Source organism: Petaurus breviceps, unplaced genomic scaffold, assembly GCF_028583685.1.
Source record: "Petaurus breviceps papuanus isolate PSGF00001 unplaced genomic scaffold, PetGlider_PUasm1.0 90137, whole genome shotgun sequence".
Taxonomy (NCBI): domain Eukaryota; kingdom Metazoa; phylum Chordata; class Mammalia; order Diprotodontia; family Petauridae; genus Petaurus; species Petaurus breviceps.
The window spans coordinates 29-71847 of NW_027187183.1; the positions used below are offsets into that span (position 1 = coordinate 29).

A 71819-nucleotide genomic window follows, 5' to 3' on the forward strand; every position below is an offset into this window, starting at 1 on the left:
GAAGGAAGGAAGGAAGAAAATTTAGGAAAAAATCACTGATCACCACCTGAAAGAGATCCTACAAGGAAAACTCACAGGAATATTATAGTTAAATTCTGAAACCCCCAGCTCAGGGGCAAAATATTACAAGCAACAAGAAAAAAACAATTTGCATATGAGGATACTGTTGAGGTTTGGAGTTTAGGGGTGCTCAAGACCCCAAATACTGACATGCCAGGTCCTGCCAAATGAATTCCACTCAAACCTTCTCTCAGACAAAGCAAAACAAAGTTTTAATAAAGATTCACCATAATGGGTAGACTCTTAAGGAGCCTGAGCATTTGTGGTGCTTATATTGACAAGCGGGCTAGAGCAATCTGACACAGACTGAGTCTGAGTTAGATTGAACCTCAGTGCCTTCATGGACGCAAGATGGATCTTATATACAGAAAGATTGTGGGAGGGATCTAGGGGTGGTCTAGTAGTCTGGGAGGATCTTGAAGAGGAGTCTAGGGAGATCTTGATGGGACTTAGGAACCAAGAAAATGGGATTTTGATGGGATCAAGGGTGGAAAACAGACAATGGAGGGCTAGGTTAGGTTAAGGGTAACAGATTCAGTCATACTGGTAATTATAGTATAATTTTACCATGTATCCAATCATAGTGGAAGACTAATGGCCTCAGGTAAATGCCAGATCCATTGGAAAGATTCAAGAGAGTTCAGAGGGGCTCCCAGAGCCTATACCTCATCAGTACCACAGAATCACACAAGACCTAACATTGATAACACTAAAAGATCACAGGTCTTGAAACACTATATATCAAGGAGCAAAAGATCTGGGGTTCTGACTAAAAATATCATACCCAGCAAAGCTAAGCATAATTCTGAATAGAAATAAAATGGACATTTAATGATGTGCCAGACTTTCAGGACTTTGTTTAAAAAAAAAAAAGCCTGAACTTACTAAAAGATCTGATATACAAGAGCCAAGAAAAATATAATGTACACACCCATGACCAATTACAAGGAACTCAATAAGGATAGACTGTTTACTTATTATGTATGTAAAATGTAAAACCTATGCCTAAGATTGTAATTTGGTAACTTTATAAGAAAGGGGAAGATTTGAGTATAATATGACTTCAAGAAGTAAAATTGTTCAAGAACAGTTAAAAGAGTATTTGTCTTATACAAATGAAGTACCAGAGGAAGAACCAGTACAGAAGAATTAGATGGAGGAGGGCGGGTTTAATTCTGGAAACCTACTTTCATGGGGAATGGGTTCAAGAGGAAAAAATATATATACATCTAGAAGAGTATATTAGAAAAAATAAAGCTCTAAGGGGATGGAGAGGGAAAAGAGGATAATGGAGGGATCTTTAGAAGGGAGGGTGAGGGAATAGGTTAAAAGGGGGACATAGAAGGGTGTTTACATCAATGGGAATGGAAGACTAAGGGAGGGATCTTCAGAGGGGAGTGTGAGGGAATAGATCAAAGGAGTGTACAAAAGGATGTTTTGATTGATGGAAAGAGGAGGATAAGGGATGAATTGTTGTAGGTGGGGTAGGTTAAATAATAAGAGGGCAAGGTAGAAGTAAAGTATGGGAGTTAGGGGAGATAGAGATAGAACAAAGATCAGGAGTAGAATCTTTTAGGGAAAGTATATGTTTATATATGTATGTATGTATATATATGCATGTATGTATATATCAATATCTATATATAAATATATCCACACTTAATTATTGCTTGAGGGTAGAGGAAGGGGGGGTAGAATAAAATAAGAAGTATACAGCTGAGAACAAAGAAAACCTGCAAAGGAGCAAGGAAAAGATGAATAGCTTTCAACATAATGCACAGAATTTCAATACAGATTTTCTTTAAATGGAAAGTTATTGCTATATATTCTGAATCTTCCCCTATGTTCTGCTTTGCACTTGACCTTTTTGTTGGTTATTTTATGTTTAACTTTATGTTTCTTTTTCTTTTCTTATTATATTTTTAAATTTTAGTATTTGTCTAAAAAAGATTTAAAAATTTCATGAAAGAGATGTATGATGGGAAAAGGAAAGGTGGTTGATCTTGTAGCAAAAGTAAAGGATAACCAAAGTAGCATGTACTACATTTTCAAAATAATGTCAAGAACCTAGAAAAGGGTCTCCTAGCATTCTGGGTAGATCCACTATCAAAGATTTAGACACAAGTTGTACAGAATGAGAAGGCATAGTAGTTTGAGATATGCATCATCAGAGATTGTACAGAATTGTGCACAATTCTGAAATGACCTTATGATGTTTTCTTGATATTACCTATACGAGATGGGTTTCTACATATATTTTATGGAAATTGGGTGTGTTATTTTATAAACATGCCATGTTATATTTACCAATATACCAAAATGGGGCAGCTGTTTTGTGGAGCTTAGCGTTTTAATGCCTTGTCTTTGATCCTTAGGCATTGGATCAGACAGTGACTAAAGACTCTTGTCTGGCTGTTGGATTCTTCCTGAGAGGAGTGGTTCACTTTCAACTAGAAAGGTGAGAACAAAGTCTCCTTGTTTCTTTTCTTACAGCCTATTGTTCCCAACATACCTTGTTCTGGCTTCTCCTCCCTTTTCACTTTCCAAAGCTGACCCACCTTACATGCCACTCTGCTAGTCATGATGATAGCTGTGGTCTTTCTCTGTCCTTTCAGAGGTTACCAGACATCTTGTTCAGACCAGTGTTTAAAGAGACCCAAAGACAACATCATAATTTTTTACTGTGTCTCCTTGTTCCAAGGGAAGTTTTATAGTTAGGGGTCTGGGAGGTCTGGAAATGATTATGGTGTAAAAAAGGTATATATAAAACAACCATAAATTAAGGAGATTGTAGACATTCAGCTCGATTCAAATAAATATTTATTAAACTCCTACTGTATAGAAAGCCGTGTTCTAGGAATTGGGTATGTAAAGAGAAAAATAAAAATAATTCCTACTTTGAATGATTCAGTAAATATAGTAAAATATACAAGGCTATGGTCAAGGATGCAGCAAGGAAAGGAGCTTCAGGATTTCCATGTCCAGATAGATGAGTCAATTGGGAAGCCACTAGTACTCTAATCATTGAAGGAAATTTATTGAAAGAGTTGGAATTTCTAAATGTTTTGGAGGATAGAGGATGCAAGTGGGAGAAGGTGTATCTAAAAACTCAGAGGAAGGTAGAGAAAGATCAAGCCAAGAGGGTTTTCAGCGTGAGGCAGGCAGACCAGGAACTAGGAAACCAAAGAAATGAGATGATCCATCGGACATTGGGGGCTTGGAAGCACAGGAAGAGGATCATGGCCTTAACTTTTAGAACAATAAAAAGCCATGGTAGGATTCCAAGGAGGAAGGTGGCATAATCAGTGTTACTAGAGAAGACTTAGAATAATCAAGCATAGCTGGAAACTAGGAGTGATAGTCTGGATGAGAAATGACTAAGGTTGTGGCATTCTGGTTAGAGAACAGATATGGGAGATATTGTAAAGGAATTAGAGACAGCATTTGGCAATAAACTGAAGCTGGATATTTATGTTAAAGATATTTCCCGCCTCTCCCATTTCCAAATAAATCCATCAGTCTACCCCCTCCCCCGCCCCCATGCTTTTTTTTTTTTGTCAGAATAAAGGGGAGAGAAGCAGCTCAGCCTTTCCTAACTTTATTGTTGTTGTTAGCTACCTTTTTGTTACAGCATTTCCTAACATTATTATTCTAACATTTGCATTTTAAAACAAGGATTTGCCAGTCTTTCCACTTGTCCCTAAGCTGGGATGCTTCTGTATATAATTCCTATCTCCTTCCCCCCTCCTCTTAACCAGAACTGCTTTTCCAAACTGAGACCATATTTAATGTCCTAATCATTACATGACCTAAAGGTGACTCAAGTTCTTCAAGGTTATGCCCAGGAAACATAAGCTCTGACAGGTCACACCAAACTGAGGTGGTTTCTAAGATGGGGCCAGCAATGGACTATGCATCTATTGTTTAAGGACTGGTCTAAGTGGGGAAAGGCTCATCCCCAGAAAGTTGGTCACCAAGGGATGAATTATTTTAGTTGTTTCAACTCCTGAAACCATCTACTAAGGCAGGAAGGGGTTTTAATTGTGGAGAAAATTCCCAAATTAATGAAATCAGGGATCTTTTGAAGAAGTAAAGTAATCAAACAGGGAATCATGATCTGGTTATAAAGGGATATTAGGAAGATGAGAAGGGAAGAAATAAATCCCATAGAGATCTCTAGACTTGGATTCAGGTGCCCCTTAAATTCCTCAGCTGGGACACCTGTGGCAAAGGACAATAGGAAAGAAGGTGAATGTGAAGGGCACTCCACCACCCAGCTGGAAAGTACTTCTTGCCCTACTAACAGGTAGTTTCTAGCCAAGAGTAAATTTAGAACAAATCTGAAAGTCTTTCATTACAACAAGATGAATTTCAATATAGTTCTGACTATACTTGGTACTTTACGCATTTAGTCATCACAGTCTCTGTGATATCTATCTATCACTATACAAAATTGCACAGCCTTAGTCATGTTTCATCCAAACTATCATTTCTTGTTCTGCACTGAGTCTACTGCTGTGCTGGATGCTAAGGCTTTCTTTTTCTCCTGCCACACTAGTTGTACCACCTTTATCCTTGGGGTCCTACTATGGCTCCCTGTTGTTCTAAAGGCTAAGTCCAAGAATCCTACGCTCCACTTCAAAGCCCTTCACTAAGCAACTGAGTCACTGAGGGCCTAGTCATTTCTAGTAACCTTTGAATTGTAATAGATTTTCTTCTGGGTCACAGGTTCCCAGAAGCTCTTTCTGATTATGTCCAGGCCTTGGTCAACCTGAGAAACAATACCTTCATTGACTATAAGCAACTGGGTCTTCGGTACAAATTACAAGCTTGGGAGGTAAGTATTAGAAGGAAGAAGGGAAATTCCCATGCCAGCTATGACATATCATTATTGAAAAGCAGAGAAGGCAAAAAGGAAAGAGGACTAAGAAAAGGCCATGGGATTTAATAGTCAATACTTCCTTTGATAACTTGGAGAGATCAAGGTTTTTTTGAGTGAAGATGTTGGAAGCAGATTACAAAAATTAAGAAGCAAGTGGGAAGAAACAAAGTGGAAGCAAGGAATTTATAAAGCTTCTGTGAGTTTGGCTGTGAAAGGAAGACTAGCATCATATTTTAACTTCATTATTTTTGTTAACTAGCTACTAGGTAGGTATGATCAGGCTGGTAGCTGGTAGGGGTTAGGGGGAGGACCTAGTACTCTTATCCAACCAGCTGCCTCTCCTCTTCACTACTGACCATTCCTGAATAAATGAAGGCATTTCATGAAGGTCCAAGTACCCATTTTTTCCTTTCTGTGCTCATGACAAATAAGACCCAGCTCCACATAGGCATGAGAGAGGGTGAGGACTCACCAAACTGTGAAGACATGGAGAGTAGAAGCTAGTCTAACTACCCAACACAGGCCAAGCAGATGTGTGCCAAAATGGCCTTATCCCTACCTTGTGTGGAGAGGGTGGAAGAAGGGAACCCATAATGGGCTATAATGGATCCCTGTGATTTTTATGCCAGCCTATATAATCATCTCCTCCTCCTGGTCTTAGAGAGACCCAGAATCTGTGGAAAATGACCTAGACCCTTCAAAGTAGGAGTAGTTGGGGCTTATGGTAGAGGCACCCTTGAAGCCTGTAAGAGCCTGTCATTGCTTACCCAGCCCCACCTACAGAATCCCAGAATTTGATAGTTAAGGACCTCATGGGAAAGAATTCTCACTCTACCATACCCACCAAGTGGAGTTGTATATCCCACCCAGCTTCAGTCAAGTGTCAGGTTGCCAATGCCCTTGAACCTTCCTAATTTGTGCCAAGTCCAAGCCTTGAATCACTCTGGATGGGCCCCATCTTAGAGTGGGAATAACTCCATGCTCCCTACCTGACTAGGCCCCAGCAGAGAGGTTTAAAGACTGAGGGCCACCCTCCATTCCCATTCCTAGCCCCAACCCCTCTGCTAGACTTGGCTTGGGTGGGGGAGGCACCCAGAATATTGTAACTAGTGCTCCTATGGAAAGAAGAGATGACTGGTTCCAATTTCTCAAAATCATAGTGGAGGGCCAGAGCCCAGAGTGTTGGCTGTGCTACTCATCCATATCACCCTCCCCAGTTTGGACTAGAAGGACCAGAGCCCTATCCCACCCACAGTGCCTCCCCTGACAGTTTGCACCTTCTAAATTCATCCATGCCTGGGACAAATGCTTTGCTTGCTCAAACCCGGTGATGTCTCTTGTCTCTTCCTTTGCTGAGGTTACTCCTTTTGCCTCAGATATTCTCCTCTTCATTTGTTTCTCAGTTGAATTCCTTCTTATCCCTTAAAATTTAATTTAAATGCTACCTTTTCTTTGAAGTCTATGATAGTCCCTCAATAGTCTCCCTGCCCCTCCTCAGATCTCATTTAGCACTTAGTCTTTGATATACTTAGAATGTAACACTGTGTCTCATCACTCTATTATTAGTAGAGTATTACTATTGGATTGTAAACGTTATAGAAGCAGAAACCCTCTCTTATCCTTGCATTAACCTTGGATGAGCATGAGACTCTGAACACAGGTTCTTAATAAATGTGTTATCAGGCCATTTGTACACATGTATGTTTGAATTTCATGCATTTTACATTTTGCTTCCTTGTCCTGGAATATGTCTTAAGGCTAATAATAATATGATAGGAGGGTAAATAAAACCCCTGATTCATTATCTGCTAATGATTCTTTCCTGCTGAAATATTAACTAGCATTCCACCTTATGTTTCACAAAAAGGATTGGGTAATGTGCAGGGCATAGGGAAATGCCCAGTTCTTGACCTTTCAAAGGGCTAAAGTCCTAAAACTTATGTGATATAGTCAACAACCATGCAGACCTATGTTTTGTCAAATTGTTCTCTTTGGGACTGAAATAATTTTTTTTTTGCATGCTTCAGTTGAAGGAAGGGGAAAGAAGGAGGAGGCTAGGAAAAAGTACGAGAGGGGAAGAAAAGGGGGAGGCAGAGTAGGCAGGGATGAGGAATCTAAGTACCAGTCATTAGAGCTGGTACAAAGCATTTGTGGGTACTAAATGGAATCTGACTTCACTATACAAATACTTACAGACCATACTGAGTAGAATTTCCTGATATTGAAAAGATGTATATTTATAAAAGTAATAATAATAATCAGTTTGGAGTGGGTGGGTGGGTGTGGGGGGGTCTCTTATCACTTACCTCTAGCCCCAACTCTTCAGGCTCCTCCTATTACAAGCAAAAATAGCTCAAAGTACATGTTATATAAACAAGGCTCAAGATCATTATTGCTGTAGGCTCTGAATGCCTCATTTTAAATGTCCTTGAAATTATCTAAGCAAGCTGGAGGCTTTGACTTCAATCTCTACTCTGCTCTCACCAGCAGTAACACAGCTTAGTGTGGAATCTTGCCCTGTCCTTACGCAACCTGTTTCTTTTTGCTTGTGGAACATAAAGGACAACATTCAGTTCAATTCACTAAGCATTTCTGATGCCTCCTGTGTGTTCATGCCTGTACCAGGAACTGTGGGGAAAACAAGTAACAACCTATTCATATATCCATTTGTCTTCTAATAACACTGGCATGCCTGATAAACTCAGCATTTTTCTTCTTTTAAGTTTGGTTGATACCTTTTGTTTTTATTCAAGTCCTGCCTCTTCATACATACTGACTGTGTGACCCTGGGCAAGACACTTAACCACACAGTAATACCTAGTTATATGTCCTGAGCCTTATCATAAACTAATATTTCTCTGTTCTTTGTGACAGAGAAAAAAATAAAACAAACTAACCCAGCAGTGATGCCTGACAGCATATGCAATATTCAACAACCAAAATGCTAAAGAACCACAACTGAGTTCCTGTCCTCAGATCTGCTCCTAATATAGTTGGAGAAATAGAAATTGGATCTTAGAGGAACAAGGATAGAAGTGATAGATGGAAGTGAAATGAGTAGTGGAAAGGGGCAAGATAAAAAGAGGTTGCAATAACCTGAGAGATAGTGGAGTTTCAAGTCATGGGGGCAAGAAGAAGAGTGGAGATGAGAACTCAGGGCGACATGAATTCTAAGACTTTGGAAGGGGGAAGAGCTGTCAAGTTCTTGGTCAAGTTCTACCCCGATCTGTGTACTTTAAAAAAAAAAAAAAACATGGTTCCTAATTTTGAAATTTTTATAATTTGTGAAGTGGAAAAAGAGTAATAGAAATGCCCAGTAGAGGGACTTGTACCCATGATCCCAGTGTTAAATCTCATGATCAATAAGTAGCTAGTTAACACAGGAGCTAACTACAAACTGCATTTTGGTATTCTTTGCTACATGAGGTAAATATTTTTATAAAAGAATTTTTAGTCATCCCACAGTCTGGAGAATAAGTACAGATTGGTATTGTGCTATCGCAAGGAATATTTATAATAATCAAAGAAGTGCAAATTAATAATAACCATAAGGTCACTTTGCAACTATGAAGCTAGAAAGCCTTTCACCAACTGACTTCAACATACCTTTCCAGGCTTACCATTCCCTACTCCATGCTGCCAAACTCTACATTCCACCGAACTGACCTATTTGCTGTTCCCGACATAAGATATTCTATTTCCCATTTCTGTGCCTTTGCATAGTTTGTCCCCGATACCTAGAATGCCCTTTCCTCACCCTTCACTCAATGCTGCTTTTGCTTATCTGTGTACATGTTTTCTTCCTAATAGAATGTAAGCACTTTAAGGGCAGGAATTGTTTCATTTTTGTCTTTATAGCCACAGTGCCTAGCTTTTTGGATAAATGAATGATTGGGGTGGGTTGTAACTATGGGAAGATAGGCCCACTAATTTACTGCTGATGATGCTATGAATTGGTTCAGTTTTTCTGGAAAACAATTTGGAATTATGAAAAAAAAAAAAGAGATAGTACACTGTTTCTGCCTTTTGCCACAAAGATCCTACTGTTGGGACTCTACTCCAACAAGGTTATTGATGACGAGAAAGTATTCATGTGTACAAAAACATTCATAGCAACATTATTTATAATATTCAAAAAACTAGAAATAAAATATGTCTAGTAATTGGAAAATAGCTGAACAAATTATGGGGCATGAATAATGGAATATAACTGGGCTATAAGGAATAATAAATATAAAGAATTTAGAAAAACATGGTAAGACATATAAAATGATGCAAAGTGAATAAAGCAGAGCCAAAGGAACAACATACGTAATGATTATACCAAGGTAAATTCAACATGGAAAGGCAGAAAAACCTCTGGTTAGTTATTATGTCCAGTGTTAATACTATATTGCCAAAGTTTAAGAGCATATTCCTTTTTTTGGGAAATATTCAATAATATGATTGTTTGGGCAAGGTGAGTAATATACTTTATATAAAGTTTGGGTGTTCATTGTGTCCAAACAAAATGTATACAAAATTTTTTTAAATAGTTTTTTTTTTTTCAAAGAAACAAAAAATACCCATCAAGGAAATGCTGCATATTCCACATTCCAAGTGATTTTCAACCCAGATCTGAGACACTCGATGAAGATCAGTTTTCAGGTTGTGGGTCTGATTCCCATGTAGGTTAGTTAGCTTCATCCCCTAGCTGCTATATTTATGCCTTTGGTCTATATTTATGTCTTTGGTCAGAAAGAAAATCAAGACAGAGGTCATGGGTGGCTCAGTGTTATTCATCTACAGCCTCAGATAGAGTTCAGCATATACATACTTTTCAAGGGAAATTCAGAATTTCTCCATGTTTGAAGGACAGGATATATGTTTGCCAAAAAGACTTCTTTGGGGGCGGCTAGGTGGTGCAAGAGGACCTGAGTTCAAATTTGGCCTCAGACACTTGACACACTTACTAGCGTAAATGTAACTTAGGGCAAGTCACTTAACCCCAATTGCCCTCCAAAAAGCAAAAAAACAAAACAAAACAAAAAGACTTCTTTGGAGTGCTCACGTGGTCAGAAGAAGCAATACAAGGACATTCTCAAGGTCTCTCTGAAGAACTCCGGAATTGGTTGTGAGACATTGGAGACACTGGTACAGGACTGCCCAGCATGGCAAGCCCACGTTAAAGAAGGCACTGTGCCCTATGAGTAAAGCAGAATTGTTGTTCTTCTTCAGTCATTTCCAATTCTTCATGCCCCCATTTGGAGTTTTCTTGGCAAAGATACTGGAATACTTTGCCATTTCCTTCTCCAGCTCATTCTACAGATGAGGAAACAGAGGCAGACAAGATTAAATAACTTGCTCTGGATCACATAGCTAATAAGTGTCTGAGTATGGTTTTGAACTCATGAAGATGAGTCTTACTGACTCCAAGCCCAGCACTCTATCTGCTGAACCACTTAGTTGCCCAGGTAGGCAGAACTGTAGTCGCTTAACAGAAATGTGAAATGTGCAAATTTAGAGGCATCTCCATTCCAAATGTTCATGCAAACTATTGGTGCCCTACCTGTAGTAAAGCCTTCGGAGCTCATAATGGTCTGATCAGATATAGTTGGACACATTGTACATTGACCCCAACATAGTGAGGCCACTTTGGTCCTCTTTGAGGAGAACAACCAACCAACCACCTTGTAGGGATTTGGATAGAGCCTCATACTCTGAATTTTCCTTATAGTGAACTTTTCTTTGTATCTGTGATTCCTGCTAATGCTTTGGGATGACATTTAATATCTCTCTCTTTTCCCTACCATTCTCAGGTGTTGTACAACATGGCAGCTGTGCAGTGCCAGCTAGGACTTTGGGAAGAAGCCACCAAAAGCTTAGAAAAGGCCATCTCCAAGAGACCAGAGGGGAGTTCAGCCATTCTAGAGGCTGCCCTGGAGCAGATGCAGGTGAGTCAGGCAGGTGGAAGACATCCCTCATCCTCATGGAGAGGGCCCTGTGTGAGCTGGTGAGAACTTTGGCTATCCACTTTCTTCTCAGATGAGCTGCCTCTAGGCCAGAGACTTCAGAAGTACTAAAGTAAAGCAGTATTGTTTATGTTAAGTCTTTGGTGCCTTGTTTACACAGAGACTCATCTAAGAACATCACTCCCTCTTTCTTCTACTCTGTACCCAAATCCTTAGCCTCTGTATTGGCACATGATCAGACTGAGACATGTGATGATTGGTATTTGTAGGAAAAAGGGGTGATCAGTGGATTAAGTAGTTGTGTTGACTTTCTGACCTTCCCAGAAATAAGGGAAAGGCTTAGATGACCTTAAGCAGTTCTATTCAAGCTAAGGAATCAAAGATTCCTGTAGTATCATAATCCTCTGGCAGGTAATAGAAGTCAAGAAAGCCCTAGTTTACCTTATTTCTGCCTAAAGTCACCAAACCATTTGTCAGAAATTATTTTCTTCTTCTTAGAAACAAATCTTTTTGGACCTTCTGCAATTTCCCAAGGGTGAGATCTTTCGTCCCCGGAAGAAGGATGTAGAGCAGCTAAATTCCATGGATTTCCTGGGGAAGCCCAAGGTAAAGCAGTCTTGTTTACACTAAGTCTCTAGGGTGTTGTTGATAGAAAGACTATGGAGGCCGTAAATTCTTACCACTTAGATGAATCAGCAAAACCTTTCCCAGAACTGGACTGGGCTGAGATCATAATCCATGCTTGGTGCTAATGTTTCATTCAGGCTGACAATTTAGACTTCAAAAAATCCCTGGGCTTGGAGCAGCTAGGTGGCACAGTGAATAAAGCACGGGCCCTGGAGTCAGGAGGACCTGAGTTCAAATCCAGCCTCAGACACTTAACACTTACTAGCCATGTGACCTTGGGCAAGTCACAACCCCAATTTCCCTGCTTTCCCCCCTCTAAAAAGCAAAAAAAAAAAAAATCCCTGGGCTTGGGATCAGCAAAACCTTGAGGTAAGACCCCAGAAGTCCTGGAGACAGGGACAGGGAGATCAGAGGTAGAGACAAATGATTGAGTCTTGATGTTGGAAATTTGAGCCTTGGAAAGAAAGAGAAAGAGAGAGGGAAGGAAGGAGGGAGGGACAGATGGAGGAAAGAAGGAAAGGCAGGTCCTAGCCCTGAGTAAAGGAGTCAGTCCTGAATCTATTCTTTCCAAAATGAAAATGAAGTCTGAAAACATGACTGAATTTTATGTGCCTTAAGTTAAATCTTGTTCAACAAGAGTCAAGTAAGCTTATAAATCAGGGAAGTGTTGAAAGCTTTCATCCACCCACTTGTTACTAGGTGACTAGGCTTGGGCTTATCCAGCTCACTCTGTACCAGGGGATATAGACAGCAACTCCATAGGATTCTGTCCAGATAGTAGTGGAGAGAGTTGGGGATGTGAGGACTTTGGGATGAGAGGAGAGAAGGGGTGATGTATGGGAAGGGCTCCTAAGAGGACTGAGGTGAAGGACAAACCAATGTGGAAAAAAAGGTGACATGTTGGGGCCTTGGCATGAAGATGATTGTAGGGGTGAGACCCTATTATTCCTCTCCCACAGAAGCCCCAGCTGTCTCTAATATTTGACCTAATTACAGGGAGGACAGTAACTAAAGTGAATGTTAGCCTATAGTCAAAGTACTTTACATCAGAAACATGAATTCCTAACCTTGTATTATAGAAAATATGAGTACCATAGACTCATACAAGGTAAATAAGTTAGGTGGTAAATGTGTAAATAGCTAAATAATATCGGTGGAGAATTAAACCTCACAGAAACAGCCCTTTGCCACTCTGACAAGGACTGAGTTCTAAATATTACCAAGAATGTGACTGTTTTTTTTCTTGCTCTGCCCCAGGTCATTTCATCTGTTAATCCTAAGGACAAGTACATTGGTTTTGAGCCTCTCAGGCCACAGGTGAGAAGGGACCTTTCCTATTGGGTCACTTTTCCCTTCCTTGGAAAATTACTCTCCAGCTAAAAGTATATACTTGCTATTTTTATGTCAAAGAGTAAGGGCTTATATGAACCCTTCCAGATACTCTGAGGAAGCAGGGACTGTGTATGCTTTTTCCTGTTTTACTTTTACTTTCCATTTAGAAAGCGGTATCCATAGTATCAGTCAATCACCATGACAGGCATATAACCAAATATGTTAAATTAAAATCCTGGGATGGCATGTTTCCATAATCATGTCACCTAAATATATGAAGCTTTGTAATTTTCAAAGCACCTTCACTTGTAGTCAAAGGACTTAGAGGTCATTTAGTCCAACCACCTTACTTCACAGAGGCCCAGAGAAATGACTTGCCTAAGGTCATACAGAGGGTAAGTAGTAGAGTCAAGATTCAAACCCAAGTCTTCTGACTCCAAAGCAAGAATTTTATCCACTGTACTACATTGACTCTCTCTGTTGGCTCATTTAATGCTAGCTAACAATCTTTTGAGTTCTACAGCTGAATTCATTTTTCCCCATTTCACATATAAGGGTAGATATGCATAGCACAGTCACATGGAATATCAGTGGTAGAGCAATCAATTAGTGTAAAATAAGGTAGTCCCAGAATTCTTGGGACCTTAGTCTAGTCTTTTTCCTGTATCAGGGTGATATAGTCTGAAGGAGAAATGAATTTTTATATAATTGTTGCTTTAATTTCTTACCCCTTGTCTAGAATTTGTGATTTGGGGGACATAGGACATCCTCCCTAGTTCAGTCCTTGCTGGTATCTTGCCAATGCTCTGGAGAAAAGCCTGAAAAAGTTCTAGGGTTGGTATTTAAATACAGTGTTAAGTTCCTGGGGGAAAAAATCAAAGGTAACTGTGTTTACCCAGCATGGAGAAGAGAAGTCTCAGATCTTCCCCTATTAAGATTATCTATAATGTTGTAACTTCTTGGTGAGAGGGACTAGGAGAATGATCTGAGAAGCAAAAAGGAGGCCCATAGGCAGAAGGGCTATTTTCTGTTTTTCCCTGTTTCATGGGCTATCATGGTCAAAGCATGGCCAAGGTAGTAGTTATATAACTCTCCTGGCTGTAGTTGAAGAAATGCCCCTGAATATAGAAAGGGCCTGGAGTTGGCCCCAAGTGGATAGGGGAATGGATAGGAGCCTTGAGTTTTGATTGTTGGTCATTTCCCTGAAGGCAGTCCCCTTCCCTTTTCCAAGCTAGGAATCATCCAAAAAGCAGTTAGGGAACTGCTGCCTGTCTCCACCTATCACATGAGATCAAATGTAGCTTTTCTGATCGATCTTTTCTCAGAGAATCCACCGGCCAGTCTCCCTGATGGAGCCTGTTAATCCGCTAAAAATGGACAAACTGGTGAGACTGAAAAGCACTAAGCGGGGGCATGGTGGGGGGGAATAATGAATGAATGAGGAAGGCCTCAATAGACTCATCTTGTGAACTATAGGACCAAGACAAAGATCAGTCCTTCCTGAATAACCCCTAGGTGAGGAATCCACCAAGAGCCAAGTTGTTAGCTTTGTAGTAGCTTAAATCTCTTCCAAATTTTCAATAGCCTTGATCAAGACTTTAATCTGTTGTTTATGGTAAAAAAAAAAAAAAGTCCAGAAAGTATAAAAGCCCAGATTTTCCCAGGGTACAGGGAAATGTTAGGCCATAAGCGGCCTAACCTTTACTGGAGCAAGGTTTTGGGCCCTGCTATGTGTTACTAGAAGTGAATACTTCTCCAGGGCAATGTCAGACAATGTTAGTGTTTCCAAATCTCTATGTTTGTCCCAGATTCTGTTAAATAACAGTGAAAACAAATAAAGGAAATTTGGTGCCTTTTTCTGAGAGTGCCAAGGTCCATTGAACCCTTGGTTAGTATAAATGCCTTAGAAATGAAATCACTCCAACCCATTGGTGGCAGGTAACTGGGACTAGGTTATCTGGCTTTTTCTAAAACTTCTTTTTGCATCAAACTGAAAGAAGCAAAAGAAAAAAGATCTTAGTAGCTATGCAACTACAGTTTCAGTGCTTCATTTTTCTTCCTTTGTCATTGATAAATTCCAAGGCAGGTAAAATTCCTATGTAGTAAATATATACTGTGAGATCACTTAATTAACAACAACCAAAAATAAGGATCAACAGGCTCCACAAAGCCATCCAGCTGATGAAGCACACACAGAGCTAACTCCACAGAGAAGGGCAACCTTTGCTAGTGAATGGGTACTTTGACTTTTTAATTTGGCTTCCTTGCAGGAAAGTCACAATGGCATCCCATGTTCACCCACAAAGGGACCTCCTAAAAGGCCCCATTTAAACCAAGCTGAGGAACCAGTTTCTCCACTTCAAGGTAAACTGACTCTTAATCTCCCAGCCCCAAGAAGAAGGGCTCTCTGTTAGTGGGTCAAAGGGTGTCATGCTTCTAGCTCCTTCCCCTAAAAATGCAACTGCAAAAGCCATCACTATGGGAGGATTCTCGATTTAGTTTATTCCTCATTCCATTTCCTTTTTCTGCAGGACTCCCTACTCCTAAAGGGATTAGCCTGAGCTCCGAAGTATGTCCTAAAACATTGGTAAGAGTCTGGCAGCTATTTCAGGGTGTTGTTACTGAACATATTAAGCATCATGGAAGTATAAATTTAAAGCCAGGATGGGATCTTGGATGCCATCAAGTCAAATTCCCTCATTTTACATATGAAGACACTGAGGCACAGAGAAGTTGTGACTTGTCTAAGGTGACACAGCTAGTGGTTGAGGCAAGATTCAAACCCAAGTCTTTTCTTTCTCACAGTGTCCTTGTGAAAACTCAAAGCTAACCTGTTATCCTTCTTTTCTATGCACTAACTTTTTTTTTTTTTGCCTTTTGGAGGGCAATTGGGGTTAAGTAACTTGCCCAAGGTTACACGGCTAGTTTTTTTTTTTTTTGTGAGTGTGGGTGTTAAATTGCTGCCCCCTATGCACTAACTTTTAAACTTCCCAAAGGCAGGGCCATACATCATCATTATCATGATCCTCACCATTATTTTTGCTATCTCATTCTTCTCACACTTTTTAATGCAGTTCAGCTAGAAAATGTCCCAGGTCAAATTACTATCTTGCTGTTATTCTCTTGTATTGATATGTTCTATGAACTGCTTTTGGTGCTTGTATAAAAGTATTAGGATAGTCAGTACATCTTCTGTTGGATCATTGAAAGCATCCTCAGAACAACTCTAGTAGCATACAGGATGATAGGGGTGACAGGTATCTCATCCCATTCAGTCAACAAGGCCTGTGATTTCACCTTTGCAGTATCTCTAAACTATGCTTCCTTCTCTGCTCTGACACTACCACCAAGCCTTCTGATTCAGGCCTTCATCACCTCATGCCCGGACCATTGCAATAGCCTGCTGATGAGTCTCTAATCCCTCCTTCATTTGGGTTAAAGTGATTTTCCTAAAGTGCCAGTTTAATCATGGAACCCTCCCACCCGCTGTTTAACAGATTCCTGTGACTCCCTATTGACTCCCAAGATCAAGTACAAAATTCTCTGCTTGGTGCTCTAAGCCCTTCATAACTTAGCTTCCTCCCACCTTTCCAGCTTTCTTATACCTTACTCCTCATACTCTTCAATTCAATGACAATGAGACCCTCCATCTCTTGGCTCTGGGCATTTCTTTGTGGACCAAATGCCTAAATGCTTTCTCCTCAACTCTGCCTATTACCTTCCCTGGCTTCCTTTAAGTCCTCACTAAAACCCTGTTTTTTACAGGAAGCCTTTCCCAATCTAAATTCTAGTGCTTTCCCTGTTAATTATTTCTTACTTATCTTGTGTATAGCTTGTTTGTCTTCCTCGTAGTAAATGAGGGCAGGGACTGTCTTTTGTCTCTTTTGTTTTTTATCCCCAGAGCTTAGCACAATGTCTGATACATCTTAGGTGCTTAATAAATGTTTATTGACTGATGATTGATTCTATTCCCACATTATTTTGGTCTCTTCTAGGTTTTTGTATTTTGAACACTTTTTGTTCCATGTAGTTTGGAAATTATGAGAATTCAGTACAACCATATTTATTGAAGACATTATTATTATTAAGTTTTCATGGATCAGTGTTATATCCAGGTGATTGTGGTCAACAGTTTGGTCAATGATGGCAGTACTGTTTCAGGACAGTGAGTTCTCCAGAATATTTTTAGATCTTTAATAATGATGTGGAGATTTGTCATCTGTCAGTGTATCAAAGACCATGAACTTCTGAGGTTTAATTCTGATCACCTGCTCATGTCTTAGCAGGTATTTGGTAGATGCTAATTTTTTTAATCAATTTTTTTTTCAAAGATCAAGCATTTTCTCTCTCTGAACACACACACACACACACACACACACACACACACACACAGAGTCCCTGACAAAAAGAAAAAATAAACTTTAAAACAAGTAAAGTTGAACAAAATTAATTCCCATATTGACCATGTCCAAAAGTGTGTCTCATTTTGCCTTATCTTGTTGTAAGTGCTAAATTCCTACAGTCTACCATGTTGCAGTTTCTACTGTTTCTTCATATACTCTACATTGATGACCAAGCTTTTTAAGAAAAACGCTTCTGAAAAATTTCTGATAGCATTGACCTATAACCCTTCTTTAATTTCTGATAGCAATGACTTAGTCCTGAATTGCCATCCTTAAACCTCTCTCCTCCCCCCAACCAAATTAGTAAAATTCAGCTATTTGCTCCCTGTTGCTTTGTCAACATATTTTATATGGATTTCATGTAGCTATAGTCTATGGAGGGCCTTTTGGTTCTGTTCCTGGATTTTTTACATTTTATAGACTTTATATTTTAGTTACATTTAGCAAATGCAATGGCATATACCTGTTTATCAACCTATTATTATTACTTAGTAAAATGATGTTTGTTTATCCCAAAAATGTAACTGTAGGCTTATTAGCTGTTAATGATGTTCTCTAAAAGGATTGTCAACCCTCTTGTTCTTTTTGGTGAGGAAATGTTATCCTGTTACTCTTTCTATAGCTGCTTTAGACCTTATGTCTTGTTAAGGTTTTATTAGTATATTTTCCAAATCTGTTATGTACATTTTACAGTTCTGAAAGTAAATTGACCTTTCCTTGGAGGGATCACTAGTGTTTATTATTGGAAGCTAGTAAACTGCTTTATTAATAATTTGTGTGTCACTGTGAATTGTTTGAGTCAATAATTATGGATTTTATGCAACTCATTTGGCCCCACCACTTTCCATTTTTGAAGAGAAGCTAGAGTTTCAGTCCCCTCCTCCATTATTCATTATACTAATAGTACACCAGTTTTTTGTTTCTTGCTTGAACCACCAAGCATTTTTATTATGTGAGACTTGCAACCACACATACAGATTACCAAGAATTTTCCATATGCCCTTTCTTCCTCTTTACCTTCTGATTTCTTCATTTCTTTTGCTTTCAATTACTAATTAAAGGAGTCTGGATTTCAGATACATTTTTGTTCTACAGATTCTATTCACATTTCTATTTCTTTTCTTATTGTTGTCTTCAGTTGGGCAATATTGTGTTCAAGTTTTCTGTTCCATGTACCAGCTAGACGCTGGTGTCATCTTCCATAGATCTTTAATAGTTCTCTCAGGTCCCTTCTGCCATGATGGTGCTTGACACCAGTCCTTAAGGGTATTCCTTATTATGGTTCTTATCATGGCAAGGCTGCTACATATGCAGCTGGGTACAAGTTCTGAGATATTTTTACATTTTCTGTCAAATACTGTGGAAGAATGTCTTCATTCATTATGGTTATGGCGATTACCAGCTTTTTGAAATGACTATTTTGGTATCTAACTGATCCACTAGTTGAATTCATTCCATGAACCTCAAAAGGGGCTTTTCAGAAATCCAGTCTTAAGTATATTCATCTTTTTCAAAATCATTTGAGATGTTGGTTCTATTCCTGTCGTTTATTTTGTTATGCAATGAATTTTTCAAGATCTCCATCACTGTCTAATTATTTTTTATTAGATACAGTTTCAAAGTTTGCATTAAGTGAATATTTTCAACTACCTAAGATTCTTTTTTCTCTCATTTTTCATATCATCTAATTTAGGATTAGGGATGAAGTTATTTTTTTATGATTGCCCAGCACTGAGGTAATGACAAAAATAACATGTAGTCCTTGCCTATATAACTGGTGAAATGTTTCTAATTTTGTGCACATTGGTATGATGTGTGGCTGGTGCCTTATGAAAGTATGTGTCTTCAATCCATTTCATGTGTACACATGATTTGCCCACTTTAGCACACCATCTGTTCTGAAGGATGTCTATGGGATCTTGACATTTCTGATTGGTTCCATTGTGTTGCTTTCTTGTGGTCTTGAAATACAAAATAATCTCACTCATTTTGCTCTTCTCTGTATCAAGAAGATCATTATGATGACTTTAAGAAAAGCCAGCTTGTACCTCTATGCCATTCCATTTGTTTCTTAGATTCCTAGCAGCAGTTTCATCATACTGACTAGTATATTAGTCCATTCAGTAGTATTGTCAGAGCCTAAATAGACAGGGTTTCAGGGTTCCTGTCGGACCTCCACACTTGATATAGTTATCTCAAGTTCAAAGAGTTCCTGTTATACATCACTAAAACTATGGCATCCCCTAATTTTGCTACTCTTTCCCTTTCCCAGGACATGGATAATGGGTTGGATTTTAAGAGAGCTAATGATGATGATGATATTGCTCCTGCTGATAACTTTCTATTTGGTATGCTATGAATGAATGAATGAATAAAACATTTATCAAGCTCTTCTTATTTGCATAGCACTGTGCTAAGTGCTGAGAGTTTCAATAGAAAAGCAACGTAGTCCCTGCTGTTGAGGGGCTTGAGGAGGGGAGACAATTCATATGGAAGGTTTCAGCTGCAAATCAGATGGGAAAATCCTATGGTCCCTAGGGTGCAGTGGCAAAGCAAATGTTAATGCTTCTTCTTTAATGCCATTTCCACCAATAAAATTATATAATTTTCTGATGCTGACCCATTTGACAATGCCTAGTACTTTGGTAGCAAAAGTTTTCATTTCTGGGTCTTCAATAGCTGTGGCTGTAGCACCTGCAGGAGCAGTGATATTTTCCAAAGAATCTTCACTTTTGATTCTTACAAAAATCATGGTTGATAAGTCAGATATTATCATTCCATTTGGCATTCAAGGACACTGAGGTTCAGAAAAGTCAAGTAGGGGTGGCTAGGTGGTGAAGTGAATAGAGCACTGGCCCTGGAGTCAGGAGGACCTGAGTTCAAATCCGGCCTCAGACACTTAAAACAAAACTAGCTGAGTGACTTTGGGCAAGTGACTTAACCCCAATTGCCCTCCAAAAAGCAAAAAAACCCAAAAAACCAGAAAAGTCAAGTGATGTGTCCAAGTGCAAATTCACGTTAGAACTGGGGCTAGAACCCTCAGCTGCAGATTCTCCCATGCAGTGTGCATTTGTGGTTTAAGGCAGGGTAGTACAAGAAGTAATAACAGTCTAAGAAAATGTTCTGGCTCTTTGGTCCCAAGTGCTTAAAAAGTTGATTGCACAAATAATCAAGCCAAACAGATTAAGTGAAAGACAACCTATTAATTCACAAAAAATAACAATTCACATTTATGTGGATTTAGGGTTTACAGAGATTTTCATCCCAACAACCCACCTCCATTTTCCCAGATTACTATCTTACCCACTATGTCTCTGGATAGGTTTCCTGGAAGCACTTCTCTCAGTCCCTCCCCCAGAAAGGTCAATATATCAGTAGATCAAGCTGTAAAATCTTTTTTCCGAAATTTAACATCAGCTCCACCCTCAGAGAATGGGGGGACCTAGGAAAATTGACTCAGCCTACAGTCTTCTGTATCATCTCAAGTTTGGGGAACCAATGACTCTCTTTCCTATTGATATATATTCCTAAGACATAGCCTTTCTCATTCTGCAGAAAGCACTTGGTTAAAGTGACTTTGCCTAAAACCAGCCCATCTCCATTCTGTTCCCTGTCAGGTCTCATCTGCTCAGGGAGAGGTGTCCAGCAGCCCAAACACATCTATCAACCTCAATGTACATTGTACTTTTACTGTTACCTTGGAGGTGAAAAAGGGAGCATCTGTGCCTGTCCTCAGAGCCCTGCTAAGAGACAAGCTCCTGCAGCAATTAGAAGGTGCACAGCTCAGGTATGAATTGTGTACAGGGCATCTCTTTATAGGATGGCAAGCCCCAGCATACAGCACTTGCTGGAAAGAATCATGCTATTCACCTCCTGACAAAGAGGTGATAGACACAGGGTGCAGAATGAGACATAGCCAATGAGTCAGTTTGCTTGATTGTACATATACTGAGTACTTATCAAGATATAATATATATTGAAAAAAAAAAGAATCCAACTGATCCCAGAGAAATCAGTCCATGGGCAAAGGGAGAATTTAGAGACATTTATAGGATGAAATATTGAATAGCACTGATATTGATCCCAATCTCAGCTCCTGGAGCTACAGACTCTCCCTTTTTAAGGGACAGAATGAAAAGAAAGGTGATGAGAGTGGAATTAATCTGCTGAAGCAGCAAGGGATGGCATCATGGGGTGAGGGATCATCTCTTTATCAGAGACTGGAATAGAGGAAGCAGTTGAGCATGACATGAAGGAGTTTTAAAATGTAGAGAAGAGGGAGTGCATGATGAATAGCCCCTAATTTCTCAGTAAAATTTAAGTGCCTGATCCCTTCTCACCTCCTTCCTGCCTCCTGAGGGATCTCGTCTCATAGTTAATTTTTTTGTTCCTTCCTACCACCAGCCCCTTCTTTTCTGTCTTTGAACATGCTTGGGTTGCTCCTGTCTTAAGAAAAGCTTGGCTTAAGCCCAACACTTCTTACCAAATATCTCTTCTGCAGCCTGATGGCTCCAGTGATCATTCTTCTTTTGAGAATAAGAACAGGGGGAAACTGTCTACTACATCTGCTTCTTCATTGCCTCATTCCTCCCATGACTTCCTGTACTCCAGCTCCTACCTCTGTCTACTGTTTGACATGATGGTGACATAATGGCATCGTAAAGTTAGGGTTACTGGACCTCTGCAGGGCACTGGACTTGGAGTTGGGAAGATGGGTTCAAATCCTGCCTCAGCCACTTATTAGGTGTATAAGACAGACCAGTCACTTTAAGCTCTCTGTGTCTGTTTCCTTATCTATAAAATGAGAGGGTTGGAATTAATGACTTCTAAAGTCCTTTCCATCTCTAGATTTATGACCCTATGATTCTATGTCCTCTGAGTCAAATCCAACAAATAAAAATCTTTATATTCCTTCTCAAATCAGGGGCTCTCCTGGGGTCAGAACTATGTCTCCTCAATTTCCTGGTTTATCCCCACCCTCCAGTTGATGACCTTAGCTTCACCCCTCACATGATTTTCTTTCGCACTCTTCCTTATCCTCTGCCCAACCCCATTTTGGGTGGGCACTGGGCCATCTTGAAACTCAGAAGTTCCTGTTTCAGTTTGGACTCAGTAGGGACATAAGACATTTCAACACAAGAATAGTATTTTAGGGTGGGCACATTGGGAACAAACTGGGGAATTCCCTGGTAAGGTCACCACAGTAGCCACGCTTCTGCTGGCTTTGCTGAAACAATACAGTAAGCTTTAGTAATGTGGCATTATGACAACAATAAATTGGTAACATCCCACTGTATTCATGAAGGATTTGACCTTCATAGAGTTTTAATCAGTCAACCATAATTATTACATACTATATGCTATGTACCGTGCTAGGTGCTGAGAATATAAAGGGGGCATTCCCTGCCCTCCGGAAGTTTAGATTCTATTGGAGAGACTACACATACTAAAAAGTAGTATGTAATTTTGGGAGGGAGGATGCTAGTAGCTAGGGGTGGGGGAGTGGGCAAGGTTAGAGATCAGGAGAGCTTTCTGGCAAAATGCAGTGCCTGAATATTTGTTACTTGGGTTGTTTTTTTCTTTTTCTTTTCCCAGCTGGGAGAGGGAAGTGGGAGGGAAAGAAAATAGAATTTAATTAATTAAAATGTTAAATTATAAATAGCCCCAGATTTAAATTTTAAAAAAGAAAAGAATGTGGTGCTTGAGCTGAAGTTTGAAGAAATAAAGAGATTCTGTGGAGTAGAGAGGAGGAGGGAGTCTATTACAGGTGTGGAGGGTGGCCCCTAAAAAAGACAGGAGATGGAGTGTCATGTGTGAGAAACAATAAGAAGGCTAATTTGCCTGGACCAAAAATTGGAAAAAAGGAATAGAGAATCAAACTGGAAAGGTAAGTCAGAACCAGGTTTTTAAGGGCGTTAAATGCCTCACAGAGGAATTTAATATTTGGTCCTATAGACCATAGGGAGTCACTGAACTTAATTGAGTAGAGGAATGATACAAAATTTTTGAAAATCACTTTGGTAACTGTATAGAAGATGGTGATGGAAGAGATTTGAGTCACAGAAACCAATTGGGAAACTACGGTAGTAATCTTGGTGAGGGTGTGACCTAGGATAGTAGGGGCAGCTAAGTGGTACAGTGAATAGAGCACCAGCCCTGGAGTCAGGAGGACCTGAGCTCAAATCTGGCATCAGACACTTAACAAAAAACTAGCCATGTGACCTTGGCAAGTCACTTAATCCCAATTGCCCTACAAAAAGCAAAAAAAAAGACCTAGGATGGTGGTGATATGAGTAAGGAAATAGATATGAGAGAAGTTGTAAAAAGAGAAATGAAATGAAATGAAATAATCAAGTTATTGGATTAATGGGGTGACCCAGAGTTGAAGAGTCAAGATCAATAAAGTTGTGATCCTTGGAAGATGGTAGTGCCCTCAACAGAAGTGGGGAAGTGTTGAAGAGGGTATTTTTTGGAAGCTCTGAAGAGGTAAATTCTATTTAGAACATATTAAATTTGAGATGCCCTGTAAGACATCCATTTAGAAATATCCAAAGAGGGGTGGCTAGATGGCTCAGTGAATAGAGCACCAACCCTGGAGTCAGGAAGACTTGAGTTCAAATATGGCTTCAGACAATTAATGCTTACCTAGCTGTGTGACTTTGGACAAGTCACTTAACCCCAATTGCCCTGTCTTCTCCCCTGCAAAAAAAAAAAAAAAGAAAGAAAGAAATATCCAATTGGTTGTTTATTGATGATGTGGGACTGAAATTCAGAAGAGACTAGGGGGAGTCATCTTCATAGAGATGATAATTGAACCTGTGGGAGTTGATAAGGTTGCCAAAGTGAGAGAGTATAGAAAGAGAAGAAAAGAAGGGGGCTAAGAGCCTTGGGGTACACCCATAGCTAGGGGTCATGATATAGATGAAGAACCAGAAAAGGAAAATGAGGAATGGCCAGATAGGTAGGAAGAAAATCAAGAAAGAGAGCACTGTCATGGACACTTACAGAAGAGAGAATAGATAGAGAGGAAAGATTAGACAACAATGTCAAGTGCCACTGAAGGATCTAGAAGAATGAGAATTGAGAAAAGCCATCAAGTTTCTCAATTAAGAGATCACTGGTAACTTTGGAGAGAGAAGTATCAATTGTGATGAGGTCAGAAGCCAGATTGGAAAGGATTGAAGGATGAGTGAGAGGAAAGGAAGTAAAGACAACTGCTTCTAAGAGTTTGGCAGTGAAAAGGAGAAGAGATAAAAGCTGACAGTTGAAGAACTTTTTTTTTTCCACAATAGGTGAGACTTGGATATGTTTGTAGACAGCAGAAATGCCAGTAGATAAAGTGATAGTTTTAGATAAAGAGACCGAAAAATCTACAGGAGGGGATGGTGAGGGTAACCCAGTGGCAAAAGGAATGGGATCAATGGGGATGGTGTCATTGGGTTTTAAGATGTAGAGAAGAGAAGAGGGAGTTCATGGCAAGTGATTTCCATTTTCTCCATAAAAGTATGAAGCAAGGTCCTTAGCTGAGAGGGGCAAATAAGAGGGAGTGGCATGGGAGACTTGAGAAGACAAAAGAGTTGGTTTGGAACAGCCTCTGGGGGAGTGGGATGTAGTATCAATTAGGAAAGAGTCAAAGGATTGACTTGCTACAGTGGGGGCTTTTTTTTTTTTTTGAGGGGGAAAGGCAGGGCAATTGGGGTTAAGTGACTTGCCCAAGGTCACATAGCTAGTAAGTGTGTCAAGTGTCTGAGACCAAATTTGAACTCAGGTCCTCCTGACTCCAGGGCCAGTGCTCTATTCATTGCACCAATTAGTTGCCCCAACAATGGAGGCTTTTTGAGATTAAAAACATGAATTTCTAATGGAGGGCAGCAGGGGATAGAGCACTGGACTTGGAATCAGGAAGACTCATCTTCAAATCCAGCCTTAGACACTTACTAGATGTGTGACTCTGGGCAACCCTGTTTGCTTCAGTCCCTCGTCTGTATGTATGTAGTATGAGCTAGGGAAGCAAATGTCAAACCACTCCATTAGAGTCACAAAGAGGACACTCAGCAACAAACATTTTTTTTTTTGCTTTTTTTGGAGGGGGGGAAGGCAGGGCAATTGGGGTTAAGTGACTTGCCCAAGGTCACATGGCTAGTAAGTGTTAAGTGTCTTGCATCTGGATTTAAACGCAGGTCCTCCTGACTCCAGGGCTCTATTCACTGTGCCACCTAGCGACCCAAAACAAACATTTATAGTAAGCCCTCTCAGTGAGATTCCCTGACTTCCTTCAGCCTCATTCAACAGCACAGGAATACATGCTAAGTATGCGTGACTCTGGATTTGAAGGAAAGGGCTTCATGTGTAGAGGATGTTCTGCTCTGGTGTCCCTTAGTCAGGTGTCTCCTCAGGTTGTCACTCACCCTTCATAACAAGGCAGGATATTAGTGGTATTGCCTTTTAGAGGAAGAGTTGTATAAACAGTTTTGTAGAGAGGAGTAGTATTTATTTCTATCTGTGACAGAGGTGGACCCTAAGCCTCCTTAATGAAGTTAGGTACTAATAGTAAATCATATGTCCATGTCCTGAGGACCAAGAAGCCTATCCCCGGTGGACTATGCATGTGACATGAAATGAACAATAGGTGACTAAGTATCCATTGCAGTTACAGCCACCAGGACAGTGGGAAGTCCATTACAATTTCTGGGGAAGAGGCATGTAAAAAGATGTGGCAGGAGGCAGCAGCAGACAGAAGACTGAGGCTCCAGTGCCAGGTAAGGATCTCCTAGGTATACTCTGGGAACTCTGGGGGCAAAGGAGATAGTACAGAAAGACTCATGGAATGGATAGCAGCCCTTTCTAGGCAGCTCTGCTTCTAGACTTCAGATTCATCCCTTGTTTGTGCTCAGGGCTTTCTGGGCACTTCTCTACCCCTCAATCCTTCTATCTTTCCCTGTTGTCTATCCATTCATACCTGGGTTCTAAAGAAGCAATAAAACCAAAGTTGCTGGCTTTCCCAGCAGCACCAGGGGGTAACAATGGCCAGGTTGAATTTAGAGGATAAAACATATATTCACTCACCTGAATTCCCAGAAAGGCAATTGTTTCCCTAGATTGTAAGAGCCCTCTTCAAGCTAGCAAAGGCCAGCTGTAGTGTAGGAGTTTGTAAGCAGGATAGTCCTTCAAAGAGCTGTAATAACTGCAATGGATATGTTCTGGCTTGGAGACATCATCTGAAGAGGGTCACCATAAAATGATGAGGTTTAGGCTAGGGGTGCATGAGACCCCAAAACACCAACACTCCGGGTCCTGCTGAATGAATTCAACTCAAGACTTTTCTCAGCCAAACAAAAGCAGTTTATTAAAAGTTCGCCAGATTGGGTAGACCCTTAAGGAGCCTCAGTATCTGTAAGGCTTATATTGGACAAGCAGGCCAGAATCATCTGACACAGAGGAACTCTGCTAGAAAATTCTATGGCACTCTCACACCACATGGAGGTCAGATGGGGTCTTATATACAGAAAGGTTGTGGAAGGAATCTAGGGATGGTCTAGGGGAGGAGTTTGAGGAGGGTCTTCAGGAGAAGTCAATGAGGTCAGACTCTAGTAATGAGTGATTAATGGTGGGAAGTTACTGGAAGCTACCTGGGGACTACAGACGATGGGCTAGGCCATTTCTAGGGTATAACAGATTTGGGTATAGATATTTTGGGAGGATTGAGGGTGGAAAGTTGCTGGACAAAAGAGGGATAGATTTGCCTATGGCCTCAGGCAAATGCCTCATCAAATGGGAAGATTCAAGGGAGAGCTCAAGGGGGTTCCCAGAGCCTGTACCTCATCACATCCATGTTTACTCCCTGCTCACCTCATCTCCATTCCTAGTCCCTATATCCAGAGATTTACTAGTAAATTTTTACCAACCAGCTTGCTAAAAAGTAACACAAAATGAAACAAAAAACAAACCCCAAAGTACATTTTTTCCCTTTTGTCTTTATTCATCTCCCTTTTGACTTGTCTACTTGGGCTTGCTCCCAATCATTTTTTCTCTTGTGTTTTTTTTTTTTAATTAATTAAGTTTTCGTTTTCAACATTCACTTCCACCAGATTTTAAGTTCCAAATTTTCTCCCCATTTCTCCCCTCCCCCCACCCCAAGACAGTATCTATTCTGATTACTCCTTCCCCTAATCTGCCCTCTCTCACCCCCAACACTTCCCTAATCCACTTTCCTTCTATTTTCCTGTAGGGCAAGATAAGATTTCTATACCTCATTGCCTATATATCTTATTTTCCAGTTGCATGTAAAAACAATTTTCAATATTTGTTTTTAAAACTTTGAGTTCCATATTCTCTCCCTCCCCATCCACCTTCACTGAAAAAGCAAGCAATTCAATATAGGTTATACATGTATAGTCATGCAAAACACTTCTATAACAGTCATGTTGTGAAGGACTAACTATATTTCCCTCCATCCTGTTCCACCCTCCATTTATTCTATTCTCTCCTTTGACCATGTCCCTCTTCAAAAGTGTTTGCTTCTTATTATGCTTCCCTATTTGCTTTCTATTAACCCCACCCCTCTTATCCCCTTCCCTCCTACTTTCCTGTAGGGTAAGATAGATTTTCATACTCCATTTAGTATGTATGTTATTCCTTCCTTAAGCCAAATTTGATCAGAGTAAGACCCTGCTTTTACTCCTCCATCTTGGCTCTACTGCCCCCCCCCCATACATTTTAAGTATAATCTTCATTTTTAACATTCTCTCCATCACTTTTTAAAGCCTAGAAATCATAAATGAAAACTGTTAAGGACAAAAAGCAAATTATCCCAGTTTTTTGAAAAAGAGAAAATAATAGCTGTAATGTAGATAGATAAAGATAAAAAAATTTAAAAATAAACACCAATATAACTCTGAAAAAAATCAACAGGCTTTAAAAAGCCCATTATGTTTCAAATAGAGCTACTTGACTACTTTAAACCCAAATCACTCTCATTGAATAGCTAATAATAGCCCCAGCCCAAGCCTTTGTGGCTCATTGTTTAGCTTTTCAAGGCTCCAGAGGAGTCTAAATAGCTTTGTTTTCTGTTCTGGCCAGAAACTCTAAGGGTCTTCCCCTCCTAGATTGATGGTTTGTTGTAAATTGGGCCATCTTTTGTCTCAATTCTTACCTAGCCTTTGGTCATTGAATGAGTGGTGCCTCAGACTAACTGAGACCTGGGAAAGATCTAATTTAGAAAGACCTAGGTCCCCACTGCCTCCTGGCCTTCCTCAGTCTTCTGGACTTTTGTCTTACCCCTGAACTTTCATGACCCTGGAGGGAAGGGTGAGGCTGAGGGCTTTGCTCAGCTCTGCCTTGCTAAAATCCAACTCCTTGCAAGTCAATCAGAGTTCAAGAAGGTTCCCAGAGCCTATACCTCATCAAAAGCAAAAAAAAAATAATAAGTACAGACTTCAGAAAAACCTAGAAAGACTTAAATGAATTGATGCTGAGTGAAGTGAGCAGAACCAGGAGTAAATTATACACAGTAACAACTGAAGAGGTTACCCATAAAGAGGGTTAGGGTTGCTCTGGAGACCCCAAAATACCAACACACCGGGTCCAGGCGAATGAATTTGATCCAAGTCTTCTCAGCCAAAGAAAAGTAAAATTTATTAATAGTTCACTTGCATTAGACACAGTAATTCTGTGCTAGGTCATTCTATGTTATTCTCACAGGGCTCTCACTATTCTATGGCAGGCTCACACCACGTGGTCTCAGATGGGGTCTTATATATAGAAGGTTGTGGGAGGAATCTAGGGGTGGTCTAGAGGAGGAGTTTGGGGAGGGTTTTCAGGAAGAATTAATGAGGTCAATGAGTGATTAAGGGTGGGAAGTCTAGCAACAGACCTGCCTCATCAAATGGGATGATTAGATCTAGAGTCCAAGGGAGGTTCCCAGAGCCTGTACCTCAAGGACTCAAGGAGAGCTGGAGTGGGGCTCCCAGAGCCCATACCTCATCAACAACCACATTGTGCAATGACTGACTGATACTTGGCTCTTCTCTGCAATGCAAGGATCAAAGACAACTCCAAAAGACTCATGATAGAAAATATTATCCACATCCAAAGAACTCTGGAGTCTGAATGCAGATCAAAGCAGACTCTTTTTGTTCTTGTTTTGTTTTGTTTCTTCTTCCTCATGGTTCCTCCCATTGGTTCTAATTTTTCTTTACAACATGATTAATGTGAAAATATGTTTAATATTAAAGTATATGTAGAGCCTATATCAGATTGCATACCATCTTGGAGAGAGGGAGAGGGAGAAAATTTAGAACTCAAAAGCTTATGGAAGTGAATGTTGAAAAATAAATTTTTTTTTAAATGCTCACACTGAAAATTTAACAATAGACTCCTGTGAATTGGTTCAAGCTGACTCTAGAATACCCTTGCCTGTGTCAATCATTCATTATCCTCCCAGTCATTATTGTACATTTAGGTCTGGACCGAGTGGATGATTTATGTTGACCTTTCCCACCAATTGCTCTCTCTTCTGTTACAGTCTAGTTTCCCTTAGTTCTTCTGATCGACTTGGGTGTCCCTTTCTCTCCTGATCCAGCCTGACTCCCCTCCCCTCCTCTGACTCAACCTTGCTCTCCTTCCTTCTCCTGACTCAACCTAGCTCACTTCTTATTATCTGAATCAACCTGGCTCTCCTCCTCTCCTCTTAGGGAATAGAATGCTGTGGAGGCCGATGTGTGCTGTATCAAATGGTTGCTCAGTACAGCTATTCTGCAGATGGACCTGAAGACCTAGAGTTCCAGAAAGGGGATACCCTGGATGTTCTGTCTGAAGGTACTGGCCTTTGGGCAGCTCCTTTTGCCAAGGCCAGTCATTAACGATTACTACTTGTCATATTTAGGCTTTTCTTAGTGCTGTATTAGTCTCAGATTCCCATGTATTCCTGGCTTCCCCCAAGGCTGTACAAATGAGGTCCAACACTTCGAAAGACCTTAGGCTCTAGAAGCAAGGACTTTAGAGGTCATCTCTTCCAACCTCCTCATTTTAAAAATAAGGAAACAGAGATCCAAAGAGGTTGTGTGTATCCCTTCCCACAGTTAGAAATGGAAGAGACAAGATTCAAATGCAGGTCTTGTGACTCTCAAGAAAGTCCTCTTCCTAAAAGCTAAGATTCAAGTCATTGATTAGATGCCTGATTCCTGGCCAGAGTGAGTTCTGTGGCAAGTCAGGTTGAGAGCTTAGCCTGCCCCTCAGACCATGAGGCTGTACTGCTTCTCTACCCCTGAAGTATGACCATTTTCTCTAGTTGTTGTTTTTCCCTTTTTTAAGCTTCTAATATTTCACTGGGATAGGATGGAAATATTTCCAGTCATCCCCTCATAGAATCCCTATAGTCTGCTCCTTCCCTGCTTACAGGTAAGCTTCCCAAACATTGTCCTAAACCTAATAGAAATTTTAGGACTTTCCACACCTCTGCTCCTTGTTGGTTAGCCCTGTGAATAATTTAGATCTGGCTATTTTAGGTGTTACCTAAAGACTCAGTCTTTTTGAAACTTTTTGGTTTTCTGATTGTCATGTCTTTCTCTGTTTTTTTTTTTTTTTCAGTGAATGATGAGTGGCTGGAGGGCCATTGCTCAGGTCACATTGGCATTTTCCCCAAGTGTTTTGCTCAGTTGGCCAGTGTGGCCAAAGAAGAGACTCCAGTGGAGCTGGAGTACAGCTTCTGAAACATTCCCCAGGAGAACCAGGACCAGGGGACTGCTTGCCATTACTGGAGTTCCCATTCCCACAGCCAGAGTGTTCACCAGGAGTTCTATCTACATGAAGATTCCCGAATCAAAAGATTCCCACTTTTTTTTTAAATTTCTGCACTTTAAGTTTCAGTAACTCAAAACTGTACCAAGACATTTGGGACATCCTACATACTCAACCACAGCAACATTAACAAACCCATTATGTGCCACAGTGAAAAGAATATACAATGGCACAGTGAAAAGATTGGCAAGCGATTTCCTAGGGCATATTTTGAGACCTTTTTGTTCATAAATAATCGGCCTGATTTTTATTCTAACATCCCATGGGAAGGAAAGGGATTGATAGGACCAGTAATTTCACTGGCATATGGGGCTCTCAGGTGAGAAAACTCCATCTATCAATGCAGTTTATCTGTAATTTATGGTCTTAGAAAGTTCCCTAGAAAACTGAGTTTGAGTGACTTGGCCAGAGTCACACAACCAGTTTTTCCCACTTCAGAAGACCCAGGCATCTAGCTCCTGGGAGGGAATCACTTCCTAGAACATCAACTTCCTGACTGATAGGATCATAGGATTTGGAACTGGGAAAAGGGACCTGAAAGATCACTGAGTCCAACCTCCTCATTTTAGAGGTAGGAAAGAAAAGGCTCAGAGAAGTGACTTGTCCATGGCCACAAGGCTAAGAGATAGCAGAACAGAGATCTAAACCTGGGTCTTCTTCCTCTGAGTCCAGAGCTTTTTCCACTATGCTCAGTAATAAAAAAAAAATCATCTTACCACTTTGCTCAAATCCCAGACTCAAAAAGGAGGAAACACTTTATGAAAGATATTATTTCAACTGTTGTCTATCATCTAGAAAATCTAGCCCCAAACTCACTTCAGGTCTCAGGGTAATGAAATAGCAATACTTTTGTGGTATTATTTTTAAAAGGGGAGAAAACAAAGCAAATACCCATTGATTCAGAGAATGACTAAACGAATTGTGGCAAATTTAGTGGATTATTCCTATGTTACATGAAATTATGAATATGAAAAATTCAGAAAAATGTAACAAGGGGAAATGGATTTGTGAATCTTCTCTTGGTTCTAAAGGGATTCACTTAGGGCTAAAGGATTCAACTTTGGTGTGATAGCAGGCAGCCCCCTGTGATTGGGACCTTTGTTTTTGTTTTGCTTTTTGGAGGGCAATTGGGTTTAAGTAACTTGCCCAAGATCACACAGCTAGGTTTTTTGTTTGTGTATGTTAAGTGCCTGAGGCCGGATAACTCAGGTCCTCCTGACTCCAGGGCCAGCACTCTACTCACAGTACCACCTAGCAGCCCTGGGGAGCTTTGTTAAAGAGGATGGCCACTGAGCCAGGGAGAGCGCTCCCCCCCCCCCAACTCAGTAGGTTGTAAGAAAGGACATCCAGTATCTTTAGGCCCTGCCTGGTTTAGAACACAGATCTCCCTTGGGCTTCTGACATCTGGGAGAAGGTACTAGGGAAGTAATTTATCTCTCCTCCCCCAGTCCTTAACAGCCATAGCAGCTAGAGGCACAAGACAGAATAACACATGCTTGTTTAGGTGAGCCAGAGACTGAACTACTTTCTGTGGGCACAGATAACCAAACAGAGATTCTAAGTAGTGAGCATTTCTCCTCCTTACAATCTACTTCTTAACTTTGACAGATTAGGAGTCATTGAGTTAGTGCTGCTTGCCCAAGAGATGATTCTGTGAGGGGAAGGTACTACTACCAGACTCCAACAGCCAAAGGACTAAAGCCAGAGCCTTTTCTAGATAGACAGGAGATTAAACAGTATAAACCTGAAGTAAAAGTGAAATGTTTGTAACTGCACAAAATACCTTTACCTTGGGGAAAGTATTTTACACACACACACTCTCTCTCTCTCTCTCTCTCTCTCTCTCTCTCTCTCTCTCTCTCTCTCTCTCTCTCTCTCTCTCTCTCTCTCTCTCGCTCGCTCTCTCTCTCATGTTGTTTCATGTTTTAGGTACTTGTTAACATATACTTATGGATCTTTTGTGTATTAAGTATTTCTTTTGTAGTGGGAGAAAATAGCTGTCCTATACCTGATATCTGCCTTTTATATTAAATACCTTTACTAGAAGAAACTATGTTAATCCCTTTTAGGGTAGACCCTAGATTCGAACTTTACCTAAACTTTGTTGTAGAAAAAAGGATTTCAGGGTGGGTATATAACAAGCAAAGGAAAATGTAAATCCCTGGAGCTGGAGTACATGTTCAACTACAATGCCTGTTAGAGAAGCATGGGAAGAATTATATAGATACATCTGGAGTGATGTAAGAAGAACCAAGAAAATAATATGCAGAGTGACCACAACAATGTAAGTAAAAAGAATGAGAAAAGAAACAACTGCATAATTATGACCAAGCTTAAAGCTAGTAAAGAGATGAGAAAATGCATTTCCCTTCTTTGCAAAGGTGGCAAACTATGAGTATGGAACAGTGCATTGCCTGTCATATAGCACATATGAGTGCTTGTTCCTTTCCCTTCCCCCTTTTGGCTGATACAAGTCTCAGTTAAGCAAACTTTTTTTCTTTTTATCCTTTGTTACAAAAGGATTGCTTCATGAGCAATGACCTTTAGTCCCTGGCTATTCTTCTGTTTTGTATTTCTTTCCTGAGCACAAGTGAGGAGAGGAACATATTCAGAAATGAAATTAATATGTAAAAAAAATTATCAATAAGAAAATGTTTAAATTAACAGAATCCTTACTAGGATTACTATGAACTTTTCATAGTAACAAAAAAAATAGAGACAAAGTGGGGGACCATCAGTTGAGAAATGACTGAATAATTGTGGTATATTAATATCATTATACTTTTAAGGAATGAAGAATAGTGAAGAATGTAGTGGAAGAAAATAGCTGTCCTATACCTGATATCTGCTTTTTATATTAAATACCCTTACTAGAAGAAACTATGTTAATCCCTTTTAGGGTAGACCCTAGATTCGAACTTTACCTAAACTTTGTTGTAGAAAAAAGGAATTCAGAAAAACATGGAAAGACTCGTATGACTTGATATAAAGCAAAGCAAGCAGAATACAGTGACTATAATATAAATGAAGGCGATGCTAAAAGGTAGCCAAATTCAGATGAATTGCAATGTTGACCAGCATTGTTCCCCAAAAACCAGGTGATGAAATACTTTTCCCTTTTTTAAATATAGGGGTAGGTTTTGTGAACATAGCATTGCATATATTGTCAGATAGTCTTTTTTTGTCTGCTATTTTTACTTAGCTATTTTTCTTTTCTTTTGCTTTTTGGAGGGGGAAAGGCAGGACAATTGGGGTTAAGTGACTTGCCCAAGGTCACATGGCTAGTAAGTGTTAAGTGTCTGAGGCCAGATTTGAACTCAGGTCCTCCTGACTCCAGGGCCAGTGCTCTATTCACTGCATCACCTAGTCTCCCCAGCTATTTTTCTTTATTACTAAGAAGTAAAGTTAATGAAAAAACACCTGACCCTCCATGCAGTCTCCCTGCAGCATTTTGTTCTGTGAAATTATTTTCATATTTACCCTCTATGTGATTTGGATCTACTTATCTATGTTCATTCCCTAACCTACCCAAAAAGAGAATATAAGTCTTGTGGGTAAGGACTATACAGTGGGGGGTTCTTTACCTTTATTTCTATTCCCAGTGCTTAGTACAGTGCCTGGTAAAGTAACTCCTTAATAACATCTTGTTAGAATGAATTACTCCTCCCTCACCTAATCTCAAATGTCAGCCTTAGGGAAGAAGAGGGTATCACCATAGAATTGTATGATAGAACAAAAGCCTACCAACAGAGGCTGAAAGAAACTTCTGAGGTCTAGAAAACAATCTGTGGACAAATGGAATTTAAATAAAAGAAACAGCACATTTCCCAAAACTTTGAGCCATCCAGAGGAAAGGGGGAGCATCCCTAGGATACCTATCAGGGTTAGAGGCTTGGACTTTGTCCCTGGGACAGCAGCCAGAATGAAGCAGCTCAGATTTGAAGGTCTGAGGGATCAACAAGGTCCCCAGTCAGTCAACAAGCATTTATTAAGCACCCACTGTGTGCCAGGAACTGTGTTGAGTACTGAGGATACAAAAAAAGGCAAAAAGTCCCTGCTCTAAAGGAGCTCACAGTCTAATGGGGAAGACAATATGCAAAGATGGATGTACAAGAACGTAGAATGGCTGCTAGAGTTAAGAGATTGGGATTTGAGGACACAGGAGGGGAGACTGAGAGGGAAGGAGGATGAGCAAGTTTTATAGGGCAAGATCCAGGAGATCTGGATGGAGAGAAGAACAAGCACAGAAATCCTCAGCTGGAACTCTCTGGCTAGGGCTGCCCCAGGGTGCGAGTGAAGCTGGAGGTGAACCCAGGAGTGGGGTTGCCGTTGAAGAAGTTGCTCCTCCTGCCTCTCTTTGGTGGCTTGAGCCCACCTTTGATAACCACAAAAGTGCATTTTCCAGGGACACTTTGTTGTCATCCTTGGGCTGTCCCCAAATTCCCTTCTGGAACATCAGAACTCCCTCAATCGTTCTGTCATTTTCCACATAATTACAGAACAATGATCAATCATCTAGTCCAACCTCCCCATTTTACAGATGAAAAACTGAGGCTCCAAAAGAGGAAGTGACTTGCCCCTGGTCACACAATTGGCTGATTGCAGAGGCAGCACTTTGGTCTCCTGAGTCTCCGGTTAAGTTCTTTGTTCATTATCCCTTGTCATTTCTTCTCTTATCCCAGAGACAGAAGTTCCCTGCCAGAGACTTTGAGGTCCCCGGGCTGGGATGGAGTGGGTTCCCCCAGGAGTTAAATGAACTAGTCTTCAGTTTATCAGAAGCTCAGAATCTGGTTCCTCTTGCTCCACCCCAAGGATGTTCATCATGGTGACTTAAGTCTGAGGCCTAGTCAGGGCTCCAAAAACAGTAGATGATTCCAGACCCGATGCTCATTGCGATGGTCAGGGCAAGAAAGAAGACACCAGCAACCCAGACATTATAACTTTCTGCCCTCTGAAAGGCTGGTGCCTCAGCCGGGATCATGTTGGTCACATTCAGCATGTAGCCCAGTGTCCAGCCAATGTCTGTGGCTGCAACCTGGAAGAGACACAGAAGGGGGCTTGGTTAAAGATGTCCTGTAGCAAGCACATAAGATGCACCCTTAAGTCAAGGTAGTTAGCTGAGGCCATTCATAGCCTGCTTCAGTGGCTCTGGTGAGCACATGAAATTTTTTCAGAAGTCAGGTAATCTACGCTTCTGTTTGCTGTCTGTCTCCAGGTTCGTAGTTGGACCTACACCACTGGAATTCCTACAGGTAATGAATGGACACAGTGGCATGAAAAATAGACAGTGCTCATATTTATTAAAGCCCAGGGGCTGCACACATCTGAAGATGGAGCCCCACTTGTTAGGACGCACAGCACCCTGCACAAAGCAGGCATTACAGGAATGCTATTCCTCTCCTTTCCCCATCTCCCTGAAGGAAAAGGGAGCAGGGCTAGAAGACAACAAGCAGATTCAGGCTTTACCAGGAAGGAGGAATGGTGGGCTGAGGGGCAGGAGCCTCACCTGTTTGCTGAAGTGGATGCTGCTCCATGTTTCATTATCAAACTTGTAACCGTTAGTCAGGAGGATGAGGATGTGCATAGCATTAGTGCAGTAGCTGTATAGCCACTGCTTCTGCTCAGGGTATCTGGCCTCCACCTGCAGGCCCCATGGTTAGGGGTAGGAGAAAACACTAGGTTCAAGGGCCTCCCTCTCATCACCACCACCCACAACCAGAGGGGCTAAATGTGGCATGAGGAACGTGGAAGGGGAAGGAGAGCTCCAAGGAGCTGAAACCACTATTGAGAAATGAAAGCAGATGCACTACTGGGAGTCCTCTTAACCTAGGAGCTTCCAACCCTTCCTGGTCGCCTTTTCTCTCATCACATCCACACTAACCCAAGTGAAAAAGAACATACAAAGGGAACTTAGTGGCCTTCAAGGCTCTAGAAAAGGAGCCCCAGATCAGTTGAGCTAAATTGCTTCTGGGGACAGATGAAGAAAAGAGAACAGAAAGATGAGAGAGACTGAGGTCAGATATAAAGAGCTTAGACTGTTAAGACTGAAAGATTCTATAGGGATTAACAAAGGATAGCCCTGTTGTGGAAGGAAAGGAGAGAAAGAAAAGGAGAGATGAATGGGTGCTTGGATTAGTTAGGTGCAAGCCTGTTGATGCCAAGGGAGAATGAACTAGAGCAGGAGTGGGGAACCTGTGGCCTTCTAGGTCATTGGGTATGGCTTTTTGACTGAGTCCAAGTTTTACAGAACAAATCCTTTTATTAAGGGGATTTGTTCTATGAAGTTTGGATTCAGTCAAAGGGCCACACTTGAGGACCTAGAGGACCACATGTGGCCTCGAGGAAGCAGGTTCCTCACCCCTTGGACTAGGTAGACTGTTTTAAAGAGCCAATGATACTATGAAGCTAGTTTTCAAGTCCTGGATTATGATCTAGAATACTCACCATCTTCAAATAGCATTCCCTACTATATCCAAAGCACTAGGTCAATTTTCTGGGGAACAGAAGAATAAGGCATAGTCTCTGCCCTCATCAACCTTATAGTATGGTATTGGAAAGAAGATAAGGATACAGGTCATTTCAATGCACAGCAGAAAATGCTAAGTACATAAGAAAAGGAACAACATGTTTATGTCATAGTGTGAGATAGTTGAAAGAACCAGGGAGCAAATGAGATCTCAATACTAGCTATTGCCCTGCCACTTACTAGCTACATGACCTTGGGTTGAGTCACTAATCTTTAAGTTTCAACACTCACAAAAGATTTCCAAAACCTCTTCCAACTTTCTATGATAATGGTCCAGTGTACATTCTGCTCCCAAAGAAAGGTCAGGCCCCAGAAGACAAACTTTGTGAATTTGCCCAGAGGGGTTGCAAGTAGCATGTCTCACCTGTCTCCAGGGCCTTTGGCAGAATTCCCAAATGGTCCTATTCACAGTGTACAACGACTGGCCTCCTGTGAGGTTCAAGAAGTGGAAAGTGTAATAGAATCCAGAAAACGCCTGGGAGGAAAAAAAAAATTTCAAAACTCTCCTGCTTCTTCCATCTTTCCCATACAAAGCAGACTCTGGCCTGAGCCAGAGATTGGGGGAATTCTTAAATCCTGGGTCTGGGAACCCAAAGTGAGGCACTGGATCAGACAAACTCAAAATCTCTCTTCATTATCCTCAATCCTAGTAATTATTGACCTTTCATCCTTGCTTCTTCTATTCAAGCTTCAAGCAATCCTCCAGAATGTGAAGGGCTTGTTAAATACTAACAGAAAGCTGAAAGCACCAACATACAGAGGGGAGTCTCTTCTGTGAATCAAAAATGTTGTAATTCAAACACTTCCTAGAGTTATTCTTTTTATAAAAACTTAGGGCCGGTTCCCCACCCCTGAATTTAGGGCTTCTTCAAACACAGGATCATAGATTTAGAGCTGGAAAGATTCTGAGAGGTCAGCTAGTCCAACTGTCCCACCAAAGTCACACAGATGATGAGTAGCCGAGCCAAAAGTACTTACGAATGAAAATGGTATGGTCAAGAGAAGGGTCCAACCTAGCTACCCCCAAGAACGAAAATCTTCTCTTCCTGAATTTCATTTCTCTGCCTTCCTTTATAGGTCCTTTGCAAACATCATTAAATTTTCTGAGTGAATGGCCCTGGCTCTAAGCTGGTGAAGACTGGAAGCTCCCTTTCCCTTCCTACCGAATTTGTTTTCTTCCTTCCTTCTTTTCCTTGTTCTCTTTCTCTCCTTTTCTTTCTTCCTTCTTTCTTTTTTTCTTCCTCTTCCTTTTTTCTTTTCCTTCCATCTTCCTTCCTTTCTTCCCTCTTTTCTTCTCTCCTCCTCTTGCCTCATCTCTTTCTCTGTCTGTCTACCTTCCTCTCTTTTTTCCTTTGCTTGTGCCAAGAGGAAGTTTGGGGTGGAAGTTGCAGGGCGGGGTAGAACTTTGGGAAGGAAAGGAAGGTAGAATCTTACATAGAACTGGCCATGCTTCTGAGGCTGGTAGATGCCATCAAAGGCACAGTCTTCCTGGCCCTGACAGGTAGAGAAGTTGAAGAGACTATAGACAACAGAGTGACAAGCTTCTGGGTTTCCTGTCCCCTCCACCCTAAGGCTCTGCACAGGTGTAGAGGGCTGGGAGTTCTGGACACAAGGAGTGTCATACAAGTCGGCCAGAGATAGCGTTTCCTCATATCCACCATGATAGCATGGGTTCCGGACCACTTCGTAAAGTCTGGTCTGGGGAGAAGACAGTCATTAGCCCCACTCCAGATCATTTATCACCTTATCACCTAGATCCCATCTTGGTCTAACTCTGATACTCCTCTCTGCTCTCAGCTGGTATCTAAAGATGAAAATAGAAGTCCCCCTTGCCTTCAAATTTCTCCCCTCTCTTCTTGACAATGCCTGAAATTTTGACCCCTTCCCAGTTCCTGAAACTGTCCCTGTGTTCCACACTCCATCCTCTCTTTCTGACCCTTTTCATCTTCCATCCCCATACACACCTGCACCAAACGTGCCAAGAGCCGTTTCTGCAACTGGTTCTGCCCATAGCACAGGTAGCTATGTGCGTAAACACTGTAGTCATGCCCGTAGAGGCGGAAGGTGGTCTTGGTGCTTGGGTCAGTGATAGGGCCAAGTGGAAGGAAGGAGATCTGTGCTGAAGCTCCACCTAGGTCTAGGGCTCCCACCGTCTTAGCCATAGGAGGTTGGATCCACTCCCCTGCAAAGGTGTACTGACCCCCCAAGCATTAGTCACTCAGACCCATGTACACCAGTCACTCAGACCCCCAGTCACTGGTGGCTTTGGGCCCCCAGAATCCTCCCCTCCCAATTTCCCAAGGCACCTTCACCAGAGTCTCCAGGATGTAGTTAATGGTGATCCAGCCAAAGGAGCCTTCATCATTCCCTGTCAGGATTTGGGCTCCCTGGAAATTGACAGGGAACTGACCCAGGACCTTCGTGATTTCTTCAAAGATCCGATCTGCTTGGGAACTATTCTTCTCTCTGAAGGTAGTGTGGGGTAGGAAGTGAAGTCCTAGATGGCTGCAAACCCCTTCCACACAAAGATTTGTCTTCTGACCTAATAATTCTCATTTCTATAGCACTTTAAGGGTTATAAAGTGTTTTCCTCACAACAATCCTATCAGGTTAGGGAGTACTAAGGATGGCCCTGAGTTGGGATCCTGATACTGACTAGTTATATATTCCTGGGCAAATCCCTTAATTTCTGAGCCTTCACGTCCTCATCTATAAACCAAAGATAACAATTGCCCCTTCTTCACAAGGTTGTGGTGAGAATCCAGTGATATAATCTAAGTGAAGTGCTTTGAAAACACAATATAAATGTCAGCTATTATTATCCCCATTTTATAGACCAGAGTGGGAAACTGACTTACCCAAGGTCATATAACTAACTAGTAAGTGTCAGAGTTGGGATTCAAACCCAGGTGTCTCTTGACTTCCCCTTCTGTACTTTTACCATACCAGGCTAAGGCTAATCAACTTACACTTACTGGATACCCAATTTAAGACAAGTGAACTGTGGTGGCTTCAGTTTTCCCCTCAAACAACCACATAGCTCTTAGGGGCACGCTAGGGAAGTAGAGGTACAGAGAGGGGGCCATGAAAGAATTCAATACAGAATTAGGACAATATGGGGTAGGGGCTAGAGGAAGCAGCAAGGGAGCCTCCAGGTTCCTGCTGCCTTCACCCAGGGGCAAGCCAAGAGTTCAAGAAGCAGACATCTTCCATTCATCATTCATCCTAGGCTCTCTTGAGATGCCTGCCCCCTCTACCCCCCCCCCCCCAGTTCCTGATCTCAAATTCATCCACTTTTGCTCTAATTTGAGGGGTAGGAGGAAAGAGACTTTTGCCCTCTTTACCTGCTCTTATGAGACCCATACTTCTTAAGTGTCCCCAGTCTCACCAATAGGTAGATTCTCCCACCCTGCTCCCCACTAACACCCATGCAGGGTCCCCATCAACCTCAGAAGCCTCATCCCTGCTGTGGCCCCAAGGAAAGTGGGAGTCTCCTGATGCTTGTCTTCTGGAATCAGGGTCATTGCCTTCTCCATACAAGACCTCAGGCTCTCCCCAGCATTCACTGGGTCATTGGCATAATGAGAAATCCCAGGCCCTGAAAAAAACAACCCTAGAAATTAGGACCTTTGCTAGAATTTAACCCTTTATTCCTGCTTTCTGAAAGGGTAATGGTAGACCTCTACATGTGTTAGCTTCAGAGCTTGAAGTGGGAAGGAAAGGTACCCCTGAAGAGCAGAGACAGATCACAAGGCAAAACAGAGAGTGTGAGATGGAGACTGAGATATAAGGATGAAAGTAGGCAGAGAAAAACTGAAATACATAGATAGAGGGAAAGTGTATGAGGGAGATAGAAACAATGATAGAAAGAAGAAAGATGGGGGAGGAGAGAGAGACAGACAGGGAATCAAAGAGAGAAAATAAGACAGAAATACAGAGAGAAACTAATAAAAGGAGAAATGAGAGGGGTGTACAGAAAAGTTGAGAGAAACAGAGACAGGCAGAGATAAAGGGAGAAATAGTAACACATCTATATCATGTTTCAGAACATTTTCCACACAGTGCCATAGGATGGTATTATTAGTCCCATTTTACAGTTGTCTAAGAGAAACTAACTGACTTGACCATGACCCCCCAGCTAGTAAGGATCTGAGATCTAATTTGGAGTCAAATCCAGGACTCTTTCCACATTATATCATACTTTCTTGCCAGAAAGAGGTAGCCAAGTGGTACAATGGACAGAGTGCAGGTTCCTGAGTCAGGAAGACCTGAGTTCAAATGTGGCCTCAGATACTTACTAGCTGTGTGACCCTGGGAGAGTCATTTAACCTCTGTCTGCCTCAGTTTCTTCATCTGTGAAAGAGGAAAGGGAATAAGCATTTATATAACACCTACTATGGGCCAGGCAATATGCTAAATGCTTTGCACATATTTTCTCATTTGATCCTCACAACAATCCTGCTGTTATTAATAGCATTTACCTCACAGAGTTCTTCAAGAATAAAATGAGACAATATCTGCAAGCCTTAAAGTATAAATTCTAGCATGTGTGTGTGTGTTTTGATCCAGAAAGAAAAAGGAGTGATTTACTCCCCCTACCCTGGGTTTAGTGGTTTCTCCAGCTCAGGATCCCTGCTGTGATGAGGTTACTGAAGGCAGTTTGAGGATAACCAAGAAAATATTCCATGGGTCACCTTTCATCACCTCACAAGACAGGAATGTTCACATTCGCCCCCCCCCCCATTTCCTTTTTGCAAGAATTTTATATGCTACATGGATCTGCCTAGATGAGTGGATAAAATTCTGGACTCATGGAATCACAAAGACAGGTTCAGATCCTACTTCTGACATGTCTAGCTATATGGCCATGGGCAAGTCACCTCTCTGAATCTCAAGCTACTTCTAAGACCATCAAGTTACAGATTGTTTGTGATCTGTATTAATATGGACAGTTGTTACCCCAACCAAATCATTGGTTCTTAACATATTAATCCATTATTTAAGAGTTCGTCTAAACTTTCTTTCAAAGATTTTTCTATCTAGGTAGAAAGAAAACTCCCTTCAAAATTCAGCTCAATTTAACTTCTAAGCTAGTAGAGCAGCCTAAAAGTGGAATAAGCTGCCTTGAGAGGCAAGGAGAGGGTATTCAAGTAGAGTTTGAATGATCCCTTCACAAGGAAGTAGCAGAGAGGATCCCTGTCCTAGCATATCTTGGCCTAGACCCTTCCATTCCTGAGATTCTAGGGGTTAATAAAATATCCCTGCAAAGAGTCTTACAATAAGTCACTTTTGATACAGAATCCATAATCTCGGTGCTTATGTGTGCAACCAAGAACTGACCTTCCGCATTACAGGACAGAGCCTGGCTCATGATGCCGGTGTCATTCATTTTGTCTGCTGGCCACTTGTAGACGTAGAGAGAGGTGTGTGAGGATCCGGCATCAAACACCATCCCATACTGGTGGAGTCATGACATACAGATCAGTTATGCTTTGCTGAGGTCACTCATTAGATCTAAAAATACTGAAATCCCCTCATAGCAACCCAAAGATAGAAACTCGGTGTGTGTGTGTCTTGGGTGGGGATACATGCAGTGGGATAGGGGAAAATAGGGCAGGACAGAACATGGCAGGATAGGGCTTACCTTGGTATCTGGAAACCCAAAGATGTCTGAGCCATCCACAAGAAAGAGGATGAGGGCAACGACTCCTGATACTACTGTGGCTCCCAGGAGGACAATGAAGACTAAATCTCTCTGGATGTGCCCCATGTTCACCTGGAATCTGAGGAAACAGGAAGCATTGAGGACCCACCCTTCTCCTAGGGGGTCCAGTCACCCCACCACCTTACTCTCCCCAAATAGGACTTGCCCCTCCTCAGTCTTGGACTCCCCCAGAAAATTTTCCCCTCAGCCACTGTTATTCAAGCCAAGTCCTAGTACTAAATCTTGAACTTGTAGACTTAGAAGGAACTCTGAAGAGGCCAAATGGAAATCCCCCTACCTTCAAGCTGATGGATGTATAGATGAGGCTCAGGACTTATTGCTTGAAATAGAGAATCATCTATCTTTATTGCATATCCTCACATCTTATAGACAATTCCAATTCTACTACCACAGACCCTCAAAAAGTGATGTTGCATTTCTATAGCTACAGGTAACCTCATCAGACTATGAGTGTATATCATAAAATGGTCTGGAGGTGAAGTTCAACTTGTCTAAGAGTTATCTGGATCCATGAAGTATTGGTTCATTCAGGAATTAGAGTTGGGCAGTGTTTGAGGAAATGTGGTATTAGAGTGGAAAGAATACTGAACTTAGAACTGGGTTAAAATTCTGACTCTGCTATTTACCCTGTGTGACCCTTGGGGGAAACTCCTTTCCCTCTCTGAGCCTCATTTTCCTCATTTGCAAAATTGGCGGTTGAATTAGATGGTCTCTTAGGTCCTTTTCAAGGTTTAACATTCTATAATTCTTTTTCCTTAAGGGTCCAGGTATGGAAAGGTCCTTGATAGAAATGCAGAGAAACTAAAATTCTCTGCACTATTGATAAAAAAGGAGCTGGTCTTCAGGAAAAAGTCAACTAAGTCTTATTACTTCAGCCTAAAACACTTTCTAGTGTTGAGCACAATCCCACCTTCCCTTCCCTTAATTGATCTGTAAGCAGGCATTTTAGCATAACTTCACCCTTCCCTTCCCCTAATTGATCTGTAAATAGGATTTTCAGCACAAACTCCACCCTTCCCTCTCCTAATTGATCTCTGGGTGGGGGTTTCAGCCTAGGGTAAAATCCCTGCTCCTTTCTTCCCCATTCCCTGCCCCCCCACCCCACCCTCTATGCGGTGTTCCCCATCTCCACCCATTCTGGGTTCCCTGTACCTCAGCCTAGGAAAAATTTTGAAGGCAAATTCAAATATACACTGACCAATCACTGATTGTAGTTTCAGCTTATATAACCTGACTATTGTAATCTCTTTAAAAACCAGCATACTGTTCATGCCAATTCACTGTCTGATTTGGGTATGTGACCCCAGCAGTCCTGAGGTAATAAAATCCACTTCCAATTTTAATCTCAGGGATCTTCTGTGTCACTCCATTATGCCCTACACTAGTAGCCTTAAGTATACTCCTCAACTTCCCTGTACCTCAGTTTCCCAATCTGGCAATAATAACCCTGTCCTGGTTCCTTCTTAGGGCACTGTGAAAGGGTAAGGGGATGATGGAACTCTGGGTACATTGGCTTCAGAACCTGAGGTCAGTCAGTCAAAAAGCATTTATTAAGTACCTACTATTTTCTAAGTGCCAGGACATAATGAAAGACAAAAGATAGTCCATACTTTGAAGGTACTCACAGTATAATGGGAAAGAGAACATGCAAATAACTATGTACATCCAAGAATAAATTGAAAGTAATCTCAGAAGGGAAGCACAAGTTGGTAAGGGGGATCACCAGTAAAGGCTTCCTGCAGAAGGTGGGGCTTTAGCTGAGATTTGAAGTAAGCCAGTAAGTGAAGATGAGGAGGGAGAGAATTACAAGAATGGGAAACTGCCAGGGAAAACCCCTAGGGCAGGGAGGTGGAGGAACAGCAAAGAGATTTGTGTCACTAGATCACTGAATACAGGAAGGGTGGAAAGGCAGGATGGGGCCAGGTTACTATGAAGGGATTTAAAAACCAAACAGAAGTGGGAAAGGACTACTCCTGAAGGGCAAAGAGTTCACAGAAGGAAACTAAGAAAAAGTAAGATGGAGATAAAGAGACAGGGACAGAAAGGTGCAGAGAGAAACTGAAATACAGATGGGGGGAGTGTGTGTGTGTGTGTGTATGTGTGTGTGCATGCAAATGTGCAAGAAAGAAAGAGAGAAACACATACACAAAGAGATGCAAAAAACAGATAGAGAGACAGGGACTCAGAGACACAGTGACAGAGAGAGAGAGAGAAACAGAGACAGAGACAGAGAGAGAGAGAGGAGTACAGAGTGTGAGAAACACCGGGGGACCAAGATAAATTTAAGAAAGAGGGAGAAAAACTGGAAGATACAAAGAGACTCTGAGAAAGCATGAGATGGAGGCAGAGAAAAAGAGACAGAAAGCTGTGAAGAAAAAGAAGCTGGGGGGGAGGGGGACCCAAAAGATATAAACAGAATGATAGGAAGGAGGATGAAGAAAAATAAATCAATACAGAAAAGGAGACAGAAAGAAATTCAGAAATTAAATGGGAAAAATATCTGGAAGAATGAAAAGAACTCTTAAGTTATTTTTCAGTCCCATCTCTAATTTTTTACCTTTCTAGTCAAAATTTATTCCTAAATGACTTGTTCCTTAGGGATTTCTGAAACTTCTGTCTCTCTCAGCATGCAGTTTCCAGGAGAAATTTTATTCTATTTAAATTCATCAGGCTTCACTGGAATCACTGAACTTGGTATTTGTACATGGCTTTTCCTGGCATGATGATTGCATGGTTTTGATTTTTGGTCCAGGCTTATGATTTCATTGGTAAGTGAAACTCTCAGTAAGGAAACACCCTCTAACAATGAGATCATCAACCCCCCTGTCGTTTCTAGTTTAGAAAGTCACCAAAAGGGGCAACTAGGTCGCACAATGAATAGAGCACTGGCCCTGGAGTCAGGAGGACCTGAGTTCAAATCTGACCTCAGACACTTGATACTCACTAGCTGTGTGATCTTGGGAAAGCCATTTAACCCCAATTGCCCTGCTTTCCCCCCTCCAAAAAGGCCCCCTCCAAAAGAAAAGAAAAAGAAAGTCACAAAGGGTTAAGTAAATTGCTTGTGCTCACACGGTTAGTATATGTTAGAGGCAGACTTTAAGCCCAAGTTTTCCTAACTGGAAGGTCAGCTCCTCTATCTACCTCTGATGCCACAATGCCTATAATTATTGGACTGAGTCTAGTCTACACTGAATTCCTCAGAAATGTGGATCTTATTGTCATTCTGAAAAGTAGTACAGAGTTTGACCTACAAGGTTAGGTCTACCTCAGAGAAAAATTCAGGATTTAGAAAGACTCAAATCTCAATTTGCTTAGGTTGCTGGCCTTATGATAAGGAGCCTAGTAGACTGAGTTAAGATGAGAAGCGTAGAGGAGACTTGGCCTAGGCAGGCTGGCTTTGGACTTTGTGTCTCCTTTTCTCCTCCTCCCTCTATCTGGACATAATAGAGGGCTGAAGTAGCTTGTTTTTTGTCTATGTTGTAATCAGAAATGAAATTTTAGGCTCCTTATTTCTAAGAAATTCAACCTCCACTCATTTTCCTACTTGTGGACACTGTAGTTGCACATTTCTAAGGGGGGGGGGAGCAATATTCCAACTCCATTTCCTTGCTTTTTAAAATAGCTAATGACCCCCAAATTAGGTATTGTTTATTTCTTTTACTTTCATGTAGTTCCTGGGGCACATTATCATCTGTGCCCTTCTTAAAGATCACCAAGAGCAGAGGCCCCAAGGTATTCTGCAATTATGTATTCAAAGTTTTATCCCTTGGTGAGCTGGAAAGTCCTTCCTCAATAGCCATTGAAATTTCTGATAATTATCAGTGTAAGTCAGTTTTCTCATGCTTGGGTCCTCCATGGATATGGAGGTAAAAAGTCCTCCCCCAGAACTTCATAAACCTCAGCCTTTTAGTCTCCTCCTCTATAGCCACCTTTAGGGATGAATCTGAATCTGTGATTTCATTGGCCTAGGGAACACAAGGAAAATCTCTCTTGATCCAAGTTGGCACCCTTTCTGCAACTTGTCTTGGGGAGTTGCTTAGGTCATACTTAGAATAAGTGGTGGTTCAGGGTCACTCAGTTGGTATGTACCCAAGCAAGACTTGAACTCAGGTCTTCCTGACTCTGAGGCCAGCTGTCTGTTCACTACACCATGCTGCCTTTCTGCCAGTTTCTTTCATTTGTTATTTTCATCCATGTCCTCCTTCTTGGCATCCCCTACATTATTTCTAAAGTGCAGAAACCAGCTCAAGTCCACACTTCTGCATCATTCCAGACTGTAGCACTCCAAACTTCTCAGGTTTTCTGCAAACCTCTCCCCCTCAACCTAGCTAGAGGCAGGGAGTCCTGAGGCTCCACAGTTCATTTTCCCCTCAACCAATGGGGAAATCAGAGCAGATTTTCATCCCCTCACTCCTAACTTACTATATTACAAATAGAACTTCTGCCTCAAATCCCCACCCCTCCCCCCGCCCCCCAACCTCTTCTCAGCTGCCATTGCTCAATGAGCTCCTGTAGCTCCCTATTACCTCTGGGATCATAATCCTGTTTGGCATTTAAAAGTCTTCATAACTCAGTCCCTTTGTACCATTCCAGGATTCTTTCAATTTATTTATCTCCGTGCTTTAGGTTATGGCAGCACCTGCCTTCTCAATGTTCCTCACACACAGCACATTATCTACCAACTCCCAGGACTTTTCAAAATGACTGTTCTGCATGCCTGGAATGCTTTTCCTCCTTACTTGTGCCTCTTGGCTTCCCCAGCTCAGATCCTATCTTCTTCTGCAGGAGGCCTTTCTCTATCCCTCCAGGCCCTTCTCCAGTACTTTCACCTAGGTGGTTATTTGCTGTCTAATCTGCAAGTACATAGTAATGTGTCTCATTCCTTGAGGGTAGAGATTGTTTTTGCTTTTCTTTGACTCCTCAGGGCTTCACATAGAGCCTGGCATAATAGTAAGGGCTTAATAAAATATTTATAGATTGACAATTAGCTGGCTGGAAAGGTGGATTAGAGTGGCTATTTCCTTCTTTGGATCTGTTTCCAGCTTAATCTCCATTCTTAGGAGGAAAGAGGAGAAAAGAATCTGGGGCCTTCCATTTTGCCTCCCATCTCAGGCTATGCATATCTTTTGTCTGATCTCCAGTCTCCTGGGAGAAAGGAGGGGTGCCTTTCACAGAGAGATTAACCCAGTTTTATCCTTCAAATCCCAAAGATTTGGAACCTTTATGCCATTATCCAAGTCCCATTCCCCATCTCCCAACACCCAATTGCTTATTTCCTTCCCCTTAACCTTCCCACCCCAAAGACATAAAACAAACAGCACCTACCCCTTCCACTGTATCCCTGGAATGCCTCTTACATACGCAACAAACTTGCCTTTATCTTAAATCTTTTCCTCTCTCACTTCTTCCATCTTCTGTCCATAAAAGAAATTTCCCTTCTGCTGATATAGTCTCCCTAGAAATCCTTTCCAGTACTGGTTGCACTTTCACTCATTCCCCTCAGCTCACTGGTCAAAGTGGGGGAGCTGCAATACTCCTTGCTCTCCATTGCCACTTCTAGGTTCTCCTCCTACCTCCATCACTCAGTAGACTCTCATTCTTTGATGTCCATACAATCCACGTATTCTACTCAATCAAACAATCCCATTCCTTCCTCAATGAGTAAAGTACCTGGCTCACTCAACTCTTGCCCTCATACTAGGGGACTTCAACCTACATATTGACTCTCTCTGAAACACTCTTACTTCCCAGTTCCTCAGCCTACTCACTTCACCTGACTTACTCCTCCACTCCGCTTCAGCAATATACTTGCCTTTGATGTTGCCGTCATTCCCAGAGGAACCACTTCCACGTTCCTATGAACGGTGGTGAAGCTCCCCTATCTGATCACAATCAAGACTTTCCATCTCTCTCTGCCTTCTCCTACTAGATCCTATTCTTCCCTTGATCTGTGACCTCTAATCCCTCAAGGCTTGTTCTCTCCCCAGTCACGACCCTTGCATTAGCCACTAACTTTTCCTTTCCCCCTTTTGACCCTTTGGTAAGTAAACCAGTTCAACTTGATACTGTTGTCTTCTCTTGAGTACCCTCCCTCCCCCTTATATCAAAATTGTGTTCTTCTAAGCCTCAGTCTTGGAATAGTCCCAACATTTACTGCCTTCACTTCTACACATATGCTCCTGAACAACGAGAGAGAATGTCATGCAATTGTTCTAATTAGTTCCACTCTAAATTTGTTTTATGCAGCCTCAGATGGATCATGGCTGATCTAGACATGCTACTCTTCTCCATCTTTTCGTTCCTCCTCAAACTTCCCATGGCCCCTTCACCTACACCCTCTTAACTCATATTTTACTGAAAAAATTGAGGCCATTCATGGAGGTCTCTCTTTTCTCCCTTCCTCCTTATCTAATGTCCCTTCTATGCCTTCTGCCACTCCCTCTTCCTTCACCCCTGTCTCACATAAAGAGGCACTTCTAGGTTTTGTCAAGGCAAACCACTCTAACTACACAATTGATCCCATTCCATCCTGTCTCTTCCACCAGATTGCTTCCTGTTATCCCCACTCTTACCTTCAACCTCTCCCTATCTATCTGCTGGCTTCTTTGCTCCTGTTTACAAGCATGCTCATGTCTCCTTCATCCTCAAAAACCCCTCATTTGATCCTTCCATCCCCGCTATCATCCTAGATCCCATCTGCCCATTATGGCTAAACTCCTAGAGAAGGCCATCTTCAAAAAGGTGTCTTCACTTCCTCTCTTCTCATTCTCTTCTTAACTCCTGCTTTCTCCAAAGTTACCAATGATTTTTTAGTGGCCAAATCCAGTGGTCTTTTCTCAGTCCTCATTCTTCTTGACCTTTCACCGTCCTTTGATATTGTCGATCTCCCTCTTCTCCTGTATTCCTTTCTTTCTAGAGTTTTGAGACACCATCCTCTCTTGGTTCTCTTACATTTCTGACTCTTCCTTTTCGTTCTCCTTTGCTGGATCCTCATCCAGGTCATGCTTACTAATCAGAGTCCCACAGGGCTCTGTCCTGGATCCTTTTCTCCCTCTCTACTACTTCACTTGGTAATTTCATCAGTTCCCGAGGATTCAATGACCATCTCTATGCTGATGATTCTCAAATCTACTTATGCTAGACCCCCCTCTCTGTTGACCTCCATTCTGGCATATCCAATGCTTTTTAGATATCTTGAGCTAGATATCTTATTTTATTTTATTTTTTTGGAGGGAGGAAGGCAGGGCAATTGGAGTTAAGTGACTTGCCCAAGGTCGCACAGCTAGTAAGTGTTAAATGTCTGAGGCTGGATTTAAACTCAGGTCCTCCTGACTCCAGGGCTTAGGCTAGATATCTAGTAGACATTATAAATTCAACATTTCGAAAACTTTATTTCTTCATTATTTTTCTTCCTAAACCCTCTTTACTTCTAAACTTCCTTATTACTGTGAAGGGAACCATCATCTTCTCAGTCTCTAAATCTCAGTATCATCCTCAACTCCTCACTCTCAGATCCCATGTCCAATCAATTTCATCTTGGTTACATCTCTTGAATTCACCCTCTTCTCTCCTATTACACTGCCACCACCCTGGTTTGGACCCTCATTACCTTACACCTGGACCATGACAATCACTTGCTAGTTGTCTGCCAGTCACAAGTCTCCCCTCACTCCAGTCCATTCTCCATTCAACTATGAAGTACCAATCTAATCATGCCATCCCCCCACCCTTAACTCAGTAAACTCCCAGGGCTCCTTATCACTTCCAGGATCAAATATAAAATTCACTATTTGGCATTCAAATACCTGCATACACCTGTGCCTTCACCACCTTTGTGGACATCTCACACCTTCCTTTCCCTCACATTCTCTGATTCAGTGACACTGACCTCCTGGCTATTCTATGAACAAGACATTTCATCTCTTAACTCTGGACATTTTCTCCAGCTGTTCCCCATACTTGGAATACTCTCCCTTCTCTGCTCTAACTACTGACCTCCCTGGCTTCCTTTAATTCCCATCTAAAATCCCATCTTCTACAGGAAGACTTTTCCAATTCCTCTTAATTTAGTGCCTTCACTCAGTTATTTATTTCCTATTTATCTTGCATATAGCATTTGCCTGTTGTCTCCCTCGTTAGATTGTGAGCTCCTTAAGGACTGGGACTTTTGCCTCTTTTTATAACTTGGGTGCTTCATAAATACTTACTGACTGATTGGCTGAGGAGTAGCCAGTGTGGGTTCTGTCCCCTACTAAGAACTAAACTGAGACCAGCCAGCCTTGAGTTCACAGGAAGCCTGGCTGGCCAGTTAGAGGCTCTGGGGAAGTCTTTAGATTCAGCTCTTGGTACAGCCCTTCCTATTTCACCCTCTGGTTGGGTATTTCTGGGGGCAATATTTCTTTCCAGGGCCCCCATTAAATCATCCCTATTCCACAGGGTATAACTGAGCCCTGATTTAGGAATGTAGGATACAGTACTCCAGGCTCAGCAGTGGATCCAGGAAACACAGACTTTTCTTCCTCATGTATCATATCTTCAGCTGAACACTAGATAGTATAATAAGAAAACAGACTATTAAGACTCTGGTGTTGGGAATAATCCTGTCATAATAATTGGTGTCCAGGAGTCAGGGACATAGAACATTGGTGAAAGGGCACATGGAGTAGTACATAGGGAGCTGTCCTCAAAGCCAGGAAAACCTGGGTTCAAGTCTTGCACCTAACACATACTGGTGAGTTATTTTAGCTGAGTGCTCTAGGCAACTTTCTGAGATGATAAATTACAGAGAAGATGCTGACTTAAATCAATGAGGGAGTTCTCTAATTTGGGTATTCCTTATAACACTAGAATCTGGGGGTCAGGAACAACCACTAAAATCCTGAGGTTGAAAATAACTCTTTTTAAAGTGTTAGGGGGCAACTAAGTGGTACAATGAATAGAGCACCAGCCCTGCAGTAAGGAGGATCTGAGTAAAATCTAGCCTCAGGTACTTAATAGCTGTGTGACCCTGGGCAAGTCACTTAACCCCAAATGCCTCCCCCAAAAAATGGTGTTTGGAAAAAAAGGAAAGTACAATAGACAGAGCATGGGAGTTGGAGTCAGAAGACCTAGGTTCAAATCTTGGTTCCACTACTTACTGATGGTATGACCTTGGACAAGTCACTATTTCTAAGTATCTCAGTTTCCTTGTCTGTAAAATGAAGATGGGAGAAGAGTGTTTGGACTGGATGACCCCTACAATGATTTCCAGATATAAGTCTATGATTCTATCAACCCTGTTCTAAATACTAGAGTCAGGACTAACCTTGGGTCTGGGTAATGACTGATTTTTTTTTTGGCTAAGACCAGTGATTTTACTGTTTCTCCTAAGGAGAAATTCTCTCTTCCAATATAGATAGGTGAGTGGCCTGAGCCTCTGAAAAGTTAAATAACTTGCCCAAGGTCAGATGAATGTCAGAGGTGGTATTTGAATTCAGGTATTTATTCCTTTTTTTTTTTTTTTGGCCTTTTGGAGGGCAATTGGGGTTGAATAACTTGCCCAAGGTTACACGGCTAGTTTTTTTTTTTTTTTTGTGGGGGTGTTAAGTGTCTGAGACTGGAACCGAACTCAGGTCCTCCTGACTCCGAGGCCAGTGCTTTACTCACTGTGCCACCTAGGTATTTATTCCTAACTCAGAATAATAAGCCCCATTGCCACTTAAGGGATTTTGTTATAATGCTGAAGTGAGGGATTTTTTTTTTTTAGTCTCAGTCTGTGATATCAATCAGTCCAAGGATCTGCCAAACTCCTTGAACCAAGGCAAAGCAGAAGATCCTAGATATCTTGTAGGCTTAGAGAATTACCTAGAGTACTGAGAGGTAGTGACTTGCCCACCATCACAGAGCTAGTATGAGTCAAAGACTACACTTAACCCAGCTCTCTCTGACTCTGAGGCTGGCCCTCTATCTACTAGACCTGCCTCTTATGGTGTCTAAAATAACTCTATTATGGGGTTTGGGGGAGATGTATCCAGGATGGCACTTGCACTCCAGGCTTCCTGTGCAGAGGAATGTGCATCATCGTGTAATAATACTAATAGTTAACATTCATGTGGGAGGAGCAGCTAGATGGATCAGTAGAAAGAACTCTGGGCCTGGAGGCAGGAAGACCTAGCCTCAGACACTCACTAACTGTGTGACCCCAGGCACACAGATTGCACACACCACCCCCCCAGGAAAAAAAAAAAAAAGAAAATGGCAAGCCTAATATCAAACCAGTATCAGTTGCCAAAACCCAATGGACAGTATGGGCATGCTATGGTTCATGGGGTCATGAAGAATGACTGTGCCAGACTCTGTGCTAAGCACTCTATAATTATTATCTCATCTGTCTCATTATTATCTCATTAGATCCTCACAATAACTTTGGGAGGTAGGTGATATTATTATCTCCATTTTACAAATGGAGAAACTGAGGCAAGCAGAGGCTTCCTGCCTCCAGATGAGGCTCTCTGTGCACTAGCTACCTCTGAGGGAAGATGTGTTCTGAAAATGACTAGATGGCAGCTGAGGTCCCTTCCAGGTCTAAAGCTATGAAATGACTATTTTTCATCAGGAAGGCAGAATTTCACCATCATTTTCCACCAAGAGTCTTTCTCATTATCTATCACCTTAATAGGCAGGTTAGTGTTGACAAGGGTCACATTGTACCCTTTCATTTTTAAAAGTTGGCTGGAGAATCCACATGATAATTTCTTTATCTTACCAGTAAAGAAGAAGTCACTGGCAATTTAGGAATCTGTTTTGCTTGATTACACGTATTCATTACAAAAGTTTTGTTTCTTTTTTTTTTTTTTTTCAGAATAAGATAGGAGAAAATAAATTTTTGGCAATTAAAAGTTTTTTAAATTAAATTTTAAAAATTAAAGCATTGAGGGTGGCTAGGTGGCTCAGTGAATAAAGTACTGGCCCTGGAGTCAGAAGGACCTGAGTTCAAATCTGCCTTGGACACTTGACATACTTACTAGCCATGTGACCTTGGGGAAGTCATTTAACCCCAAATGCCCCACCTTCTCCCCTCCAAAAAAGAAAAAAAATTAAAGCATTGACAGAAGATGCACCCCTAAATCAGCATAGAGATTTGTAGAAGGTCTGACTACCTTGGGTCCAGACAACCACCACTGCTACCTCCAAACAACCAACATTGAAAGTGTTTATTTAATAAGTTATGTTGAAGAAAAAAACGTAAAAACTTAAGCTGTACTCTGGATTTAGGTAGTTGTCTACCAGACAGTTTTACTTAATTTACATTAACCTATTTCTAAGCCATTTCTAGTTTGAAGAGAGAGATGTCCAAACTAACCTCCCAATCCTTCAAAGGAGGGCAATCATTTTACCAAATAAAGTGACTGTAATGTCGGGTACTGCCCTGATCAAGTTACATCTCTATAGAGATGGAAGGAAGTCAAGTTTGAGAGCTGCCGCTGAGCAGCTCTGATTGCTGGGAATCCTTCTGCGCTCTGGCAGTCTGATGAAGCCTATGAACCACTTCTCACAATCATGTTTTAGAATGTTTAACATGAAACATGTAGAATGACAAAGGAAGCCAATTATATTGAAATAAAGATGTAATTCCTATCCAGTTTTACAGAATGCCCCACCATCAATACAACCTCTGCTGCCCCCAAAATTGAGCCATGAAGTCCTTGCCTTGGAAGGGTAGTGGGGAAGTTAAATAAGAATCCCTACATTCACTAAATGCCTAGGCCCATCAGGACAAATACTTCTTTACATATTTTTTTTAATAATCTATAAAGATTCCTTTATAGAAGGGGGCCTCTACTACTTTCAGCCTAGGATTTGTTGGGACAAACCTGATTAATGCAATTTTCCTAAAGAAGTTAAGTGCTAGGGGGAGATTGATTTGCAAACCTTAAAATAATGTGAATGGTTATGATTATTATAATTGTTGGGTCATTTCTCAGTCCTGTCCAACTCTTCATGACCCTGTTTGGGGTTTTTTTTTGGTAGAGATACTGGAGTGGTTTGCCATTTCCTTCTCCAACTCATTTTACAGATAAAGAAACTGAGGCAAACAGGATTAAGTGACTTGCCCAGAATCACACAGCTAGTAAATATCTGAGGTTGGATGAACTCATGAAGAGGAGTCTTCCTGACTCCAGGCCCAGAGCTCTATCCACTGTACCATCCAAATGCCCTAATTATTATAATGTATTTTCCCAGATATGGGATCAGGAGTGTCTTCCCCAAGAAACATGACGATGCCTCCAAATATTAGCATATCTTAAATAAAAATGATCTTGATGTAGTTTCTAAAATAAACAATCTGATCTAAATTGTATAATGAAGTTCAGTTCAATCCAGCAAAGCATAACAAATATTTACTATGTCCAAGACACAATGCTTAAGAACTGGGGGAGACTCAAAATCTAGATATAGAAAGTCTGTCTTGTCTTCACAGACCTTACCTTCTTAGAGCAGGGATTTGACACATGCACAACCTCATTTCAAAGTCACACATGATAATTGCACATGAGAGAGGTACAAAGTGCTATGTGAGGTCTGAGGAGGATGAAGTCATTTTCCACTGTGATCAGGGAAAGCTTCATAAAGGAGATGGGCTATGAAGGATGGGTAGTGTTCAGAGGGAGAAGTGGAAAGGGGAAGCAGGGAGTGCAGGCAGAGAGTAATGAACAAAGACCCTGAGATGGAAGGGAACAGAGTGTGCTGGAGGGAGAGTGAGAGCTCCTAGGTTGGCTAAAACATCAAGTCTGTGGAGGGAAATCGTATGAGATAAGGCTTAAAAAATAGGTTGCTACCAGATTGAATATCAAGCAAAACAAATGAAACTTTACTTACTAGGATTGTAAGATATTGGAGTCAAACTAAATGCTATCTAGCTGGCACAGTGGACAGAACATTGGACCTGGAGTCATGCCAACCCGAGTCCAAATCTGGACTCAATCACTTACTAGTCCTATGACCAGAAGCAACTTACTTCACTTTTGCCTACCTCAGTTTTCTCACCTGTATGATAACAATAGCACTTACCTCGAAGAATTGTTGTATTAAATGAGATATTTACAAACCTTAAGACACTATATAAATGATAGTTATTTCTATTAAGTCATATGAATGCTCACAGGGGGTCTGTTAAAGACTTAGGGGGTTGGGGCACAGGGAATGATCAGAGCAATAACATTAACTGACATTTTAAAGTTTGAAAAGCATTTTACTTTTATTAAACACTCTATATACTATGCTCCATGGTCCCAGGCCATAATGGGTTGGGTGGGAAGACTGCATTGGGAAGGATTTGGGGAAGAGACTGAAGTTAGAAACTTCTAATCTCTAATCAGCCAGATTCTTCACTTCTAGCAATCCAAACACCATCTTCTTCCACGGCTGTCCTTAAACCCTGAGATATCAAAGCACTTGCAATGACCTTACTGGATTCCATTAAGTTCAGTCAACTCAGGAATGCACCTTTGATATCGATGCCCTACTTAGATGAACCTCATTTACTGACCCCCACCCCCACCCCAGCCAAGGCTACCAATGGGTGGGAGAGAGGGAAGGGTAAAAGTTCCAGGCCTATGAAATTCTGGGCGTTCTGAGAGCTACGTCAAAGGACTGTGGGCTCAGGATGGGACTGATAGTAGTGGGCTGACATGGAAGAAGGACCACCTTAAATACTAGGTTCTCAGCCTCTCTCTGGGCTGAGAAGATGGGCTTTTCCATCAGGTTCTCCTCCGCCTTTCCTCTGGCCACCCTAGAACATATACCAGGACTCTCAGTACAGATTTTATCTCTCTCTTTCCTTCCTTCCTCTGGAGGAAGAGAAGGGAGGGGGGCATGTCTTTTCCTTCACTCATCCTGATCTTCTGCCTATTTCAGAACTATAATGGTTCTGTCAACTAGCACCTGCTGCTTTCATTTGGCTCTCACTCTTATTTCTCAGAATGCATGACTTACAAAGTACCTCCTCTAAGCAGCCAGCCCTCTGCGCCTGGAAGGTGTTACCAGCAGCTGGCTGGGCAGGGACTCCTGCTTTGAGAACTAGGTACCACTGGTATACTCTTGCTTATCTGGAAGGAATAGGAAGGAGAGGGGTTTGAAAAGGACTAGGTTGGGGATGGGGAGAGCAAGGTGAAGGGTAATATTCTTATTTAGCCAAATGCAGCTCCTGTGAAAGCTGCTCAGGTCAAGGTGTCCGTCCATCTATCTGTCTATCTGTACTGTCTGTCCTCACCAGTGCAAGTGGGATCAGTAGTTACTATAGCCAAATCAGTGTCCCCAGACCCAATCCAGAAGCCATATCTCTGAGCTAGCAACAAGGGATGGGGATCTAAGGTGACAAATCTTCCTTGAAACAACTGGGAAAGGTTGTTTCTGGACAACTGGAAATATCAGGAGACAACCCTGAGCCCAGCCTGGGCTTTACCCTCTACTCCCTCCCCCAAATCTATGCAGGGGTTCTGTGCCTGCTAGAGTCAAAACAATGCCATTCCTCCCTGCCTGGCACCTGCCCTCCCTGTTGCTTTCAGGTCCACCCCAAACCCTGCTCCCACCCTTTCTTACCTGGATAAGGCTGTGTGGGAGAGGTCAGGGGGTTTCACAGGAGCTTGGAGGAGAGCATGTTTGCCAGGCAGGGCACCAGGTCTGGGACAGGACCTGGGACAGGATGGCTCCTTTATCAGCTACTCAGCTCCTTCAGATCCCAGTCATCAGTCTCCTCCAGTTCCCTCCCCTCCCCTCCACCTTCCGGGGCCCAATCACCTTTCTAGTGGCAGAGGCCGGGCCAAAGTGGAAGCCCAGCCCTCAGCAGAGGCTAGTGGCCTGGACTCACCCTTCACCAGGCTATTTACTCATCTAGGCTCTCTTTTCCCCAGGTGAGGCCCAGCATTAACCCCACGTTGCCAGGATATGGACGTGAAAGTTGTGGGGAGAGGCTGATCCCTGGAGAAATTGCAACCTAGGGGAGGCTGAGGATGTACCTTGGAGGGGAAGGTAGGATGAAAGTTATCATCCAGGATTTGCTCCCTATCAGCAGCCTAGGCAGGGGGCATACTGGAAACAGTCATGGATTCGGATTAGGGGGCCTGTATTAAAATTCTGACTATGCTATTCTGTTACTTTGAGCAAGACACTTACTCTTTCTAGGCCTTAAATTTTCTCATCTATAAAATGAGGGATTGGACTAGTTTCAACTTTGAATTTTTATGAATTCCCCATCTTTCTACCTCTTTCCACCCCTCCCTTCCCTCCAGACCATATTCATCCCTACCTCTACCTTCCAAAGTAACCGCTGCCTAATCTGAGAAACTAATACAAAACTCCTGTATAAAGGAAATTGGCTAAAGGGTTACCCCCCCTTCCTTTCCCTACCCCAATTCCCCTCCCCCTTCCCTGGGTGAGAATGGACTTGAAGCTCTGGGACAGTGTGGGCTCCCTAGAGGCCAGTGACCCAAGTTGGTGCTGGTGGTGCCTTTAGACTTCAGCTGAACAGTGTTGATAATCCTGTTTGCTGTTCTCACCAGACGCTTTGCAATCTCGGATCCACCTTGGCCCAGGACTCCGAATCCCTCCCTCCCCCATCTAGAGCCTAGAGGGCTGGTACTTAGCAAAAATATTCATTCTCTTGGCCCCAATGTGGTCACAGCAGGGGTAAAGGGGAATGTGGGGGCCTTGCTTCAGGTTCAGGGAAGTCACTGTTCCATTTCTTGAGTCCCCTCTCCAACCAAGAGACCCCATCACTGTCCCTGGGACCCATCCCAGACACCAGACATGACCGAAGAAAGCTAGGCAGTCACACCCCTCTTTCTAACACCACCAGATTCTTCATCTCCCCAGAAGCTGAGGCTCCGGGGACTGGAAGCAAGCAGAGGAATTGGACTTCCAGAAAAGAAATTTTAGGGCTGTTTTCTCTGTGATTGTGAAAACAAAGTCATCAGAAATGAAGATGCTTTCTCTATGCATGTGTGTGTGCCTATTCTCCGGAACCTGTACAGGAACCCTCATTCTCCCACCAGAGGATCCAAGAGAGAGGCTTCTATACTTTTTACCCCAGCACCAACACAGAGCCCACCTACTGATCCCTCTGGGAACCATAATTTGAGTATCAACTTTGTTGTTGTTATTCATTTGGGTTTGATTCTTTATGACCCCATTGGGGTTTTCTTAGCAAAGATACTGATTGGAGTGGTTTGCCAGTTCTTTCTCATTTTACAGATGAGGAAACTGAGGCAAACAGGGTTAAGTGATTTGCCCTGGGTCACATAGCTAGTAAATTCCTGAGGCCAGATTTGGACTTTTTCTCCCAAAAAGTCTCCTTTTTCTCCCCCCACCTTTAATCCTCCTTGATCTCTTCTTTTTTCTTTATTCCTCTTACTGCCCCCTTCCCCTCTTCAGGAGGTCCCACTCTGGCCTCTGACTCTTGAGACTCAGGATGACAAAAATACCACATATTTCTATCATAGGAAACCTGGAGTTCTTCAGAGAGGAGGGAAAAGATTGGAAGATAATAGATTTAGAGTTAGAAGTCAAGACCGATCCCCTCACTTTATAGATGAGACCTAAAGAAATAACCTGTCCCAAGTCACACAAGTAATAGAGAAACTCCAGTGTCAAAGCAGAATTCTAAACTGGCTCCTCTGGATTCCCTAGGGTACCATGCTGATGAGGTACAGGCTGTGGGAACCCCCTTGAGCTCTCCTTGAATCTTCCCACAAGAAGCAATTGCCTGAGGCCATAAGCCTTTCACTGTGGGTTTTTTTTTTTGCTTTTGCTTTTTTTTGGGGGGGGGAAGGTAGGGCAATTGGGGTTCAGTGACTTGTCCAAGGTCACCAGGCTAGTTTTTGTGTTAAATGTGTGAGGTCAGATTTGAACTCAGGTCCTCCCGACTCCAGGGCCTGTACTCTATACACTGCCCCACCTAGTCTCCCCATAAGCCTTTCACTGTGGCCCAAACCTTTGTTATTATCTTAGCCCTCCTTTGTCCAGCAACTTCCCACCCTTAATCACTCATTACTGGAGTCTGACCTCATTGACTCCTCCTGAAGACCCTCCCCAAACTCCTCCTCTAGACCACCCCTAGATTCCTCCCACTAACTTTCTGTACATCAGACCCAGCAGATGTCCATGAAAGGAGGAAGGCTGGACAATGATCTAGCACAGACTCACGACTATGTCAGATGATTCTGGCCCACTTATCCAGTACCCAATAGGGATGGCTAGGTGGCTCAGTGAATAGAGCATTGACCCTGGAGTCAGGAGGACCTAAGTTCAAATTCAGCCTCAGACACGTTTGGGCAAGTCACTTAACCCCAATTGCCCTCCAAAAAAGCAAGAAAAAACTAAGTCTACCCAGTATGGTGAACCTTTAATAAACTTGGCTTTTCTTTGGCTGAGAGAAGACTTGAACTGAATTCATTCGGCAGGACCTGGCATGTTGGTATTTTGGGGTTTCAAGCACCCATAACCCTATACCTCAACATTTTATGTTACCCTGACTTCATCATTTTTAGGGGTGCTTGAATGATGAGTGATTAAGGGTGGGAAGTTGCTGGAGGCTACCTGGAGACTACAGACAATGGTGGGCTAGGCCAGTTCAATCCTGTAACAGATTTGGGTATAGATATTTTGGGAGAATCAAGGGCCTCATCAACACTGTGGGTCATTCTATGGAAAGGAGGGAAGAAGACTTGAGGGAACCAACACACACACACACACCATCAAACTCCTTGGGTTCAAGGATTCAGGGTGGCCCCATACTCCATGAGTGCTGAGTTCATTCTACACAGAGTTCCTTGTAGGCTGAATCATGGTGGGTTTGTCTCTGCTCTAGACTCTGAACTTTGGGTTGATTGGGGTACTGGGTTCTGGGTTAGGCTCTGAACTCTGGGCTAGGCTGGACCAGGAGATAACTACTGGAAGCAATGAGTCATAAATTTAATTTGATTTACACATTTTCCCTGACTAGGGACTGAATGATCTATCCTCATTTAGAAATTATTTTGATATCATCCAGTCTTGGAGATAAACTGGAGTGGGGTGGTAGGGAGAGGAGAGAAGGGGAGTACAGGAGAAGAGCTGGAAAGGAAGGAGAAGGGAGGGGAGGGGAAGAGAGGAAAGAAAAGAAGTGGTCTTTCCCATTGGGATGAGCAGTAAATATTTATTGATGAGCAGTATCTTCCTTCTGGGGTAGGGCTTGTTTGCTCATTGTAGCCATGGCCTAGCCCTAGCCCTAATCCTAAACAAATTAAACTAACCTTTCTTAACTCCATTTAACTCTCCTCCCACTTCTACCACTCTGTTCCTCTATATTATATGAAGTGGATGACAGTGTTCCTTTAAGGTTCCGGTTTATCTCCCCAGAGTTTAGCATTCAGAGCCACCCCACCCCTTTCTCTTTCTGGAGAGAGGTGACTAGTGGTAGAGAGGGAAGAGAGGGGAGAAGAGAATTAGGACTAGAGGAAACCTGATCAGGCTTTTCAGAACTGGGGGAGGAAACCTTTTTTTCTCTGACTTAGTTCCACCCCGCCCCCCACCCTCAGGCTTGGATCACCCTGGCCAGCAGAATAAGGAATTCCCTGGGCTCAAAGTCCTCTCCCTTCCCCTCCCTTTCCATCCCCTTCCTTCCCTCCTCTCTACTTCTGGGAGGAGCTGGATATCTCTATCTGGTACTAGTACTGAATTAGTACTAAATAGTAATTTCTATAGTTTTTCACACTAAAGTTTCCTCTCTCTCTCTCTCTCTCTCTCTCTCTCTCTCTCTCTCTCTCTCTCTCTCTCTCTCTCTCTCTCTCTAGTAGCTGGTGTGCTACCAGCACTGGGCCTGGAGTCAAGAAGACCTAAATTGAAATCTAACTTCAGTTAATTTGTATGACCCTAGCCAAGTCACTTTACCTCTGTTTCATTCAAGTTATAAACATCTATTGGACATCTACTATGTGACAGGCACTGTAACAAACTCTGGAGATACAAAAAGAGGCAAAAGACAATCCCTGCTCTTAAGAACACTCACAATTTAATGGTAATATAAATAGGAAGATTTTTCCCATCCATTAATAGGTCCATGTGACCTGCTTAAGTCACATGGAAGCCTAAGACACAGGAGTTTGAGTCACATGAAGCCTGTGGGGGGAGGAGCTTCCTGAATGGATGGAGCAGGAAGGGTAGAGCAGAGCCCAGAGGAAGTTGGTCTAAGCAACTGAGGGGGATAGGGAAAGCAGGAAGCTAGCTGTGAGTGTTTGTTTGTGGGAAGGCCCTAGCAGAGGGAAGACTTGGGGAGGGTGGTGCCCTCTGCAGTGTTATTGTATATAGATTTCTTTATTGCTATGATGGATTTGACTTTCTGGTGTTTAAATAAATGTTTTAGGGGTGGCCAGGTGGCTCAGCGAGTAAGAGCACTGGCTCCAGTGTCAGGATGACCTGGATCAAATCTGGGCTCAAATACTCAGCACCACACCCAGAAATAACTGGCCGTGTAACCTTGAGCAAGTTACTTAACCCCGATTGCTTTTAAAAAATGTTTTGGTTCTGTCTTCCATGTGAAGAATCTGCTATATTTTTGCAATTCAGAATTACACCAGCATAGTCACAGCCTCCATAGGCACTGTGAATATTGCATTGGTGCTACATGGGAGAAACAACAAACAAAATTTAAATATACACACATATGTATGAAAAATAGAAAATAATTAACAGAGGTTAAGAAAGATTGGGAAAGGCTTCCTGTAGAAGGTAGAATTTTAGTTGATACTTAAAAGAAGCCAGAGAGGCAGTAGACAGATGAGGAGGGAGAACATTCCAGCAATGAAGGAGAGCAGAAAAAATTCCTGGAGTCAAGAGATGGAGTGTCTTGTATGTGGAAGGAGGAGGCCAGTGACATTGGGTTAAAGAGTACATGGTGTGATTACACATGTATAGCCTATATCAGATTGCTTGCCATCTTGGGGAAGGGGAATGGGAGGGAGTGAGAGAAAATTTGGAACTCAAAATTTTATTAAAAAATGAATGATGAAAACTATCTTTACGTGTAATTGGAAAAAAATAAAATACTATTTCCAAAAAAAAGAGTGCATGGTAGGGTGTAAGATGTAAGAAGATTAGAAAGATAGGGAGCTAAGTTATAAATGACTTTGAATGCCAGAGGATTTTGTATTCGATTCTAGAGGTGATAGGGAGTCATTAGAGTTTACTGAGTAGAGGGGTGATCCTTCAGGAAAATCACTAGTAGCTAAATTGATTGGAGTTTAGAGAGACTTAAGGCAGGCTAACCCACCCACTGGCTATGGCAGTAGTCCAGGTATGAGATGATAAGGGCTTGCACCAAAGTGATGGCAGTGTCATAGGAGAAAAGGGTGCAATGACTTGGATATGGGGGCAGCAGGAGGGTGAGAGATTGTGAGGAGTTGGAGGATGGCTCCTAGGTTTCAAGCCTTCAGACTAGGAAGATGGTGTTGCCTTCTATAGTAATAGGGAAGGTAGGGATTAGGTGTGAATTGATAGTACTAGGGAAGGTGAGAGTTTAGGGGGAAAGATAATGAGTTCAGTTTTGGAGATGTGAGATTAGAGGTCAACCTTGAGGTTTGTTGCTGGCTAAGTACATTTGAAAGCCTTCAGCATAGAGGTGGTAATTTGAATTCTTGGGAGTTAATGAGATCAAGAAATGAAGTAACATAGTGGGAGAAGAGAAGAAGGCCCAGAACCAAACCCTCAAGGACATCTGTGGTTAGATGGTGTGATCAGAGAAGGATCCAGCAAAGAAGAAAGAGGAGAGGTCAGATCAGTAGGAGAACTAGATCAGTGACCCAAAAACCTAGAGAGGAGAGAGTGATCCACAGTGTTAAAGACTGTGGAGAAGTCAGTGAGAACAGGATTAAGAAAAGAGCATTGGATTTGGCAACTAAGAGTATTGGTAACTTTGGAGGGAGCAGTTTCAGTGGGATGATAAGGTTGGAAGGCAGATTTGCCTCAGTTTGTTCAACTGTAAATGTGGATAATATCACAGAGTTATTGTGAGGATCAAATGAGATAATATTTTTAAAAATCACTTAGCATATCATCTGACACATTATCGGCACTATATAAATACTCATCTACTATTTTAGTGACCCCCAAATCCAAGTACAAAAAAGGATAATTGCTACAAGTATTATTATCCCCCCCCCCCTTACAGGTGAGGAAACTGAGGTTCATAGAGTGAAGTCCTAGGAAACTCAGTGAGGGACATGGTCTCTAAGATTATGAGCCCCATGTCCCTCCTGCCCATCTCCTTGGTGATGAGAGGCCCCAAGATAGGGTTGTCATCACTGCCCAGGTGAGAAATATCTCCAAGCCTCTCTAATTACTGTTACAACCCATCAGATATCTGTCATCCTTCAGCATATCTGAACCTGTCAACAGCCACTGTGTATTCTCAGACTTCCCCTGCTCCAGAGAGCAAGATCTATCAGCTTACTACTCATGTACTGGTGAAGCAGACCAGCCTGAAATGTATCCCCAATCTACCCTGCTACTTGAGTTTGGTATTCAGGGACCGACCCAATAGGTGTAACTTTCCCTCTCTTTCCTCTCCCTATTTCTCCCTAACCTGAATAAGCCTTACCTTACCCAACCCACATCTTCCACCCCTCCCTATTTTTATCCAAGAGGTAAGGGGAGATTTGGGGGGAGGGGGAGGCGGGGAGGAGAGGGAAAGAAAAAAAGAGGAGAGAAGGAGAGAAAGATGAAGGTTCAGATTAAAATTTTTCTCTTTGCTTTTTTTTTTTCTTCTTGCTTATCACCTTGTACTGGTCAGGGGCTAATACAATGGAGAAAGCCCCCAGATAAGAACAGCATAAGGACAATCCCATTCTGGAGCCACCTCTTCATTTTTCAGTTCCCCTTTAGGGGTTGAATCAGTCTATTAAGTTATTCCAAACCTCTACCTCCCCACTTCCAGTGCTTCTGAAATGAAGACATAACCACCAGTAGCATACTAAGTTAGTTTTATGTGTCAGGGAGGATGAATTAAAACAGAAAAAGGGAGCAGGGGGAGGGGGAGAGAGAGAGAGAGAGAGAGACAGAGAGAGAGAGAGAGAGAGAGAGAGAGAGAGAGAGAGAGAGAGAGAGAGAGACAGAGAGAGAGGAAGAGAGAGAAAGAAAGAGAGGAAGAGAGAGAAAGAAAGAGAGAGAATTGCTCAGTGCAGAGAGTGGAAATGTGTGGCAATCAATAATTCTGGTTAGAGGAAGGGGCTGCCTGCTTAGATACTAGAGCTGTGAGCAGTTCATCAGTACCCTTTCCACCTTGGCCCAAAGATGTAGGCCAGGAAGAACTTTTGTGAGCAGGGAGATTCAGTCCATAGCACAATTGTTTCACTTCTCATGGCCACATCTCAGCAATTGCTGTTCTCATGCAAACATTGGTGAGGAAACAAGTTGATGTCTTCCCATATCTTGCTTGCTTTCAAGATGGAGAATATATGCACTACTCTAAAATTCCATGCCTCTCTCTCCTATCTTTTACTTTCTCCTTCCAGAATTCACCATGAACCTATGTACATGGCCTCCCAGAGTATCCTTCCAAAAAATCCAGTGCTGTACATTCTGGAAATTTTTGCATCTGAAAATTGTGCTCCCACTTGCTATAGAATATATGCACACAGAGACATGTACATAGCTATAGTAATAAATAAGGCTTCTATCTCCTTGTTAGAATCTTTGTGTACTAGAAGTTTATTCTTTCCCTCCAATATAACTTTCCTTTTCTACTTCCTAGTGTGGACATTTGGATCACTACATATTATGACCCATTTGGAAAGACACTGGCTAGGAGAAATTGATGGAACCTTCTTTTTATTTTAAAAATCCTTTATAACCAGCAGGTGTAGCTGTGGAGCACAGAGTGTGGCTGAGGAGAAATTTGACTACTCCCTTCTGGAAAAGAGAGAAGCTGATTTCCCCCAAACACATCTGTCTCCCACTATGGGCCAGTTTTGACTGGCCTGTTCATTTTTTCTTGCTGGAAGTTCTTGCCAGAGGCTCCCTAGTTTAAACAGCCCCACCTAGTTATATTTTTTCCCTTATGACTCCAGGCAAAAGAAAAGCTGGAAGAAGAAAGAAAGACAGACAGGAAGGAAGGAAGGAAGGAAGGAAGGAAGGAAGGAAGGAAGGAAGGAAGGAAGGAAGGAAGGAAGGAAGGAAGGAAGGAAGGAAGGAAGGAAAGGAAGGAAAGGAAGGAAGGAAGGAAGGAAGGAAGGAAGGAAGGAAGGAAGGAAGGAAGGAAGGAAGGAAGGAAGGAAGAAAAGCTTAGGTTTAAGCTTTTTGGAATTTTATCAAAATTATTAGTAAAATCATAACTGTAATGCTAGTGCCTTTCCTCCAAGATTGCCTATACATTTTAACCTGTATATATTTTATGTGTTCAAAGATGTTTTCATGGTGTCAGTGTCTGTCACATCAGTCTGTGAATTCCTTGAGGACAGGGATTATTTTTTGCCTTTTTATGTACCCACAATGTGCCACTAATGCCTGGTGCACACTAGTCACTTAATAAACGCTTATTGATGATTAAATCCTGCCACAGACATGTAACTCATCAAGTTCATGGGTCAAAATAATTTCTGACCACTGGGACAAAATTAGACCTCCTGACCTACATCAATGTTTATGTATTGAATGTAGCCACAATCCATTGCTTTGCTCCTGCCCTCCCCCTTATTCCCCATTTGTGCTTTCTCTGGACAAAGCAAAAAACAAAAATTCGGCTAAGATCGATATCTATCTAGGCAATGCCTGCTGTAAAGAACTATTGGAAACAGCGCAAAAGGAGCAGAAACTTGAGATTTAAGTGTCTCCCTTTTCAGACAAATTGAGGGAAAGTGAAGGAACAAGTTACTCTAAGAGCCTCCAGGAATCTTGATGAAGAACTCTTCTGTCTGTCACCTCTAGAGAGGGTTCTTTCTATGAGTAGAGCAGCAAACAAAAGGGGGAGCCACTCAATATCTGCCATCTCCAAATAAAAGTCCTCCTTTGCTCTCCCACTCTCTATCTCTCAGTCTCTCTCTCCAGTTAAAAAATGTCCATTATAGTAGAAGACTCCTCCCTCCAGCCACACCCAGTTCTACTTCCAACATTGAGGCCTGAAGCCTTCATACCAGTTGCTGCAGTGAGTGACCCTGAGTTAATGGATGATGGACCCAAGTTCTGTTCTGACAGCTAAGGAGGAAGAGAAAGTCAGGAACTCTTAGTAACTTTGATACCTTTTAACTCTTGCTAGCCTCCTCTATCTTTTCCAAATCCTCAGCCTATTATTTCTCAAGCAGTGTAAACCAGAAACTACAGTCATCAAACTTGAAAGTTAGACCCTAAAAGGAATATTCATCACAACAGACCCAATAAGTATTTGCCCTGATTCTGGTTGGAGGCCTCCAAGCAGGGGGAATCCACTATTTTTTTTTATTGGCCCATTCCACTTTTGTATAGCTGTGAGATTTTTCTGGAGATCAAATCTAAACTGGATTTTTTGTAACTTTCACTTGTTACTCAAGGTTCTGTCCTCTTAGGCCAAACAGAACAAGACTGTCTTCCATGTAACAGCTCTTCAAATACTTGAGGACTACTAGTATGTGCACTGAGTCTTCTCCAAACTAAACAATTTCTTCAGTCGCTTTCATGTAAAATGGACTCAAGGTCCTGCTCCACCTTATGGATGTCCTTTTTTAAACTGCAATCTCCAGAACTGAAGACACTATGCCAGGAGAGGTCTGAGCACCCAAGTGTAATGTTAATGGGATGTAAGATCTTCCTGCCCATTAATAGGCCTCATGTGGAGCCCATGAAGGGAAGTATATATACTCTGAGTTGGTAGTTTGCTTTGGGAGCTCACTTATGAAAAGGCTCTTGTGATTCCCTGGTCAAGGTTCTGAGTGGCTGTACATTCAGAGCTCCCCCATTGCTCAGATGTAAAGGCTTTCTCGATCCAGGGATGTATGTGAAGTGTATAGTTGATTCAAGCAGTCAGAGCCCTGTCTGTTGGTCTTTATTTCTCTGCTTGTTTTTTTCTCTGTATTTTCTGTTTGTATTTTCTCTGAAGTTCAAGGTGCTGACTTTTACCCTGAACTAGTGAATGTAATAAAAAAAGATTGTTGACCCCTTAAACAGCTGTCTTTCTTAGTAAAGCAGATCTAAACCTGTGCTAGCAGCTGTCCTGGGGATGCCAGTGTGGTTGCCACTGCACCAAGGCATCCAGACATATAGGCTTTCTTTTAAAGAAATGTGGTTCCCATTGGTTTAGCAGAGACTAGACCTTCTGGGATGTTCTCCAGGGAAGTCACGGTTCAAATACTGGTTGGATTATGTGGCCTCTGAAGCTTGTCTTGGTGTTCTAATGCTGTGATTCTCATCATCTCCCTAACACAGATATCCCTTCTCAGTATTAAGGTGCAGAGGCAGAGGTGGAAACAAAAGAGAAGAGGAGAGAAAAAATGGAAAGCCGTTGGCACAGAGCTAACTGCTCTCTGCTTTGAGTGACTCTAGCTCAGCTGGCCCACAGGGGACACCCACCTCCAATATGGGACTTCCAGTGTTGGTGGGTTTGGGTACTATAAATGGAAAGCTTTCTCCTCTTCCCCCAGTTGCAATATTGTCATTCACCACAGGCTGTTACGTTGTTACAAGCACAAGGCTGTTATGTTGCTGTTCAGTGGTATCTGATTCTTTGAGACTATAACTGGGGGTTTTCTTGGCAAAGACACTGGAGTGGCTTGCTATTTCCTCCTCCAGCTCATTTTACATATGGGGAAACTGAGGCAAGTAGTGACTTGGAAAGGGTCACATAGCTAGTAAGTGTATGAGTTGCATTTGAACTCATGTCTTCCTGACGCCAGGCCCACCCCTTTCTATTCACTGCACCACCTACCTGTGGTAGCACACACACACCTGTTAGACTATGTATTTATTAATTTTATATTTTTTTACATTTTCAGTTCCAGGGGTGGCTAGGTGGCATAGTGAATAGAGCACTAGCCCTGGAGTCAGGAGGCCCTGAGTTTAAATCTGAACTCAAACACTTAACACTTATTAGCCGTGTGACCTTGGGCAAGTCACTTAACCCCAATTACCCTGCCTTCACCCCTCCAAAATTTTTTTTTCAGTTCCAAATTCTTCCCCTTTCCTCCCCCTCTCGCTTACTAATATATATGAAGTCATGCAACACATTTCCATGTTGAGTAGTTTTGAAGGATGTAATTCTGTATTCTAACCACATGGTGGCAGCAGCAACAATGATTCATCAGTTGGATTTAGGAGTGGAAACTATCTCAGGGGTCTCTGGTCCAAGAAATCAGGGAGACCAGGTGATTTCAATTAACGGTATGCATATGTCACATGCATGTCATGCCATGTCAACACATGATTGGCGTGCTGTGACGTGTCATGTCGTGTGATGACACACATGTATCATGACATAGCACTGTGGTTGTGGTGTGTGTTGGCAGGTGTCATATCATGTAGCACATATATAAAACCATGTCACACTGCCACACCATGTCATGCATTTGTCAGACATGAATCGTATCACATTTATCACGGTATGGTGGTATTGTCACCAGAGTGTGACATGACATGGCATGCATCCTCATGCAGCCCCAGTCAATGATTTTTTTTTCCTTGAATTTCATGATCAGCACTTATTCTGGGATTGTTTTCTAGATCTGTACAGAGAAGTGCTGGGGTACAACTTATCTGTGCTTCTTGAGGCTACTTTTCCTTCTTGACTCTCAATATCATTTCCAATTGGTGCCAATTAGGCAATGAATGCTAAGGTTAGAGGGAAGGGACTGAGCCATTATGACTACCACTCAGGGCACCCCAGAATAGGTAGGCTACAGATAAGGGCACAAACACTCTCAAAAGCTGAGTGTTAAATTTCCAGTGTAAGCATTTGCACCTTGGAAGCAGGCAAATAGGGTATGAGTTATTGCTTTGTTGAATGTCTACACTCACTCAAAAATGTGATGAAGAAAATGTATTATTAATATAGTAAAATAAATAAAAACATATTATTAATAAAAGTGTATAGTTTGTACATTTTTTTTTTCAGTTAAACCTTGACTGGCACATGGCTAAGACTAAAGATAAGTACAGAGAGCCAAATACCAGATGGCCTTCTAGGCATCCCAGGACCTGTGTCTCCTGCTGTGGCTCTGTTTCCCACCCACTACCCCTCTCATCCTGGTTCCGCTGCTCCTCCATGTATCAGTGTCTGTGGCCTGACATCTCTTCACATTATGAACCCAGCTGGCTTTCTTTCTTTCAGACTGAATCATAAAATGGCTGAATGGAGCCCATGCTTCCTGCGTAATCTCACCATCACCAAATGGACTCTCTGGGCTTTGAGCCTTTTTTGTCATGTGATGTCTTCTGGTCCTGTACCAGTCCATTCACTTCTCCCAGGTTTCCCATCAATGTACTCCTCTTGTCTAGGGTAGAGGCCTGCCGGTTTGCAGTAAATCTGCCACGGGAGTGATCCAAGCTTCCCACAGCACTTTCCCAAGGGGCTATGGTTCTGTCCCTGAGAAAAGGCACCGAGGATAAGGATGAGAGCTATGTCCTGACCATGCATGCGGCTCTTACAGCAAACACATTTTTGCTAGTTGACGAGTTTCATGTAAGTGCAGGTGTGCAGCTGCAGAAAGGGATTGCTGCCAGGAAGACACAACCTCTATCACCTCTGGAACCTCCTCTCGTGTTTGGTCCACAGAAACAATGAACCCAGTGTTACCATGAACCCAGATTCAAGGCCTGGAAACCATAGAAAATCCAGCAAGAGATAGAACTGTGGACAAAACCACGCTACTGGAGAGGTAATGGTATCAGAGAACGGTGGCCATGAAGGCAGTATACACAGATACCAGCCCTGAGAGACAACCAGAAGGACAGAAGTACCTTTGGTTTCAGATGCCAATAGGACAGTGCCATGCAGATCGAATGCAGTCATGGAGAGAATGTGACTTCAATTTTGCTGAGGTCTATAGGGCTTGCATTGGGAAAAGAAGATGAGGTAATATATATTGGATTGCATGCCACCATGGGGCGGAGGGGGATTTGGAACTCAAAAACCTGTGGAACTGAATGTTGTAAACTAATAGTAAATTAAAAAAAAAAAAAGAATCAGGCACTAGGAGCTAGGAGGGAATTTTGAAATCATTGGAGTCAAACCTTTCTTTCTACAGATTAGATAGGGAAACCAAGGCCTCGGAAGGCCAGTAACTTAACTCCCTATGTGACTATAGTAAAGTGATAAAGCAGAAAAAAAAGATGAGGTAATAATAATTATTAATATGATATAGTACTTACTATGCATCAAACATTGTGCTGTTTGTTGTTGTTCAGTCATTTTTCTATTTTTTTTGCGCTTTTTTTTGGAGGGGGCAAGGCAGGGCAATTGGAGTTAAGTGACTTGCCCAAGGTCACATGGGTAGTAAGTGTTAAGTGTTTGAGGACAGATTTGAACTCAGGTCCTCCTGACTCC

General features: G+C 42.0%; 2 protein-coding genes across 3 annotated transcripts; one reads left to right on the forward strand and one right to left on the reverse strand.

The window, feature by feature from the left end:
* Nucleotides 1-2435: 2435 nt before the first annotated feature.
* On the forward strand, nt 2436-31149 carry NOXA1 (NADPH oxidase activator 1; the record flags this gene model as incomplete). The annotated part of the gene is made up of 12 exons (XM_069107538.1): nt 2436-2518; nt 4789-4897; nt 10741-10875; nt 11392-11499; nt 12778-12837; nt 14178-14237; nt 15123-15216; nt 15384-15439; nt 20873-21042; nt 25906-26014; nt 29948-30071; nt 30843-31149. Coding segments are annotated over 12 exons (1230 nt in total), but the record flags the coding sequence as incomplete, so codon positions are not given.
* Nucleotides 31150-35597: 4448 nt separating this feature from the next.
* On the reverse strand, nt 35598-43348 carry LOC138176690 (ectonucleoside triphosphate diphosphohydrolase 8-like). Of its 2 annotated transcripts, XM_069107493.1 has the most exons (9): nt 43223-43348; nt 42919-43036; nt 41026-41176; nt 39885-40044; nt 39543-39773; nt 39013-39276; nt 37943-38053; nt 36559-36693; nt 35598-36087 (listed from the first exon to the last, which is right to left on the reverse strand). In XM_069107493.1, exons 1-9 carry the CDS (start codon nt 43346-43348, stop codon nt 35896-35898), a joined length of 1488 nt encoding a protein of 495 aa, XP_068963594.1. In that variant the 3' UTR covers nt 35598-35895. The 2 variants fall into 2 exon arrangements, with proteins under 2 accessions (XP_068963594.1, XP_068963595.1); XM_069107494.1 differs by lacking the exon at nt 37943-38053.
* Between the last annotated feature and the right edge of the window lie 28471 nt (nt 43349-71819).

Excerpts from the sequence above, each read along its gene's own strand:
- LOC138176690 (XM_069107493.1), bottom strand. The coding sequence starts at position 43,348 with ATGGGGCACATCCAGAGAGATTTAGTCTTCATTGTCCTCCTGGGAGCC. Across the intron at positions 38,054-39,012 it reads AGAAGCATGGCCAGTTCTAT|GCGTTTTCTGGATTCTATTA; the intron begins GTAAGATTCTAC and ends TTTTCCTCCCAG. Across the intron at positions 36,088-36,558 it reads GCATCCACTTCAGCAAACAG|GTTGCAGCCACAGACATTGG; the intron begins GTGAGGCTCCTG and ends TGTCTCTTCCAG.